The sequence below is a fragment of the Somniosus microcephalus genome, chromosome 7 (assembly GCF_052327205.1).
Source record: "Somniosus microcephalus isolate GS21.2 chromosome 7, FLI_Smic_1.0, whole genome shotgun sequence".
In the NCBI taxonomy this organism is placed as follows: Eukaryota; Metazoa; Chordata; class Chondrichthyes; order Squaliformes; family Somniosidae; genus Somniosus; species Somniosus microcephalus.
In genome coordinates this window covers 209487839-209559927 of record NC_140993.1, presented here as the reverse complement: position 1 = coordinate 209559927, position 72089 = coordinate 209487839, and positions in this window count along the sequence as shown.

Here is a 72089-nt window from a genome sequence, read left to right as displayed (position 1 = left end):
ATTCTCTACCACAGAAGGCAATAGAAGCCAATTCATTAAATATTTTCAAGAAGGAGTTGGATATATTTCTTAAGGCTAAAGGGATCCAGGGGTATGGGGAGAAAGCAGGGACCGGGTACTGTAATTGGATGATCAGCCATGATCGCATTGAATGGCGGAGCAGGCTCGAGGGACTGAATGGCCTACTCCTGCTCCTATCTTCTATGTTTCTATGTTTCTATGCCAAGTGCTTGGCAGAGTGCTAGCCACTACAAAGATGTAAGTGGTTGGCCTGGAACCCCAAAGAAGGTAAATTTTAATATAAATTTGTACAGATTAACCCCCTTTCTCATTGGACTGAGGGGAGCATTGCCATTGTGTGGAGGGGAGGGGGTCCTGCGCAATTCTCCCTGGTTTGGCCTACATATGATTCCAGTCCCCACCCTGCAGTTAACTCCTAATACCTGTACGGCAACTCGGAATGTGTAATAAACGGCAGCAAACTAAGAACGTGGGTCTTTCTTGGTCACGACTGCCCAACACCAAACAGGAGCGAGAAATTGGATGCTGAAGCATATGGTGCAGCTGTCTACATCATTCAATGAGTGCAAATTATAACAAGGAGAAACTCAGTCCCCTAGCTGCTGCTACCAGGTGCAGCTCCTTCCTAGTGCCCTCATTTCAGCAGAATCAGGTTAAAACTAATGTTATTAGCTGAATTTTAATTTGCTCATGAGTTTCGATCAAGCCCAACACTGGTGTGGTTATTTTTGGTCCTGTAACCCTTGAGGCAAGTAGTTTTGATTATGCTGTCGTTATTCTTTTCATTCTTTCTCAATTCACAGATCCCGATCTCTGAGACTCTGAGAGCCATACGCAGAAGTTTTAAATCAGAAACAGCTCCTGCTCCATTGATGATATATTAATGCTTTAGTTTAATATTGTTAATCTATTGCAGTCCAGGACACTCTATTCAGTTGCAGCCATTCACATTGCCTGCAATTGCACAGCTATTAACTGCTCCGAATGGCAGATTGCCAACATATAGCTGAGTGACATCCTCATCTGTAGCTGAGTGACATTCTCATCAAGCAGCAATGACATTGCTATATAGTATGTACTTGTTTACGTTGCTCATAGAAACCAATGGTTTCTGCTTCAGGGAAAAATAATATAGAAAAGATTGATTTTAAATATCTCAACCACTTTGATATTTGATCATTACTTTATAAAAACAATCTTTTGGTTGGCATTTTAGTTCAGTACAGCATTTATGTACAGCTATAAGGGCTGATTCCAGAGAGTGTAAGGTCATGGCCCACAGCTCATGATTTCCCAACCTGCAACCTCTGCGAGTGTCACTCCTCGCAGGGAGTGCCCAACCACTGAGTCAATCCCAAGGGTAATAGAAGGGTAAATCTTACACATTCATGCCTCTGGCACAGAGCTTCCTGGTTAAAATTAATGCACTAAAATTCCATGGACCTCCCCGACTGAATTCTCAAAAGGCATTCCCAACAAGTAGGTTTCCATGCTAGAAGCACAAATTTGTAAAACCTACATTTAGATCATAGTGATAATTTTTCAATTATCTGTCTGATGTCAGCCGTGACTCAGTTGGTGGCACTCTCGCCTCTGAGTCAGAAGGTTGTGGGTTTAAGTCCCGCTCCAGAGATTTGAGCTCAAAAATCTAGACTGACACTCCAGTGTAGTACTGAGGGACTGCTGTACTGTTGAGGTGCCGTCTTTTGGACGAGAAGTTAAACCTCTTAGGTAGCTGAGATATGGATCCTTGAATCGTGATAACCCTCAAAATCCTCAGTCAGTGACTACTCTTCACATTTGAGCTGGGATTGTGATTGGAAGTGAAGTATAACTAGATAGTCTACACAGTCAAACCCAAACTTGTCCTCATCTGACATCCACACACATTTCAACAGAAGTCACTGGAAGCAACAGGTATTGAGGCAACCTTTCTGTTCCCAGGTCTGGGACTATAGTGGCCAATTGTAGTGCACCAACTAATCACACCATGCAAGGTATTTACTCACTGAACCAATGGACAGTAACATATTGGCTGCACATTTTACAGCCTGTCCAATCTTTGTTTCCACTGAAGTCAATGCAAACAACAATCGTGCAGGGTGTAAAATGGACTGCTGATCCACTCCTGTCCTTTGTCTGCCTGGCAGTAGAAGTGAAAACTCACCCCACAGACTGGAAGTTGATGGGTTGAACAACTTGCAAACTACTTAATTAAAAAGCAGGGAACTGTTAGATGATACAAAAGATCTAATAAGGAAGCAGTAAAAATACATTAAAAGAACAAAGAATGTTCAAATAAGTAAGTGGGTGAAAAGGCAATGGAAGAGGTCCAAACAAGGACTGTGCAGTGATTGTCAGTGTTTGTAGCACTTCAATACTGTAGAACACTGACAGCACAAATGTCAAAAGTAAGGTGGCCATGGTCCCTTTAAGGAAACCGGCTGATGAAGCATCATGAATGACGTCACCAGACCCGCTTCCTCTAATTGGGCCGGGAAACACATTAGGCGGGCTTAATGAGCCCCGTCAATGTAAATTCATTTTCCAGAGCGGCTGGAGCCAGCAGCGAGGCCGCGACCCGCCACTGACATCGCCCGCCTCAGACCCAACGAGGTAAGGAACATCTCTGGCTACGTTTCCTGTCTCCACATATTTATAGTAGTCAGTGGGTTTTGCCAGGTATTTTTTATTGAAACTGCCTTTACAAAGGCAAATTAAAACATTTAGCAGCCTTTGTAAACATTAAATCCCTATATATATGGGCACTAGAGTGACTATAAGTGACCAGATCCCTTTAAGTTTACCCATCAGCTTTTAAAGGCTGCTTACCGGCAGTTTCCTGCTGCCTCCACCCCCGGTGAGCTCCCAACACCATAGGAACTTTCAAAAGGCAATTGGACATGTGTTTGAAGAGAAGTAATTTGCAGGGTTTTGGGGAAAAGGCTGGAGACATAGAATCATAGAATAGAATCAAGAATGGTTACAGCTCAGAAGGAAGCCATTTGGCCCATCGAGCCCGTGCTGGCATAATTGAATAGCTTTCAAAGAGCTGGCACAGGCACGACAGACCAAATGGCCTCCTTCTGTGCTTCACCCATCCCTATCTCTGTAATCTCCTCCAGCTCCACAACTCCACCCACCACCCCCCCGAGATATCTGCACTCCTCTAATTCTGCCCTCTTGTGCATCCCTGATTATAGTCACTCAACCTTTGGTGGCCATGCCTTCTGTTGCCAAGGCCCTAAGCTCTGGAATTCCCTGCCTAAACCTCTCCACCTCGCTACCTCTCTTTCCTCCTTTAAGACGCTCCTTAAAACCTACCTCTTTGACCAAGCTTTTGGCCACCTGCCCTAATTTCTCCTTATGTGACTCGGTGTCAAATTTTTGTCTTATAACACTCCTGTGAAGTGCCTTGGGACATTTTACTATGTTAAAGGTGCTATATAAATACAAGTTGTTGTTGGTGTTGTAGATTCTATAACAATGGATTGCTGCCTACTCAGCTTTACTCTGCTGCTGTTTAGGACTGGGCAGAAATCCACATTTTCTTCACTGAAACCTGATTCTCCCCTAGCTTCTGGACTTCTTTGTCATCTCCACTTTCACTGCCACTTTCTGCAGAGACTGTACTCTCTGCTGGCTTGCCTCTATCTAATTACATAGCCTGCTCCTGCTGGCTCAGTTTCTGCTCCTGTGCTGGGACTTTCCATTCTATGATGGGCTAGAGCTGATATATTCCTGCTGGTACTCTGCCTGTTCTGAATTCTACGCCATGCTGCTGAACGATCTGCTTTGCCACTATCCGCTAGCTTCCCGTGGCCACTGATCCTGCTCTGCCTCACTTGTCCTTCACAACCCCTCCATCTGGACTGAGTCAGACCAGAATCTCATGCTCCTGCTGCTCCTCCTTGTAGTGTATGTACCTTTAAGGGGAGAACTACTTTTTACAGCTCCTGTATACTGTAGTACCGGCAGTGGCCACACCTGTATATAACCCTGAGTAGGGATCTGTACTGTTTAGTTTTAGAGCAACCCTCATCCAGTAAACACCTGTTGATTGTTCCTCTGCCGTCTCTGTCGATTATTTGAAGGACACACTACCTAAAGATACCCAGATTTAACATTGGCGACGAGTCGTTTCGAACCTACCTGCAACTCTGAAGAAGAAGGCCGATTCCACCAGTGCGGGTGTCAACCATCCAGGGAGGACTTGAGCATCGCAGAGGAGGCTGTAGAGAGCTGGGCTTGGTTCTCCAGTCGTGACGATCCAGCGCAGCGGGCTGGCAGCAGGTACGGCGCGGACCCTTCCCGGACAGCGGTGGCGGGAGCCGACCGACGGCACAGAAAAAGGCCGAGCAGCGTCGACGGGTAAGAGAGAGGGTAAAGCGCACAGGGCACAGCTGGGGTTCACTGAGCGGCGTCAACGAGAGAGGGTAAAGTGCACAGGGCACAGCCGGGGTTCTGGACCGAGTGGCGTCAACGAGAGAGGCGCGCAGGAAAACGCGCAGAGCGCGGCCGGTGTTCAAGGGCTGAGCAGCGTCCGCGGGGGAAGAAAGGAAAGTGCGGGAGACGCCATTTGGGCCGCAGCGGAGAAGAAGGGAGAGCGCGGGAGGCGCCATTTTGAGCCACAGTGGAGAAGAAGGGAGAGCGCGGGAAGAAAGGAAAGTGCGGGAGACGCCATTTTGAGCCAGCGGAGAAGAAGGGAGAGCACGGGAGACGCCATTTTTAGCCAGTCTAACCACACCCAAGGATGCAGAAGAGTGGCAGTGTCACAGCGTTCGACAATGAAGTCGAAGATTGGGCGACATATGTAGAACGCATAGAAGTGTACTGCAAGGCGAATGAAGTGCCAGATGCCAGGAAAGCACTGGTATTGTTGAATTCCATGGGTGCAAAAACGTACGGCTTACTGCGAAACCTAGTAACCCCAGAGAAGCCAGTGGAAAAGGATTTTGAAAGCATAGTGGCAATCCTACAGGACCACTTAAACCCCACACCACTGCTGATAGCAGAAAGATTTAAGTTTCACAAAAGGAACCAGCATAAAGACGAAAGTAATGCTGAGTATTTAACGGAACTGCGCAAGCAATCGAAACACTGCCAGTTTGGAACGGGACTAGCAGATACTTTAAGGGACAAGTTTGTGTGTGGGCTTCAAAGTGAAGGAACCCAGAAACGGCTTCTATCAGAAAAGGATCTTACGCTGGACAAGGCTTTCAACATGGCAGTATCACACGAAGCAGCCGCACGGGGCACTGCAGAGATACAATGGAGACCGCAAGAATATGGCACAAATGAAATGTCATATGGAGCAGTGAAGTGTTATCGCTGCGGCAGAACAACACACGACCATAAGGATTGTTGGTTCAAGGACCAAGTGTGCAGACAGTGTGGAAAAGTAGGACACATAACAAGAGTCTGCAGGTCGGGAAAGAAAACCAGCAGCAAGAAATCTCCACAGGAGAAGTACAAAAATGTACATAAGGTGAAGGAGAGTAGTTCAGACGAACAGAAAAGTGATACAGACTCCGGAAGCAAGGAGCTGGGTTGTCTGAAACTACATAATGTAATCAAAATGGAGGATCACCAAACTATCTGGGTCACGCTCAAGATAGACAGAGTCAAAGTGAAAATGGAATTGGACACAGGATCAGCCCTAACAGTCATAAACCGAAGGGACTACAAGCGGCTATTCTCACATATACCCTTGAGAGATACAGAGATTGTCTTGAAGACGTACACGGGGCAAAAAGTCTACCCCAAAGGAAAAATAAGGGTGAACGTGATATACAATGGCAAGGAAACACCAAAAATGGACCTATATGTATTGCCAGATGGAGGACCACCACTACTAGGACGTGAATGGATCCGGAAGATACAGTTAGATTGGCATTCCATACAAGCACTGATGGTAGATGCCAAAAAGGATGACGACGTCACACCTGGACGACTGTCAAAAATGCTAACTGACGAACAAGAAGTGTTCCAGGAGGGACTCGGAACACTAAAAGGCATAACAGCGACGATCAAAATAGAGGAAAATGCAAGCCCAAAGTTTTTTAAGGCCAGACCAGTACCTTATGCGATCCGACCAGCCGTCGAAGCAGAGCTAGAAGGGTTGGAACATTCAGGAGTACTGTGCAAAGTAGACTGGAGCGAGTGGGCTACACCCATCATTCCTGTAATGAAGAGGTCGTTGAGTAATACGCCTGGGGAACCAAAGAAGGTTCGCATCTGTGGGGACTTTAAGGTGACAGTGAACCCAGTCCTTCACACGGTACAATATCCGCTTCCGCGGATTGAAGATATTTTCGCCTCGCTATCTGGAGGAAAATGCTTCACTAATATTGATCTGGCCCAGGCATACCTGCAAATGGAGGTAGAAGAAGCCTCAAAACAGTACCTCACGATCAACACTCACAAATGTCTCTACCAATACAACCGGCTGGTGTTCGGGGTAGCATCAGCTCCGGCTATTTGGCAAAGGGCAATGGATCAAGTCCTGCAAGGGATTCCAGGCACCCAGTGTTATTTGGACGACATCCTGGTCACGGGCGAAAATGACAGTGATCACCTCGCCAACCTGGAGCAGGTGCTCACTAGATTGAAGGAATATGGGCTCCGAGCTAATCGCCACAAATGCGAGTTTTTCCAGAAGCAGATCTCGTATTGTGGCCACGTTATTGATGAAGAGGGGTTACATAAGTCCCCTGAAAAGATTGAGGCAGTAGTCAAGGCTCCAGCACCGGAAAATGTGTCACAACTGAGGTCTACAGTACTACACCCACTGAACACCCTACTGCAAATGGGGGTACCATGGAAGTGGAATGACGAATGTAAACGAGCTTTCCAGAAGTGCAAAGAATTGATCACATCAAAAGAGGTGTTGGCTCATTTCAACCCAGCACTACCAATTCGGTTGGCGTGTGATGCATCACCCTATGGTATTGGTGCGATGCTGTCGCACAAATTCCCGGACGGCTTGGAGAGGCCAGTAGCCTTTGCATCTCGGTCACTAACCTCAGCCGAGCCTAACTACGCCCAGATTGACAGGGAGGCCCTCAGCCTAGTGTGGGGAGTAAAAAAGTTCAACCACTATCTGCACGGGCAGAAGTTCACCTTGCTGACTGACCACCAACCACTTGTCCCCATCTTTAATCCAAAGAAGGGCGTTCCGGTGATGACTGCGCAACGGCTACAAAGATGGTCCCTTTTTCTAGGGGCAAACCAACATGAAATAGAGTATAAGGGCACTAAACAGCATGGAAACGCTGATGGGCTATCATGCCTGCCACTGCCTACTGCGGAGGAAGCACCAGCAGTGGACCCTGTCGAAATATTTTATTCGATTATAATTGAACGCTTGCCAGTAACTAACGCGGATATAGAGAAGGAGACCCGAAATGACCCGACACTGTCTCGGGTATAAGATTTGACGGTGAAGGGATGGCCAACACATGGTGACTCACTGTTGCCAGCATTCTCATCCAGAAGAGAACAACTGTCAGTATGCCAGGGGACCTTGATGTGTGGATCCCGAGTGGTAATTCCACCCAAGTTAAGCGAGAGAGTGCTCAATGAGCTTCACGAAGGTCATCTGGGAGGGATGAAAAGGAAAAGCCTTGCTAGGGCTTATGTGTGGTGGCCGGGGATCGATCAGCAAATCGAGAACCTGACAAAGAGCTGCTCAGGATGCCAGAAGGTCCAAAATGCACCACCACATGCCCCTCTACACCCATGGGAGTGGCCCTCCTCTCCATGGCAATGGGTGCATATTGATTTTGCTGGTCCATTCATGGACTCAATGTTCTTAATAGCCATGGATGCGCACTCGAAATGGCCTGAGGTGATCAAAATGTCCTCCACCACCACAGAGAAAACGATTGCAGTCCTACGGACTATATTTGCCAGGAACGGCTTGCCAGAGCAGATTTGCTCTGATAACGGACCACAGTTTGTGTCCGAAGTGTTTCGGAAATTTATGAGAAGGAATGGGGTAAGGCATTACACATCTGCCCCGTATCATCCAGCCACAAATGGATTGGCTGAGAGGTTCGTACAAACCTTTAAAAAGGCAGTAAGGGCCACGTGCAATGACGACATTCCACTGCAGCATAAGGTGGACAATTTCCTGTTAGCCTACAGAAATGCGACACATGCAGTTACCAACCAGACCCCGGCCATGATGTTCTTTAACCGAAGGTTGAGATCTCGTCTGGATTTGCTCAGGCCAAATGTATGAAGAAATGTTGAGAATAAGCAATTCCAGCACATCAATGAGAAGCCGACAAGGAGCTTCAATGTAGGGCAACCAGTCTTGGCCCGTGACTACCGAACAGAGAAATGGCAACCAGGAACGATATGCACACGGCAGGGGCCACTAATGTACACAGTGGATGTTGGGGAGAACATTGTGAGACGCCATGTCGACCAGATCCTAGCGTCACAGGAACGAGTCAACCCCATGTCTCGCGCAGCTGGTGATGAACCCGACATACAGGTAGCATCTACCTCAGAAACAGTGGTATCGGAAGCTGATGAACCAACCGACGACAGGGGGCCAGAATCGCCTCTGCACCAAGAGCAAGACACTCAGGAAAGGCGCTATCCAGAAAGGATCAGGAAGCCGCCCCAAAGACTGAATTTATAAATGGACTATTTTCAGTTAATGTTGCATGTTAAAAGTGTTAATTGTTAAATGAATGTTATGGTACTGTTAATCTAAAAGGGGATGAATTGTAGTGTATGTACCTTTAAGGGGAGCACTACTTTTTACAGCTCCTGTATACTGTAGTACTGGCAGTGACCACACCTGTATATAACCCTGAGTAGGGATCTGTACTGTTTAGTTTTACAGCAACCCTCATCCAGTAAACACCTGTTGATTGTTCCTCTGCCGTCTCTGTCTATTGATTGAAGGACACACTACCTAAAGATACCCAGATTTAACACTCCTGATCTTGTGGACTCATCACTGACCTATAACTGTTCTTCGGACCAGCTCCCTCTTTTGCACTGATTTACCTTTCACCCTCCCATGGATCCCAAGGCTTCACTGCTCTTGGTCCTCAGATTTCACTCCTACTGCTACTTGCACCTCTGCTAGTTCACCAGACCCACTGGGTGCACTGCTAACACCTCAGGTCACTACGCACCTTCGCTGGACCTCAGGATCACCCTCTGCTTACTCATTGCCAATTTCCTACTCCTCAGACCTCTGATCCCACCGGATGGCTTCCAGTAGTGCCCCCACTGATACTCTGACCTTGAAACAGTTCCTGTCCATAACCGACTCTGAATCTAAACATTGGTTCGTGAATGGTCCAAGCTGACTCCATGCCGTGTGACCCTTATCACCAAGTCAAATCTTAATCTCTCCATCAACTTCACGGTCACCTTCTACTCCTTCGAACATCATACTCTGTTCCATTCCTCTGGCCTCTCCTTTAAAATCCTCATTGTGCCCCCGAAGCCCCACCCCGAGTTTCTACTTGAGATAGGGAATTCTGATCATAATATAATAAGATTTAAGACAATGATTGAATGAGATATAAAAAGTACAAAGACCAATGTAACAGATTGGAAAAAAACCAACTGTGAGGTATTGAGGATGGAGCTAAGGGAGGGAAGCTGGAGAAATATATTGACAGATAAAGAAAGAAAAACAGTGGGCAATATTTAAAGTACACAGCAATTGAGTTCAGGAGAAATGTATTCCACTAAAAAATGAGAACAAGCTAGCCAAGAATGAGATGCCATGGATAAATAAAGGGATGAGGTGGAAACTACATCTAAAGAAAAAGGCATACAGACACTATATAAAGCAAAGATGAAAAAAGGAGATATGATGAGCTGAGAAAAGAACTAAAAAAGACAATTAGGGAGGCAAAGAGGAAATAGGAAATGAAAATATCAAAGAATATAAAAAGAAATAGTAAAGTAGTCTATAATAGGCACATAAGTAGCAAAAGAAGAATTAAGATAGGGATAGATCCAGTAAGGGATGAGCAATATAAATTCACAGGCGATGATTCTGAAAATGCGGGAGTACTGAATAGATACTTTGCTTCAATTTTCACTGAAAAGTTTAACAAAGAGGAAATAACAACAGTAGAGGGATATTACAACAGTTAGGCTGGAAAGAAAGGAGATTCCAAACAAACCAGCCAAACGTAAGAGCAACAAAACACTAAGTCCAGATGGTTGCAACTGTGGATACTGAAAAAAAATATGGCCGAGGTAGCGGAGGTACTAATAACTGTATATAAATATTCCATTGAAAAAGGAATATTGCCAAAAGAATGGTGAACAGCAAATGTAATTCCAAATTTCAAAAAGTTAGATCAAACTAATTGGCTTCTGGTCTCCCAGTGTCCCCAGTTGAACATTTTTCATAAACGTGCTTTCCACCTCACCTCCGGCCAATTAGCAATGGTGGCACGGGAGCAGCTGAGGACATTCCTGGCATAGTTTGCAATTATGTCGTTATGTTGAATCATTTTTAGAAAGTGTGGCTGAGAAAATGCTTCCAAATAACATCTCATAAAGCTGAGCCTGCCACTCTTGGAAATTCAGCTCCAGTGCACATTTTGTCTTTTTTTCCCCTTTCAGCTAATTTGACAGTGTCAGCATGGTTACCTTCTTGTAATTTTTAAACCAATACACGAAGGTGTAATTTTAATTTTGTAAAATCATTATTCCCTATTTCTCTTCCTCCTCCCAAGATATCCCAGGGGAGAAACAATGAAAACGGGCCGAGGGTTCGCAGTATGTAATTAACCCACGCCAGTTCATGGCATTGCAGGCAGACATTACATTGATGTTGCTTGCTGTTTTAAATGATTGCTCTGTGCATCCAGCGCTCGTCACGTTATTCATTTGCTGCACATCAGCAGGGGCCCAGATATCGCAAGTGGCTAGCCCGACTTAAAGGCAGCCAGCATTTCTTTAAGGGGAATAAAAACAGAAAATGCAGGAAATACTCAGCAGGCCAGGCAGCATCTGTGGAGAGAGAAACAGTGTTAACGTTTCAGGTTGATGACCCTTCATCAGAACGAGAAGGAGAGACGTCCTGTATCTGCAGGGGGCCAGGACGCCCTCCAGGCACATGCTCAGGAGGCAGTGGGAACAAGTAGCGGTGGAGGTCAATGCCAGGAGTGTTGCTCCAAGAACATGGAAGAAGTGCGGGAAGAAGTTTAACGATCTCACACGAGTTGTCAAGGTGAGCGAGTTCACCTTCAAATGGCATATCCAACCAACTGCATCACTAGTTTTATCTACTGTTCAATTCACTACACCCCCATCACCCATCTACCAACAATTTCTATCAATCAGTACTCAACCTTAAAATTTATATGCTTTACCTCACCCTCACACACTTAGCACTGTTGCAGGCCTCGCACCCACAACTCACAGCTCGCACATACTGCCAGCTATTCAACCATGACAGGCACATCACCCAAACATACTGCAGGACACTTTCTTGCATGAGGAGGTGGCGCTTTTTTTATTCATTCATGGGATGTGGGCGTCGCTGGTAAGGCCAGCATTTATTGCCCAACCCTAATTGCCCTGGAGAAGGTGGCGGTGAGCCACCTTCTTGAACTGCTGCAGTCCGTGAGGTGAAGGTACTCCCACAGCGCTGTTAGGGAGGCAGTTCCAGGATTTTGACCCAGTGACGATGAAGGATCGGCGATATACTTCTAAGTGCGCTGTCAAAGAAGCCTTGGCGAGTTGCTGCAGTGCATCTTGTAGATGGTACACACTGCAACCATGGAGCGCCGGTGGTGGATGGGGTGCTAATCAAGCGGGCTGCTTTGTCCTGGATGGTGTCAAGCTTCTTGAGTGTTGTTGGAGCTGCATTCATCCAGGCAAGTGGACAGTATTCCATCACACTCCTTACTTGTGCCTTGTAGATGGTGGAAAGTCTTTGGGGAGTCAGGAAGTGAGACACTCGCCGCAGAATACCTAGCCTCTGGCTTGCTCTCATTGACACAGTATTTATGCTGCTGGTCCAGGTAAGTTTCTGGTCAATGGTGATCCCCAGGATGTTGATGATGGGGGATTCAACAATGATACCAGCCAGTAAAGAACTTTCCCCCTGAATTTATAAAATTGGATTGGAATGTGCATTTTCTGGTGCTTTGTCTTTTTGTGGTGTTGGGAAGAGGATGCTGTGATGGTCAGTGATAGAGGAAATTTAAGGAGTGTGGGACTGCTGGTGAATGGGCACATTTCTTCAAGTCGGATACGTTTTTCATGATAGCTGCAGGTTCTGGGCACAGCATTCATACTGCTGGCTATGTAAGGGGTGGTGTGTGTGGTCAGCTTTGCCTGACTCCTCAGCGGTTCGAATCGCTCCCACTCCCTTGGTTCTAGAGCTGGACTTATTTGGGGGTTGTAATGAAATTGCTGTTAGAATTTTGTAAGTTTCGATGAGATCCCCTCTCATTCTTCTAAACTCCAGTGAGTACAAGCCCAATCGACCCAATCTCTCCTTTACGTCATTCCTGCCATCCCAGGTGAGGCCACATCTTGAGTATTGTGTGCAGTTTTGGTCGCCTTATCTGAGGAAGGATGTTCTTGTTAAGGAAGGAGAGCACTTGGAAAAAAGTGACCGTATCGGACAAAGTCAACATGGCTTTACAAAAGGTAAATCATGCTTGACTAATCTACTTGCCCCGAATCCCATGTGCCTTAATTTTACACGCTAATCTCTTATGCGGGACCTTATCGAAAGCCTTTTGAAAATCCAAATACACCACATCCACTGGTTCTCCCTTATCTATTTTACCAGTTACATCCTCAAAATTTCCAGTAGATTAGCCAAGCATGATTTACCTTTTGTAAAGCCATGTTGACTTTGTCCGATACGGTCACTTTTTTCCAAGCTGCACTCCTTCCTTAACAAGAACATCCTTCCTCAGATAAGGCGACCAAAACTGCACACAATACTCAAGATGTGGCCTCACCAAGGCCCTGTACAACTGCAGCAAGACATCCTTGTTCCTGTACTCAAACCCTCTCGCTATGAAGGACAACATACCATTTGCCTTCTTAACCACCTGCTGCACCTGCATGCTTACTTTCAACGACTGGTGCACAAGGACGCCCAGGTCTCGTTGCACTTCCCCTTCTCCCAATCTATTGCCATTTAGATAATAATTTGCCTTCCTGTTTTTGACACCCAAGTGGATAACCTCGCATTTATCCACGTTATATTGCATCTGCCATGCTTCTGCCCAATCACCCAACCTGTCCAAATCATACTGGAGTTTCTCAGCATCCTCCTCACAGCACACATGCCCACCCAGCTTTGTGTCATCTGCAAACTTGGAGATATTACAACTAGTTCCCTCATCCAGATCATTAATATATATTGTGAATAGCTGGGGTCCAAGGACCGATCCCTGCGGTACCCCACTAGTCACTGCCTGCCATTCGGAAAAAGAGCCGTTTATTTCAACTCTTTGCTTTCTGTCTGTCAACCAGTTCTCTATCTAAGTCAATACCTTGCCCCGAATCCCATGTGCCTTAATTTTACACGCTAATCTCTTATGCGGGACCTTATCGAAAGCCTTTTGAAAATCCAAATACACCACATCCACTGGTTCTCCCTTATCTATTTTACCAGTTACATCCTCAAAAAATTCCAGTAGATTAGTCAAGCATGATTTACCTTTTGTAAAGCCATGTTGACTTTGTCCGATACGGTCACTTTTTTCCAAGTGCTCTGCTATTACATCCTTTATAATGGACTCTAGCATTTTCCCCACTACCGATGTCAGGCTTACCGGTCTGTAATTCCCCGTTTTCTCTCTACTACCCTTTCTGAACAGTGGGGTAATATTAGCTACCCACCAATCCATGGGTACTGTTCCAGAGTCTATCGAATTTTGGAAGATGACCAGCAATGCATCTATTATTTCTAGGGCCACTTCCTTAAGTACCCTAGGATTTAGATTATCAGGCCCTGGGGATTTTTCGGCCCTCAATCCCATCAATTTCCCTAATACCATTTCCCTACAAATACTGATTTCTATCAGTTCCTCCCTTTCATTAGACCCTATGTTCCCCAACATCTTTGGGAGGTTATTTGTGTCCTCCTTTGTGAAGACAGAACCAAAGTATGTATTTAATTGGTCTGCCATTTCTTTGTTCCCCATTATAAATTCCCCTGATTCTGACTGCAAGGGACCTATGCTTGACTTCACCAATATTTTTTTCTTCACATATCTATAGAAGCTTTTACAGTCAGTTTTTATGTTCCCTGCAAGCTTAATCTCATACTCTATTTTCCCCCTCTTAATGAATCCCTTTGTCCTCCTTTGTTGGATCCTAAACTGCTCCCAATCCTCAGGTTTACTGCTTTTTCTGGCCAATTTATATGTCCTCTCCTTGGATCTTATGCTATCCCTAATTTCCCTGGTTGAGTCACCTTTTTTGTTTTATTTTTATGCCAAACTGGGAGGAACAAATTCTGTTGTTCATCCATGCGATCTTTGAATGTTTGCCATTGTCCATTCACCGTCAACCCTTTGAGTGACATTCCCCAATCAATCCTACCCAACTCGCACCTCATACCATCGTAGTCTCCTTTATTTAATTTCAGGACCCTAGTCTCTGAGTCTACTATTTCACTCTCCATCTTAATGAAGAATTCTATCATATTATGATCGCTCCGACCCAAAGGGCCTCGCACAACAAGATTGCTAATTATTCCTTTCTCATTACATAATACCCAGTCTAAGATGGCCTGATCTCTAGTTGGTTCCTCGACATATTGGTCCAGGAAACCATCCCATATACACTCCAGGAATTCCTCCTCCACAGTATTGTTACTAATTTGGTTAGCCCAATCTATATGTAGATTAAATTCACCCATGATAACTGCTGTGCCCTTATTGCACGCTTCTCTAATTTCCCATTAAATTGCCATCCCCAACCTCTGCATTACTGTTTGGAGGTCTATATACCACCCCCACTAACATTTTCTGCCCCTTGGTGTTTCTCAGTTCTACCCATACAGATTCTACATCATCAGAGCTAATATCCTTCCTTTCAATTGTGTTAATCCCCTCTTGAACCAGCACTGCAACCCACCTCCTTTTCCTTTCTGCCTATCTTTCCTGAATATTGAATACCTTGGATGTTGAGTTCCCAGCCTTGGCCACCCTGGAGCCATGTTTCCGTAATCCCAATCATATCATATTTGTTTACCTATATTTGCGCAGCTAATTCATCCACCTTATTACGAATGCTATTCGCATTAAGACACAAAGCCTTCAGGCTTGATTTTTTAACGCTCTTGGATCTTTTAGAATTATTATTTACTGTGGCCATGTTTGATTTAAACCCTTGATTTCTCTGACTGCCACTTTTGTTTTTCTCCTTCCTGTCTTTTGCTTTCATCCTTGTTTCCCTTTCCTCTGTTTCCCCGCTCAGGTTCCCAACCCCCTGCCATTTTAGTTTAAACCCTCCCCCAGAGCACTAGCAAACACTCCCACTAGGACATCGGTCCCGGTCCTGCCCAGGTGCAAACTGTCCAGTTTGAACTGGTCCCACCTCCCCCAGAACTGGTTCCAATGTCCCAGGAATTTGAATCCGTCCCCCTGACACCATTCCAATAGCCACGTATTCATCTGAAATATCCTTCTATTTCTACTCTGACTAGCACGTGGCACTGGTAGCAATCCTGGGATTACTACCTTTGAGGTCCTGCTTTTTAATTTACCTCCTAACTCCCTATATTCAGCTTTTAGGACCTCATCCTGTTTTTTGCCTATATTGTTGGTACCTATATGCACCACGACAACTGGCTGTTCACCCTCCCCCTCCAGAATGCCCTGCAGCCGCTCCGAGACATCCTTGACCCTTGCACCAGGGAGGCAACACACCATCCTGGAGTGCAATAATCTTATCACTCTAAAAGGGGGAACACTTCGGAATATACGAGGGAGAATAACAATAGACAGAATACTTCACCCCTCCCAATCCCACTACACTGACTAAGTTGGACTCCAGAGGACCAGGAAAAATGCTCCCCAAACGCAGGAATAGTTTGTAGAGTGGAAAAACTTGCAGATCTTCGGTTTCTTCTGAGTTGGTTTCTTGTTGGTCGCGGTGGCTTCTGGTAATATTTGGTTGTTGGTTTTGTGGGGCCCTTGGTGCTGTGAGGTGTCCGATGATGTGTTACTTCTTCTTCTTCTTCTTCGAGAGAGAGAGAGAACTGCTTCCAGATGCTTGCTTCTGAAACCGCCGAGTTTCAATGGTGTTTTAAACTTGAACGATGGGTCTCTCCTTTCTTCTCGAACTGGTTGAACTGTTTCTGTTAAACTCCTTCTGCTGAACTGTCGAACCTATCGAACTCATCGAACTGATTTCTTGTGGAGACAGGTCTTTAGTCTATACTAATTGAGGCCTACTTATCAGTCTCAGTTCATTGTTAAATTTTGGGTGGGCTCGTTAACATTGATTAGTCCGATTTATTTTTAATTGACTTAAGTTGGTGTAAAATAGTTTTGGGATTGCTTCGAAATTGGTTTAAGTGTGTGAAGTCGTTTTGGATCTCTCTCTCTGAGTGGTTAAACTGTTGTTCGATTGTCTTCTCCTGCTGGGGTCAGGGTCCCTTTTGTTGATCAGTGGCATGTACTGTATTATTCATATTCTTGGTGGCTCTGTAATTTCGGCAGGAACTGTCCTTCCAGAGGCCTATTGTCATTTATGTGGAATGACTGAAACAGTCCAGAACATTCCCAGACAGTTTGGCCTATGCCAATACCCAAACTGTTTGTTTTACAGAGGCCCATCCCAACTCCTTTGTCACAGCCTTGCACAGGCCTGGACATGCCTTTTTAAAATGACCAAAATCCTGGGGTTTTAACTTTAAGCCCCTTTTTGGCCCAATATTCTTTAAAACAGTAATCTTCTTGGTTTGGGGGAATCTGTAGAATTTTGTGAACCTTACACTCCCCCCGTGATACATTATTATCCATTATAGTATCATCCTGGATGAGCAAAATTTCTGATTCCTGGGAGCCAATGTTCCCCTGTATTATCTAAACTAAAACCCAAAAACAAAACACTCTCCCATTCCCCTTTAGGTATAGTGTTCAAAATATATACAAGGTACGAAAAATCCGGTTACACCATTCAGGTAAGTGCATCTCGGTCAGATTCATGATCACTGAGGCCACTGCATAGTGTACCCCCGGTACAGTAATGTAGGGTTCTGAAAATTCCCGCATTCCCCAAAATTATGGATAAAGGGACCCTGTTTGGACAAGTTATTAAAAACAGGGTACCCAAAATGGCTTCTGTAACCTTGTGACCAAAACCGACAGGATTTTTTTTTAAAGCAAGGCCCTGCAGACAGGCAGGCCCTGAAGCAAAACTTAAAATGCAGGAATCTGTGAAAGGACTCTGTGGGGCCAGACAGCCAAAGCAAACACAGAATATGCATTCATTCGCCTTGAAACAGATCAAGCTAGAATGGGCCTAAAATGGAGGCCATCAGGTTTCTGCATATTTAATCGGTAACAGCTCACAGAAGCCATCAAGTCAGGAAAACCCGATTAAGTTTCATACATGACAAACAACCAGGACATTGAGGCCATTAGACCCAGAGACAACCACTCCAGAAGTCGTTAAAGTAAATGGCTGTAATCATTTTAAATGAGCCCGCCAAAAGTTAGACAAAGGACTGACCTGATTTGGCGTGCAGATAAGGAATTGTATAATTGTAGGCCCATCAGTGGCGATCACTCTCTTGGCTCATGCCCTTAGCTCTTGCTGCTGCCTCTCGTTCTTGTGCCCTGGCCTCGTGGTGGGCTCTCTTCTCGCTCCCCGCACCGCTCAACACCAAGGACGCACATTACACCGGGGCCAAACGCGGGAGGAGAACGGACCCGATTCAAAAGCACACAGGACACACAGGCCACAAACGGGCAGATGAGACGAGATGATGAATATGGTAAAAGCAGAGAAGGGCAGCGGAAAGACATGTTGGGGGACAAACGCCTAGTTATAAGCTGGCGCTTGAAGCATGGATAGCAGCGTCCATGACGAATAAACTGGTGTTCGAAGCATGGGTAGTAAAATCAGTTTGACAGTGTAAACCGCCAACCGAGCCCCAACCATTTTAAAAACCCGTCAGCGACCAAACCGCCTGAGGAAGAAAAAGACCCATCGCGACTCGACGACGACATCAGCTGAGGAAAAGAAGGGTGCTTCACATAAACAACTTCAGCACCACGCTCTGAGATCACATGGCGACGGGATACCCCAAAGGACAGAAAGTGTGGACCTCAAAACCAACCCAGTTAAAGCAACAGGTTTCGGATTGGTGAGCATGAATTCCTGGCCCCTCATAGCTTAATCTAGTTAGGTATAGGGGGCGGGATAAGGATAAGGCGATTTTTAATGTAGTTGTCTTCCCTCGATGTGCCGTGTGTTCCCCATTCCCATGTAAGTGTAATTGTTTATGCCTGTATTCATACCAGTAATTTTCATAAGATTGTTTTATTCTGCTTTTAATAAAATTTTGGTTTTCTTGCACCAAACCACTTGTCTACTCGATTTTCTGTATCGCCGCCTGTACCTAAGCGATTCGAACCGCTCAAAAGGCAGTCAGAGGTGAAGCTGACTGGGCACACACCACACCCTACAGTAACTTATCATTCGGCACTAGGACTAACCCATTCCCTGGCACCTTGGTGGTGGTAGGACACATTTGTACTGTAGTCCGTGATGTCATGGTCGTGGGCAGGGGCTTTCGGGGACGGGTTACGAGTTCGGTGGCGTTGACTGGAATCGGGGAGTGTGGGATCGCGCACGCATGCAGGCTAGAATCCCACTCCATCCCCTCCCCGGCATCTTGCCATTGTCTGTGGAAGATGATGGACTTTCTCTGGCCCCCACATACAAACATAAATCCCCTGATTCGGCTCCCACCACTTGTCCCAACACACACTCACTCCCCCTCGGGTCCCTGTAATCGTCCGATGGGTATTGTTCCCCAATTGTTCCCAATCGACTGCAGGGTTTCCTATGTCCTTGCTCAGCTTTCTGAGCCACCACCACCTATCCAAAGGAATCTGTCCCTTACATGTCAAACACACACATTTCCCCTCAGTGACACTGACCCTTGTGGCAACGATCCGTACCCTGAGGCATGGGATGGAGGCCTCCCCGTAAGTGAACCCGGTCTGGCTGGAGTACTGGGTCGAGTTAGACCCCAGCCACCCTGGCCACCTTCCCTCATGGAAGTAGATGGCGAGCTCCTCCACACCCCGTTCGCCACCCACTGTGGTAATGATTGGTGCTCTCTCTCCCGAGCACCCATAGATGTGGGAGTTCTCCACGTCTCCTTGGTCACCGATGCTCACCCCTACCAGGGCGAGCAGGAGCAGAAGCTTTCTCATCCCGATTTCCTTTCTGTAGGGACACATAAAACAGATAGCCATGTCCCGAGAAGGTTCTCTGGCCTGACACAGTTACCAAAATTTTCAAAAATTTAAACTTATTACAAACTAAATTTAAACAATTAAAATTCCAATACCTAAGCAACTGTAAAACACTCTTAAACTAAAAGCTATATACATCCGCCGCCCGTCTCTGGACGGCCAGGCTAATTCCTGTTAGGCCTCTGCCTTTTGTGGAATCTGGGCAGCTTGTATGCCTGGGCGTAAGGTGACCTGTGCCACCGGACCCGGAGTGTCCTCCTTAAAACACCTGGGAGTTTCCCTGAATCCCGTTCCCCTCCTGTGCTGCAGCACACTACCCCTTTATGTGTGGCTGCCGAGTCCCTATCCTGTCCTGTGGGTTCCCCGCAGCCTGATGCCGCAGGCTGGGGACCCTTGTCTCTCTCTCTGTCCAACACTACCTCTCCTGTGAGTCCCTCACCTTTGGAGGCGGCAGGCTGGGGATCTGTGTCCTTAGGCTGGTCCCTGACCTTGGTTTTGCTTTTTGGGTTGCGGCCCTTCTGAGGCTGGACCGTTTAAACTGGTGACCATGGTAGTTTAGGCTGTGGTATGCGAGGAGACCTCCTTAGGGCTCCGGTTACTGGGGGCGTGCCCCAGATAAGTGGTGGCAGGGCCCCTCCAGTCACACAAGCCACTACCCCTGCCGGCGCTGTCCGTGAATCTGCCACAGCTGCAGGCTGATGATCTCTATCTTTACAACGGTTCACCCTTGCTGGCCATTCCCCTTTCTCAGGTTTAAAAAGTTTACACTGGTTAATGTAACTAGCAGCCTGCCAGTGAACCTGTTTTAAAGTCTCGTCCGCTGCCCCGAACGGGCCTTCTATGGACTCCCCATTCTCTCTCTTTACCAGGACAGCCTTAAGGACGGAATCTTGGGCTTGGACCTGCTTTAAGTCCAGGGCCAAAGCTATCCCGTGTGCCTCCCTTGTCCCGGATTGCGGCTACCGGACCTGCTCTACAGGGATTCCAGAACTCCCCTTCCCTGGCCCCCTGCTTGGTCACCTCATTGGTCTTTTGGTTACCCTCCCATGTGGTATGGAGGGATCCTAAATCTATGGCCAAAGATTTGGACATTTCCCCAGCCAGCTCGTTCCCAGTGAATCCCATTAGGCTAAATGGGACCTTGTTAGACCTGGGTGAATTGGTCGGGTCTTCCGAATGGACCACCATGCTGGAAGCTCCAGTATCCACCAAATATCTCCCCTGCACCGTCTCCACCCCCATCTTAACACAGGGCCTGCCCCCCTCATTGTATTCAAGGGGACACAAGTCGACAGTTCTAGTCATAGGTTTGGGTTGTATGGGGCAGATGGAGTTAAAGCACCTGTGGCTGTGGCTACCTTTCCTGGGCCAGCTAACAAAACCTGGAGTGCAGCCACTAATGGCCCAGAAATTTGGGTTGGGAGCTTCCCGCGGGTGCAAGGCCCCGATCTGCACTTACCTTGCGCGCCGGCCGTTGAGCTGTAGGGCCCCATGGAATTCCGATCCAGGGCCTGGTCCAGCTGCCGGCGCGCAGTGCTTGCATATCCCAGGGGCACAGTTAGTTCGATGCGTCCCCTGGGATCACGTGGGCCATGGGCAGCCAATCGGAGCAGGGAATGCTCCATTCATAAGTCTGACAGGAAGTGCTGTCAAGACTTATAAATACTACGGCCCCAAAATAGCACTAAACCTTCAAATAAATTTTTAAAAAACATCACATTTTTTAAATAAACTATAAATTACACTAAATAACTATTTTAAACAATAATTAAAATTTTTGAAAACAATAATTTTATACTCTAACGGGGCTAACAATAAACTTACCTTGCTTTAAAGTATTTAAAAATAATAAACCTGTGGAAAAAATGTTTTAATTTTAATTAATTCACCACTTACCTTGTAAAAAACAGGCCTTACGCCTGCTTTTTATATTTCTAAATTCTGCAGACTTACCCTCACGGAAAAACCTGTAAAAAAAACCTACGTTTGATGCGCACGCGCAGCCTCCCCCGCGCACGCGTTCCACCTCTGAACCTCTTTGTTCAGAGGAACGGAAGTGCCGGTTTCCCGCGCATGCGCAGTGCATGCAGGAAACCGGCACTTCCATCGGGCCTACGGGTGAGTACCCCATGCGTACTCACCTGTGGAGACCCGAATTTCTGGGCCATTGAATCAAGCGTGGGCGGAGAGGTCGGTGTTTCTGCCTTTGGGGCAGGAGCTGGGGAGTTTTTCCCTACGCTCTCCTTCCAGGGATTTCTACAGTCCCTTCTCCAATGCCCACTTTTCCTGCACCCGAAATAGTTACGCCTCATATCGGAAGGGTTACCCCCTTCCTGGTGCAATTCTTTCTTACTTTGGCTTGGTTTTATTTCATAAACTTCTCCTTTAGGTGGGTGCTCTTCTATCCCTCTACCGTTCCGGTAAGCCAGGGTCAGTTGTCTGACCACTGTCTCCTCGGTGACCCGGGGGTCTTTCGGGTCAAACCAAAGCTCAGCCTTGGCCCTGATCCGTGGCAAGCTGTTTGCCACCAGGCTTCGGAGCCAATGGGTCAGCTCGTTCTGGTTCAGGTGAGCCCGGTTGAGAACTCCATTACAGGCACTCCTGTACACAGGCCACAGCCTGTCTGCAAAAGCCTGTGGGGTCTCCCCTGCTAACTGTGTAGTCTTCTCCACCCATTCATACCCATGGCCTCCAGAACTTGCTCCTGGATGGCAGCGTACCCGCCTTGTCCCTTCTTGCTCTCAGCAGAGAGGGACTGGTACAGTTTGCCATCCAAAGAGAACAGAAGCATTTTGGCCATCTCAGAGTCGTCGCACTCATTAATGCCTGCTGCTTGTTCCACTTCCATGAAGTGGACTGAGGGGTCTCCCTTTTGGGTGAGTTTGTTCAGGTGGCTTATCATAGCCCTAAGCTGTTGGGTACCGTGGGGAATCACGAATTGGCTTTCAAGGGGCCCCTGGCCCCCACCACCGCCGGGCGGGCCAAACTTTTGCTGCCGAGCCGGGCACATCGGCCCCGGCTCCGACCGTTCCTGCATTGGCTTGCCCCCTACTGCCTGCTGCCAAACCGAGTCAAAACCCGGTGCCACAGGTGGTGGTGGTGTGCACTCCTCCCTGCCCTCCCTACAGATTGCTTGTCCCTCCTGCTGCCCAACCGGGTTGTTCCCCAGCGCCACAGGTGACGTCTGAACAGTTTCTCCTTCTACTTCCAGGTCCACCCAGGCCGCACCCGGGCTCACTAGGCTTACCATGCCTTTTGCCCTGGACAGAGCAAGTTTTAAACTGTCGATCTGCTTTTGGCAGGGGCCATGATCTCTTGCTTCAAAATCCCTAGTGCTTGCTACTTTATAAGCTGCCTGCATGTCTCTTAAACTTTCCTCCTGTTCTTTTAACTGTCTGGTTAGGCGAGAGCTCTCCTCTCTTAACACTAACTCGTTGCTTTTAGCCTCGGTGACTTGACACCGAAAATACTCATGTCTGTTCCTGTGTTTCTCTACTATCTGTAACTTCCCCTGACTTTGGGCCTGTAATTCCTGCAGTAATCCCTCCCCTGCTATAGCTCTTGCTTGAGACAGTTTGGCTACCTCCTGCAGCTCTTCTGTTAACATTTTAATGTGCTGATCTAAAAGCTGGATCTGTCGTAGGGTGCAGACCAACCAGATGGCCTTTTCCATCGACTTCTTATGATCCTTGCTCTCAGTCCATTTGGCTGCAGCGTCCATGGGTCGCTCAGCGCGCAACAGACTGGTCACCCATTTCTTGGTGATATTCACCTTCTCAAACACATAAGAGGAAATCCTCTCTTCCATCTTAGTTCTGTCCTCAAAAATAGTATCTACTGCATCACATCCCTTTTGCCAAGCTCGTGCCACGGTCGCCATTATGTAAGGGGTGGTGTGTGTGGTCAGCTTTGCCTCTGACTCCTGAGCGGTTCGAATCACTCCCACTTCCTTGGTTCTAGACCTGGACTTATTTGGGGGTTGTAATGAAATTGCAGCAGACAACTGAATTTGATACAAGAACTTTGGTTTTTATTTGAGAAGGAAAAATATACAATACAATAATCTTATCACTCTAAAAGGGGGAACACTTCAGAATATACGAGGGAGAATAACAATAGACAGAATACTTCACCCCTCCCAATCCCACTACACTGACTAAGTTGGACTCCAGAGGACCAGGAAAAATGCTCACCAAACGCAGGAATAGTTTGTAGAATGGAAAAACTTGCAGATCTTCGGTTTCTTCTGAGTTGGTTTCTTGTTGGTCGCGGTGGCCCAGTATTACCTGGTTGGCTTCTGGTAATATTTGGTTGTTGGTTTCATGGAGCCCTTGGTGCCGCGAGGTGTCCGATGATGTGTTACTTCTTCTTCTTCGAGAGAGAGAGAGAGAACTGCTTCCAGATGCTTGCTTCTGAAACTGCCGCGTTTCGATGGTGTTTTAAACTTGAACGATGGGTCTCTCCTTTCTTCTCAAATTGGTTGAACTGTTTCTGTTGAACTCCTTCTGCTGAACTGTACTTATCGAACTGTTGAACCCATCGAACTCATCAAACTCGTCGAACTGATTTCTTGTGGAGACAGGTCTTTAGTTTATACTAATTGAGGCCTGCTTATCAGTCTCAGTTCATTGTTAAATTTTGGGCGGGCTCGTTAACATTGATTGGTCCGATTTATTTTAATTGACTTAAGTTGGTGTAAACTAGTTTCGGAATTGCTTCGAAATTGGTTTAAGTGTGTGAAGTGGTTTTGGATCTCTCTCTCTCTGAGTGGTTAAACTGTTGTTCGATTGTCTTCTCCTGCTGGGGTCAGGGTCCCTTTTGTTGATCAGTGGCATGTACTGTATTATTCATATTCTTGATGGATCTGTAATTTCAGCGGGAACTGTCCTTCTGTAGGCCTATTGTCATTTATGTGGAATGACTGAGACAGTCCAGAACATTCCCACACAGTTTGGCCTATGCCAATACCCAAACTGTTTGTTTTACAGAGGCCCATCCCAATTCCCTTGTCACAGCCTTGCACAGGCCTGGACATGCCTTTTTAAAATGACCAAAATCCTGGGGTTTTAACTTTAAGCCCCTTTTTGGCCCAATATTCTTTAAAACAGTAATCTTCTTAGTTTGGGGGAATCTGTAGAATTTTGTGAACCTTACAGTTACCTATTCTCAATTTGGCTACACCACTCACTTCTGGGGTTGGTGTTTCCAACCATTCCCTTGTGTCCTCAGCTCCTTGAAGCAGATTTGACCAGTTACCCTAGCCACTGAGTTAGCAGTTGTGCTGGGCTCTCCAGTAGCTTTTTTAATATATTATTATTGCAGTGTACAGTTGTTTGTCAGAATTATTGAGTAACTGCTGTGTAGCTATTACAGCATATTTGAGTGTTGCTCCAGAAAACAGTAAAACAGGGAGGGGGAACCAGCATACAAAGTAACCCTCAAAAATATTAGACATTGCTAATTAACTGCTCAGTAGCACTGAAGCAGCAACAAAATAAAGTCAACACTCTATCTTTTCAAAATAAAGAGCTGGATAAAATAACTGTATGTGACTGAGTGAAACGTAGAAATGTGCTTTAAATTAGCAGAATAGAGCCACTGAAGTAGGACTTAGATATTATTTATTATGAAGCCATTTGAGAGGAAACACCAGCAAATCAGTATTTGAAGAAAAAAAGTTATGGGACCTCATCATTATAATCCAATGAAGTGGAGGGATCCATAGGTCGAAGCCTCCCTACAACTCTCCACAAGGCACACTTTGTACAGCAACAGCTGAGACAGCACATCCATGAAGAGTACAGCAGTCAAAAGGTATTAGTCGTTGCGGTGAGTTCCTGAGCAGAGTTGTTGTTGTCTGTCTCATATTCCAATGTAATATTTCAATTACCTTTCTAATGTCTCTGCAGTTGTGCTGATAGTTCAAAATATTTCCAGCTCTTTCCAGCAGTTCAGTGGGAATGATAGCGTAGTGGCTATGGACGAGTAATCCTGCGGCCGAGACGAATGATCCGGAGACAAGAGTTCAAATCGCACCAGGGCGGCGGGGGATTTAAATTCAGTTAATTAAACAAACCTGAAATAAAAAAGCTACTATCAGTAATGGTGACGATGAAACTATTGGATTGTTGTAAAAACCCATCTGGTTCATTAATGTTCTTCCGGGAAGGAAACCTGCCATCCTTACCTGTTCTGACATATATGTGACTCCAGACACACAGCAATGTGGTTGACTCTTAACTGACCTCTGAAATGGCCTAGCAAGCCACTCAGTTGTAATAAAACTGCTACAAAGGAGTATACAAAGAATACTAAGAATAAAACCTGACAGACCACCCGGCATCGTCCTAGGCACCGGATACAACGAAGGCACACCAAGCCCAGTAAACCCTGCAAAGTCCTCCTTCTTAACTTCAGGGGACTTGTGCCAAAATTAGGAGAGCTGTCCCACAGACTAGTCAAGCAACAGCCTGACATAGTCATACTCACAGAATCATACCTTTCAGCCAACGCCCCAGACTCCTCCATCACCATCCCTACATATGTCCTGTCCCACCGGCAGGAAAGGCCCACCAGAGACTCACCGGCAGCAGCAGCAGCGAGAGCGGCCCTGGGTGGAGACTGAGCACAGAGACCGAGGATTTAAAGAGCGGGGGAGAGAGAGAGTGGCCCAGACTCACCGGTGGCAGCAGCAGTGAGAGCGGCCCTGGGTGGAGACTGAGCGCAGAGAACGGGAAAGAGAGAAAAACCACAAGGACGTTGTTGTGTATGTACCTTTAAGAGAAGAACTGATTCCATACTGCAGTATCGGCAGTGACCACCCCTGTATATAAAGCCATAGCAGGCTTCTGTATTTCAGTCTTAAGTTACCCTCTATTCAGTAAATACCTGTTATTATTGTTCTCCTGCAGTCCGTGTATTATTTATACTCAGACACTACATTGGCGACGAACAGGTTCGAACTCACCTGCAGTACTGCATCACCTCACGGAGATCTTTCCCTGAGAAGAAGCTTTTGGAGGTCGAAGTCAGAACAACAGGCGTTGACCGCGGGCAACCGCCCAAGGATCCATCGGAGTTCGGAGAGTTGCAGGAGAGGCTGTGGAGAGCTGGGCTTGGCTGCCCAGTCAAGGTGTTCCAGCAAATCGTGCTGGTAGCAGGTAGTGCGCTGACCCTTCCGGACTGCGGCGGGCTCGAGCTCGATCGAGCGGCTCTGCAAAGGGGCCGTGCAGCGTCGTCGGGAGGAAAAGAGAGAGAGAGAGAGGGTGGAGCACACAGGGCGCGGTCGGTGCTCAAGAACAGGGCAGCGTAGCGAAAATAAAACAAGGGGAAGGAAAAGTGAGACGCGCCGAAGCCGCGGGTCGCCGCCATTACCCTCCAGAACGCTAGGAGCAGCGTGGCAGCAAGGGGAAGAAGGAAAAGCGTGGGAGGCGCCATTTTAATCCATTGGTGAAGAAGAAAAAACGCGGGAGACGCCATTTTAAATCACCCAAGATGCCGAAAAGTGGCAGTATCACTGCTTTCGACAATGAGGTAGAAGACTGGACCACGTATGTGGAAAGAATTGAAATGTACTGCAAGGCAAATGAAGTGGCCGATGGAAAGAAGGCGTCGGTATTATTAAATTTGATGGGTGCGAGAACGTACGGCCTATTGTGGAATTTAATTACCCCAGCTAAACCAATGGAGAAAAGTTTTGAGGAGATTGTTAATATCTTACAGGAACACCTAAACCCTACACCGCTGCTGATAGCAGAAAGATTCAAGTTCCATAAAAGAAACCAGCACAAAGATGAGAGCAATGCTGACTATCTTACGGAACTACGCAAGTTATCAAAGCACTGCCAGTTCGGAGCAGGACTGGCAGACACCTTACGGGATAAGTTTGTCTGCGGGCTCCAGAGTGAAGGAACCCAGAAACGACTACTTTCGGAAAAGGACCTGACGCTAGAACAGGCTTTCAGCGTGGCAGTATCCTACAAAGCAGCAGCACGGGGAGCTGCGGAAATACAACAGAAACCACAGGAATACATCGCTAACGAAATGGCGTATGGAACAGAAAAGTGCTATCGCTGCGGCAGAACAACCCATGATCAGAAGGACTGCTGGTTTAAGGACAAAGTATGCAGGCAATGTGGGAAAATGGGACACATAGCAAGAGTCTGCAGGTCGGGAAAGAAAACCAACACTACAAGAACTACTAAGGAAAAGTACAAGAAAGTAAAGAAATTGACAGACAGTAGTTCGGAAGATCAGGAGAGTGATAAGGACTCCGGGAGCAGGAGACTAAGTTGTCTAAAGTTACACAACGTGACCGCAAAGGAGGATCACCGAACCATTTGGGTCACCCTCATGATAGCAGGGTCCCCAGTAAAGATGGAATTGGACACAGGATCAGCCCTAACTGTCATGAATCGAAGAGACTATGAGCGGCTATTCTCACACATACCCTTGAAGGACACATCCATTGTATTGAAGACATACACGGGGCAAAAAGTCTACCCCAGAGGAAAAATAAGGGTGCCAGTTGAATACAACGGCAAGGAAACACAGAAACTGTATCTATATATACTACCAGATGGAGGACCACCATTATTGGGACGTGAATGGATCCGAAAAATACAATTGGATTGGCATTCCATTCAGGCGCTAACTGTGACTGATAAAAAGGATGATGACGTCACACCTGGACGACTGTCAAAGATTCTAACTGACGCGAAAGAGGTGTTCCAACAAGGACTTGGGATTCTAAAAGGAGTAATGGCAACGATAAAAATCGAAGATAACGCAAACCCCAAATTTTTTAAGGCCAGACCGGTACCTTACGCGATCCGTCCAGCCGTTGAAACAGAGCTGGAGAGCCTGGAGCATTCGGGTGTGCTGTCCAAGGTGGACTGGAGCGAGTGGGCCACACCCATCGTTCCTGTAATGAAGAAATCATTGAGCAGCACGCCTGGGGAACCGAAGAAGGTTCGCATCTGTGGGGACTTCAAGGTAACTGTGAATCCAGTCCTGCACACAGTACAATATCCACTTCCACGGATAGAAGATATTTTCGCCTCACTATCTGGAGGGAAACGCTTTACAAAGATTAATCTGGCCCAAGCGTATCTACAAATGGAGGTGGAAGAAGCATCTAGGAAATACCTCACGATAAACACTCACAAAGGCCTTTACCAGTACAATCGACTGGTATTCGGGGTAGCATCAGCCCCGGCTATTTGGTAGAGGGCGATGGAACAAGTCCTGCAAGGGATCCTGGGGACCCAGTGTTATTTGGATGACATCCTGGTTACGGGCGAAAATGACAGCGAACACCTTGCCAACCTGGAGCAGGTGCTCACGAGATTACAGGAATATGGGCTACGAGCCAACCGCCCCAGATGCGAGTTCTTCAGGAGACAAATCTCGTATTGTGGCCACATGATTGATGAGGAAGGGTTGCATAAGTCGCCGGACAAGATTGAGGCTGTAGTCAAGGCTCCAGCACCGGAAAATGTGTCGCAACTGAGGTCGTTCCTCAGGTTGGTGAACTACTACCATAAGTTCTTGCCGAATTTATCTACAATTCTGCACCCACTGAACGCCCTACTGCAAACTGGAGTAACATGGAAATGGAGTGATGAGGTAAGCGTGCCTTTCAGAAATGTAAATGCCTAATCACTTCAAAAGAAGTATTGGCCCACTACAATCCAACACTACCGATTCAGTTAGCATGTGATGCGTCTCCCTACGGCATTGGAGCGGTGCTGTCACACAAATTCCCTGACGGTTCAGAGAGGCCAATAGCCTTTGCGTCGCGCTCGTTAACCTCAGCCAAGCGTAACTACGCCCAGATTGACAGGGAGGCCCTCAGCCTGGTGTGGGGGGTGAAGAAGTTCAATCACTATCTGCACGGGCAGAAATTCACCCTACTGGCTGATCATCAGCCCCTGGTCTCCATTTTTAACCCAAAGAAGGGCGTTCCGGTGATGACGGCGCAACGGCTGCAAAGATGGTCACTTTTTCTAGGGGCACATCAGTACGACATAGAGTACAAGGGTACGAAACAGCATGGAAACGCTGATGGGCTGTCGCGTCTACCGTTGCCTACGGTAGAGGAAGCACCTGCAGTGGACCCTGTTGAGATATTCCATGCGACCATAGTTGAATGTCTACTTGTTACAAACTCAAGTATAGAGAAGGAAACCCGAAATGACCTGACACTCTCTCGGGTCTATGATTTGACGGTGAAGGGATGGCCAGCAAATGGCGACTCACTGTTGCCAGCATTCTCGCCAAGGAGAGAACAGCTGTCAGTGTGCCGGGGGACCTTGATGTGTGGATCCCGAGTGGTAATTCCACCCAAGTTGAGAGATAGAGTGCTCAATGAGCTTCATGAGGGTCATCTGGGAGGGGTAAAAATGAAGAGCCTAGCCAGGGCGTTTGTGTGGTGGCTGGGAATCGATAAAGAAATCGAGGATATGACCAAGAGATGCACAGGATGCCAGAAGGTCCAAAACGCTCCACCACAGGCCCCGCTACATCCATGGGAGTGGCCCTCATCTCCATGGCAACGGGTACACATTGATTTTGCTGGTCCATTTATGGACTCAATATTCCTAATCGCTGTGGACGCCCATTCGAAATGGCCAGAGGTCATGAAAATGTCCTCCACCACCACGGAGAAAACTATTGCAGTCCTACGAACCATCTTCGCCAGGAATGGCATGCCAGAACAGATTTGCTCCGACAATGGGCCACAGTTTGTGTCAGAGGATTTCCGGAGGTTTCTGAGGAATAATGGGGTGAAGCATTACACATCTGCCCCATATCATCCAGCCACAAATGGATTGGCTGAGAGGTTTGTTCGAACCTTTAAAAAGGCCATAAAGGCAATGCATAATGACGACATACCACTACAACACAAGGTGGATAATTTCTTGTTTGCTTACCGGAATGCGACACATGCAGCCACCAACCAAGCTCCAGCCATAATGTTCTTCAACCGAAGGCTAAGATGTCGCCTGCATTTGCTCAAACCAAACATAAGACGAGGTGTTGAGGATAAGCAATTCCAGCACATAAATTAGAAGCCAACCAGGAGCTTCAAGATAGGGCAACCAGCCTTGGCCCGCGACTACCGAACAGAAAAATGGCAGCCAGGAACAATATGCACACAGCAGGGACCACTAATGTACACAGTGGACGTTGGAGAGAGCATCGTGAGACGCCATGCTGACCAGATTCTAGAGTCACAGGAACAAGCCAAACCCATACCACGAGCAGGTGCACCTGGTAATCAACCCAAAGTACAGATTGCGTCTCCCTCAGAAGCAGTGGTATTGGAAGCTGACGAACCAACCAATGACAATGAGCCAGAATCAACTCCGCCGCAAGAACAGGATACTCAAGAAAGGCGCTATCCAGTCAGGATCAGTAAGCCTCCTCAAAGACTGAACTTATAAATGATTATTTCAGTTGATGTATATAGTACAGAGAAAATTGTAATTGTAATTAGTTATTATTTAGTTGTTAAATGAATGTTATGTACTGTTTATCTTAAAGGGGAGGAATTGTTGTGTATGTACCTTTAAGAGAAGAACTGATTCTATACTGCAGTACCGGCAGTGACCACCCCTGTATATTAAGCCTTAGCAGGCTTCTGTATTTCAGTCTTAAGTTACCCTCTGTTCAGTAAATACCTGTTATTATTGTTCTCCTGCAGTCCGTGTATTATTTATACTCGGACACTACAGACGTCACAGGCAGCAGTGGTCCTGGTGGGAGCCTGAGCGGGAACACCGAGGAGTTAAGCAGCAGTGAGCGAGTGAGGCCCAGACTCACTGGCCCTGGGTGGAGACCTCAATTCAATTTTATTTGCCATATGCAACCAGTACAAGTACAATTACAATGGAATGCTTACTCCCCGTAGGGACACGTCAGTTATTCATACACCCGAGTGCAGTTAAACAGAGTGTTGCGAGTTGGGAATTGGTTTCTTACTTTACACCAAGGAAAGAGTCCGAGAGCAGGAACAGTCAAAAAACAACAACTGCGAAACCGCTAAAGTGACATCACAACCAGGGAAGGAGCTGATTGGTAAGTAGGACCTGGTGAGTATTTCTACAGTCCAGTCATTGAAGTGAAAGTAAGATCTCTAGTTTAGAGTAAGTAGTGTTTAAAGGGAAGTAAGGTCCCTAGCGTATTTAATATTCTTTAATTTAAAGGAAGTAAAGGGAGTAAATTAAGGGTAGGACATGGCAGGGCAGCTTGGCTGCGTGGAGTGCTCCTTCTGTGCTATGTGAGAAGTCAGGGACACTTTCGGTGTCCAGGGCAAACACATGTGCAGGAAGTGTCTCCAGTTGCAGCTACTCGAAATCCACGTTTTGGAGCTGGAGCTGTGGCTGGAGTCACTATAGAGCATCCGCGAAGCTGAGATCTTCGTGGATAGCACGTTTAACGAGGTGGTCACACCGCAGATAAAGAGTGCACAGGCAGACAGGGAATGGATGACCGGCAGACAGAGTAAAAGAACTAGGAAGTTAGTGCTGGAGTCCCCTGGGTCCATCTCCCTCTCCAACAGATTTTCCGTTTTGGATACTGATGGGGGAGATGGTTTCTCAGGGGAATGCAGCAAGAGCCAAGTCCATGGCACTACGAGTGGCTGAGCTGCACAAGAGGGGAGGAAAAAGAGTGGGAGAGCAATAGTGATAGGGGGTTCTATCGTAAGGGGAACAGATAGACGTTTCTGTGGCCACAGACGTGACTCCAGGATGATATGTTGCCTCCCTGGTGCCAGGGTCAAGGATGTCACTTGAACGGCTGCAGGGCAGTCTGAAGGGGGAGGGCGAACAGTCAGAGGTCGTGGCTCACATTGGTACCAACGACATGGGTAGAAAGAGGGATGAGGTCCTGCAACAAGAATTTAGGGAGCTAGGTAGCAGATTAAAAAGCAGGACCTCAAAGGTTGGAATCTCTGGATTACTCCCGGTGCCACGTGCTAGTGAGTATAGGAATAGGAGGATAGATCAGATGAACGCGTGGCTAAAGAGTTGGTGCAGGAGGGAGGGCTTTAGTTTCCTGGATCACTGGGTCTGCTTCTGGGGAAGGTGGGACCTGTACAAGTTGGACGGGTTCCACCTGAACCGGAACGGGACCAACATCCTTGCAGGGAGGTTTGCTAGTGCTTTTGGGGGGGGGTTTAAACTAACTTGGCAGGGGGATGGGATACAGAGTGGAGCTATAGTAGGGGGTGATGCACAGCCAAGTATAGAGGAAAAAACAAGTCAGCCCTGAAGGCAGAGCAAATATGTCACGGCACAAGGGAGTATGGCAAGGCTGGATGGCATTTATTTTAATGTAAGGAGTCTTCCGAGTAAAGCTGATGAATTGAAGGTGTTGATGAACACATGGTTGTTGCTATCACAGAGACATGGTTGAGGGAGGGGCAGGACTGGCAGCTCAATATTCCGGGGTATAGAATCTTCAGGCGAGACAGAGGGGGGTGTAAAAGAGGAGGGGGTGTCACAATATTAATCAAGGAGTCAATTACTGCTGCAAGGAGGGATGATCTCTTAGCAGGTTCCTCCAATGAGGCCATATGGGTAAAACTTAAAAACAAAAAGGGGCAAGCACTTTGCTGGGAGTGCACTATAGGCCCCCAAACAGTCAGGGGGAGATAGAGGAACAGATATGTAGGCACATCTCAGAGAAGTGTAGAAATAATAGGGTAATAATAGTAGGGGATTTCAACTTCCCCAATATTAACTGGGATAGTCAGAGTGTGAAAGGCTTAGAGGGTGCGGAATTCTTAAAGTGCATCCAGGAGAGCTTTTTGAGCCAGCATGTAGAAAGTCATACAAGAGAGGGGGCGATACTTGATACGCTTATCAATTACTTCATAAAAGGTGATGAGTCGAAGAAGAGATGATGAGTCGAAAGAAGAGATGAATAAGGCTTTTATTAGCTAAGAAGAGACCATGCTTCTTCGTGAGTGACTGAACAAGTCTGAACGAAACCCACACAGTGGTGGGTGGAGTCAGCTGAGGCATGCCTCCATACACAGCGCCACCCAGAGGTGGCAATATACAATACAGTGGTTTACCACATTCACCCCTTGTTTAATGTGAAGGGTACTACAAGTTAAGTCTATCAGGAGGCCTTGTCTGATGTCCTGATCGTCGTGGTGGCGGCGGTGGTGTTGCAGCATCCGACGTCGGGTCTGGTGTCTGGGTGGTTGGCGAAGATTCCTGGGGCTTTGGCATGCCGTCTGCAGGGGTTGGGTTGGGAGGGGTGGTGGGGGATAACAGTGGTAAGGGGGATAACGGTGGTAAGGGGGATAACGGTGGTAATTCAGGGGTACCCGAGGGTGCGAGATCTCGTATGGAGACCGTGTCCTCCCGCCCGTCTGGGTATGTCACCCAGGCATACTGGGGGTTGGCGTGTAGGAGGTGCACCCGCTCGACCAGGGGGTCCGTTTTATGCGTCCTCACGTGCCTCCGCAGTAGGACGGGCCCAGGAGAAGTCAACCATGCCGGTAGCGAGGTTCCCGATGTAGACTTCCGGGGGAAAACGAACATTTTCTCATGAGGGGTCGCATTAGTGGCAGTACAAAGCAGTGACCGAATGGAGTGAAGCGCTGCAGGGAGGACCTCCTGCCAGCGGGAGGTCGGAAGGCCCTTAGATTTTAGTGCTAAGAGGACTGCCTTCCAAACCGTCGCGTTCTCCCTTTCCACCTGGCCGTTCCCCCGGGGGTTGTAACTGGTGGTCCTGCTCGTGGCGATACCTCTTGTTAGCAGGTACTGCCGAAGTTCGTCGCTCATGAACGATGAGCCCCTGTCGCTATGTATATAGCTGGGGAACCCGAACAGAGCGAAGATGTCATTCAGACACTTGATGACCGTGGTACTGGTCATGTCTGGGCAAGGGATGGCAAAGGGGAAACGGGAGTACTCATCAACTATGTTGAGGAAGTACACATTGCGGTCAGCGGAGGGGAGGGGCCCTTTAAAATCGACGCTCAGGCGTTCGAAGGGGCGGGTGGCCTTGATCAGGCTTGCTCTGTCCGGCCTATAGAAGTGCGGTTTGCACTCGGCGCAGATTTGGCAGCTCTTGGTCATGGTCCTGACCTCCTCGATGGAGTAGGGCAGGTTACGGGATTTGATAAAATGGAAAAACCTGGTGACCCCCGGGTGGCAGAGGTCATTGTGGAGGGACTGCAGCCTATCACTCTGCGCGTTGGCGCATGTACCACGTGATAGGGCATCTGGGGGCTCATTGAGTTTCCCTGGCCGATACAAGATATCATAATTGTAGGTGGAGAGTTCGATTCTCCACCTCAAGATCTTGTCGTTCTTGATTTTACCCCTCTGCTTATTATTAAACATAAAAGCTACTGAACGCTGGTCAGTGAGCAGGGTAAATCGTTTCCCGGCCAGGTAATGCCTCCAGTGACGCACCGCTTCTACAATAGCCTGGGCCTCCTTTTCGACGGAGGAGTGTCTCGTCTCGGGGCCCTGGAGGGTCCTTGAGAAAAAGGCCACGGGTCTGCCCGCCTGGTTAAGGGTCGCGGCTAGGGCGAAGTCGGAGGCATCGCTCTCCACTTGGAAGGGGATGGACTCATCCACCGCGTGCATTGCGGCCTTCGCGATATCGTTCTTGATAAGAGTGAAGGCTGCACACGCCTCTGGTGTCAGGGGGAAGGAGGTGGCTTTGATGAGGGGCCTGGCTTTGTCTGCATAGAGGGGCACCCACTGGGCGTAGTAGGAGAAAAACCCCAGGCATCTCTTCAGTGCTTTTTGGCAGTGGGGAAGGGGTAGCTCCATTAGGGGGCGCATTCTGTCGGGGTCGGGCCCGATGACTCCGTTCTCCACCACGCAGCCGAGGATGGCCAGGCGCTTGGTGTGAAACATACATTTTTCCTTATTGTACGTTAGGTTCAGCCGTTGGGCCGTACGGAGGAAATTTGCTAGATTAACGTCGTGGTCCTGCTGGTCGTGGCCGCAGATGGTGACGTTATCCAAATAGGGGAAGGTTGCCCGCAGCGCGTTCTGGTCAACCATTCGGTCCATCTCCCTTTGGAAGACCGAAACCCCGTTGGTGACGCCGAAGGGGACCCTAAGGAAGTGGTAGAGGCGGCCGTTTGCCTCGAAGGCAGTATACTGGCGGTCCTCATGGCGGATGGGCAGCTGGTGGTACGCTGACTTAAGGTCGATGGTGGAGAATACTTTGTATTGCGCAATCTGATTGACCATATCAGATATGCGAGGGAGGGGGTACGCGTCCAGCTGGGTGTACCGGTTTATGGTTTGGCTGTAGTCGATTACCATGCGGCGTTTTGCAGTGGTTTTAACGACTACAACCTGGGCTCGCCAGGGGCTAGTGCTACCTTCGATAATGCCCTCCTTCAAGAGCCGCTCCACCTCAGAGCTGATAAAAGCTCTGTCCCCAGCACTGTACCACCTGCTTTTGGTAGCGATGGGTTTACAGTCGCGGGTGAGGTTAGCGAACAGGGGAGGGGGGGGGACTTTTAATGTGGAAAGGCTGCAGGTGGTTTGCAGCGGGCGATTTAAAAGTTGTTGGTTGCAGACTGTGAGTGGGGGGAGGGGTCCACCGTATGCTAGTGTGACACTCTTAAGGTGGCACTGAAAATCCAACCCTAGCAGGACGGCAGCGCAAAGACGGGGCAGGACTAGCAGTTTAAATTTTTGATATTCAGTGCCCCCTACTGACAGGGTCACCACACAGTAGCCGCTGATGTCCATTGACTGGGACTTGGACGCCATAGAAATGCGATGGTGCGTTGGCAGAATCGTGAGGGAGTGGCTACGTACCGTGTCGGGGTGGACGAAACTCTCTGTGCTCCCGCTGTCGATCAGGCAACTGGTGGCGCGGCCGTTTACCGCGATATCCATCATGGAGCTGGATAGATGGTGAGGGTGGCCTTGATCCAGCGTCACGGAGGCCAGTATGTGGCTTAGTGAGTCACTATAGTCATCCGCCGAGACGGTGGTCGGTTCCGGTGACGAACTGGCGGTTGAGTGCGTTGGATACGATGGCGGCGGATGCCATGCGGCCGGGGGTACACAAAATGGCGGATAAGATGGCTGCTCCCACGGCCCGCACGCTGCGCTGCTGGCTGGCTTCCCCTTGCAGGCGTTAGCGTAATGGCCTTTCTTCCCGCAGCCCGAGCAGGTAGCTGTCTTAGCTGGGCAGTGCGCTCTGGGATGTTTTAACTGGCCACAGAAATAGCATTTTTGGGCCTGGTTACTGGGCATCGAAGCAGTTCTTACCGGAGGCTGCTGTCTCGGTTGGGTCGCTGCAGCGGTTGGTGCCGGGGGCGGCGGTCCCGTGTCCCACGGTTTCGATTGCCATGTCTCGGCGCCGTTACGGGGGTATGCCTCGAGGTTTCGGTGGGCCTCCTCTAACGAGAGCGCAAGGGCAATGGCCGTCTTCAGGTCGGGTTCCTTGCTTTCTAGCAGTCTCTGCCGGGTGTGGTCTGACTGGAGGCCCCTGACGAAGGCATCACAGGCGAGTCCCTGCGCGTGCTCCACAGCCGTTACCGCTTTACAATCGCAGTCTCTGCAGAGTGCCAGTAGCGCCCGTGCAAATGCCCCTACCGATTCTCCCGGTTGCTGCCTGCGGGATCCCAAGAGGTGTCGGGCGTAAATTGTGTTCACTGGGCGCGTATATTGCCCTTTTAGTAGCTCGAGGGCCGCCACGTACGTATTAGAGTCCCGGATTAGCATATATACTTGATGGCTCACCTGGGCGGTCAAAATTTTCAGTTTGTGATCCTCCTCTGTAACCTGTGAGATTGCGAGGAAGGATTCAAAGCAGCTCAGCCAGTGTTCAAACTTGGCTGATGCACCCACATCTTGAGGGTCAAGGTCCAGGCGTGGTGGTCTGAGGGCTCTCAGCAATGTCTGCTGTATCCGTTGCTGTTGTTGCTCCTCAGGTGTCGCCATTTAACTTTTAGCTAATAAAATTGATACGCTTATCAATTACTTCATAAAAGGTGATGAGTCGAAGAAGAGATGATGAGTCGAAAGAAGAGATGAATAAGGCTTTTATTAGCTAAGAAGAGACCATGCTTCTTCGTGAGTGACTGAACAAGTCTGAACGAAACCCACACAGTGGTGGGTGGAGTCAGCTGAGGCATGCCTCCATACACAGCGCCACCCAGAGGTGGCAATATACAATACAGTGGTTTACCACAATACTAGACCTAATTCTAGGGAATGTAGCCGGGCAAGTGGTAGAAGTGTCAGTAGGAGAGCATTTTGGTGACAGTGACCATAATTCGGTGCGATTTAAGGTAGTCATGGAAAAGGACAAAGATAGACTGGAAATAAAGGTTCTAAATTGGAGGAAGGCCGATTTTAATATGATAAGGCAGGATGTGGCCAAAGTGGATTGGGATCAGCTACTTGTAGGAAATTCCACATCAGAGCAGTGGGAGTCATTCAGAAAGGAAATAGAGAGAGTACGCCAACATGTTCCCGTAAAGATCAAGGGTGGGAGCAACAAGTCCAGGGAAGCCTGGATGTCAAGGGATATACAAGAATGGATTAGGAAAAAAAGGGAGGCTTTTGGCAGATACAAAGGACTAAAAACAGTGGAAGCCCTAGAGGAGTATAGAAAGTGCAAGGGGAGACTTAAAAAAGAAATTAGGAGAGCGAAAAGGGGGCATGAAAAAACATTGGCAGGCAAAATAAAGGAAAATCCCACGGTATTTTATAAATATATTAAGGGCAAGAGGATAACCAGGGACCAAAGTGGCAATCTGTGTGTAGAGCCGGAAGATGTGGGTGAGGTTTTAAATGAATATTTTGCATTTTTATTCACTATGGAGAAGGGTGATGTAGGCATAGAAATCAGGCAGGGGGATTGTGATATACTTGAACAAATTAGTATTGAGAGGGGGGAGGTACTAGCGGTTTTAGCGGGCTTAAAAGTGGATAAATCCCCAGTCCCAGACGAGATGTATCCCAGGCTGCTGTGTGAGGCAAGGGAGAGAGATTGCACGGGTTCTGACACAAATTTTCAGATCCTCTCTGGCCACAGGGGAGGTACCAGAGGATTGGAGGACAACTAACGTAGTACCATTATTCAAGAAGGGTAGTAGGGATAAACTAGGGAATTACAGGCCAGTGAGCCTAACATCAGTGGTAGGGAAATTATTGGAAAAAATTCTGAGGGACAGAATTAGTCTCCACTTGGAGAGGCAAGGATTAATCAAGGATAGTCAGCATGGCTTTGTCAGGGGGAGATCATGTCTAACCAATTTGATTGAATTTTTCGAGGGGGTGACTAGGCGCGTGGATGAGGGTAGTGCAGTTGATGTAGTCTACATGGATTTCAGTAAGGCTTTTGACAAAGTCCCGCATGGGAGACTAGTCAAAAAGGTAAGAGTCCATGGAATCCAGGGCAATTTGGCACATTGGATCCAAAATTGGCTTAGTGGCAAGAGGCAGAGGGTGATGGTCGAAGGTTGTTTTTGTAACTGGAAGCCTGTGTCCAGTGGTGTACCGCAGGGATCGGTGCTGGGTCCCTTGCTGTTTGTGGTCTACATTAATGATTTAGATATGAATGTAGGAGATATGATCAGTAAGTTCGCAGATGAAACGAAAATTGGTGGAGTGGTAAATAGCGAAGAGGGAAGCCTCAGGCTACAGGACGATATAGATGGGTTGGTCAGATGGGCAGAACAGTGGCAAATGGAATTTAACCCTGAAAAGTGTGAGGTGATGCATTTTGGGAGGACTAACAAGGCAAGGGAATACACAATGAATGGTAGGATTCTAGGAAGGACAGAGGATTAGAGGGACCTTGGTGTGCTTGTACATAGATCCCTGAAGGCAGCAGGACAGGTAGATAAGGTGATTAAAAAGGCATATGGGATACTTGCCTTCATTAGCCGAGGCATAGAATATAAGAGCAGGGAGGTTATGATGGAGCTGTACAAAACGCTAGTTAGGCCACAGCTGGAATACTGTGTGCAGTTCTGGTCGTCTCACTATAGGATGGATGTGATTGCATTGGAGAGGGTGCAGAGGGGATTCACCAGGATGTTACCTGGGCTGGAGCGCTTCAGCTATGAAGAGAGACTGGACAGGCTGGGGTTGTTTTCCTTGGAGCAGAGAACGCTGAGGGGGGACCTGATTGAGGTGTACAAAATTATGAGATGCTTAGATAGGGTAGATAGAAAGGAACTTTTCCCCTTAGTAGAGGGGTCAATAACCAGGGGGCATAGTTTCAAGGTAAGGGGCAGGAGGTTTAGAGGGCATTTGAGGAAACACTTTTTCATCCAGAGTGTGGTTGGAATCTGGAACTCACTGCCTGAAAGGGAGGAAGAGTCATAGGCCTAGAAATTGAGTTGACGCCGCGCCAGGGCTTTAGCGCCGGAAATTTAGCGCCGGCGCTAATTCCCTTGCGCGCGCCAAAAATTCAGTAGCGCCGCGCCCAGACGGCTGCCGGCGCTACTGGCGGGCGTGAGCGCCTCCCAATGGGCGCTGAGTGCCGAATTGCGGCGCTAATCCGGCGCTGCGGCACCCGATGCGGTGCGGCAGGCTGGGGAAGTGCAGGCCTCCTCCTTCAGTTAAGGAGGAGCTGCCTGCACCCGCCCGCTGTCCGTTCAAATATTGAAAAAATGAGCCCGGCACCTCGGACAAGTGCCGGGCTTGCAGGCCAGACGCATCTGTTCCGCGGGGGGGGGGGTGGAGGAGTCCGGGGAGGGAGGTGCGGGCAGGCAGCCGACGGGAAAGCAGCCGGCCGCCGCGCGACCTTAATGCGCCGGCGCTAACTCGGGGAAGACTCGGTTGCCAGAGTCTTAGTTGCGGCTGCCACGGGCGAGGCGGCCGCAACTGAATTTCGGCGCTGGGGCCCGTCGGCATGGCAACCGGGATGCTGCGCACACCGATGACATCATCGGTGCCGGCGCAGCGCTACCGGCTTAACGCCGACGGAAGGGCCCCACTCAATTTCCCAACTGGCCATAACTCCGGCGCTAGGCCCTCTAGCGCCTCAAATGCGGCGCTAAGGCTACTCAATTTCTAGGCCATAGAGTCATAGAGTTATACAGCACAGAAAGAGGCCCTTCGGCCCATCGCGTCCGCGCCGGCCATCAAGCCCTGTCTAATCTAATCCCATTTTCCAGCATTTGGTCCGTAGCCTTGTATGCTATGGCATTTCAAGTGCTCGTCCAAATGCTTCTTGAATGTTGTGAGGGTTCCTGCCTCTACCACCCTTTCAGGCAGTGAGTTCCCGATTCCAACCACCCTCTGGGTGAAAAATTTCTTCCTCAAATTCCCTCTAAACCTCCTGCCCCTTACCTTGAATCTGTGCCCCCTGGTTATTGACCCCTCTACTAAGGGAAAAAGTTCCTTTCTATCTACCCTTTCTATGCCCTTCATAATTTTGTACACCTCAATCAGGTCCCCCCTCAGCCTTCTCTGCTCCAAGGAAAACAACCCCAGCCTGTCCAGTCTTTCTTCATAGCAGAAGCGCTCCAGCCCAGGTAACATCCTGGTGAATTTCCTCTGCACCCTCTCCAAAGCAATCACATCCTTCCTATAGTGTGGCGACCAGAACTGCACACAGTATTCCAGCTGTGGCCTAACCAGCGTTTTGTACAGCTCCATCATAACCTCCCTGCTCTTATATTCTATGCCTCGGCTAATGAAGGCAAGTATCCCATATGCCTTATCCACCTGTTCTGCTGCCTTCAGGGACCTATGTACATGCACACCAAGGTCCCTCTGATCCTCTGTCTTTCCTAGGGTCTTACCATTCATTGTGTATTCCCTTGCCTTGTTAGTCCCTCCAAAATGCATCACCTCACACTTTTCAGGGTTAAATTCCATTAGCCACTGTTCCGCCCATCTGACCAGCCCATCTGACCAACCCATCTATATCGTCCTGCAGACTGAGGCTACCCTCCTCGCTATTTACCACCCCACCAATTTTCGTGTCATCTGCGAACTTACTGATCATACCTTTTACATTCACATCCAAATCAATAATGTAGACCACAAACAGCAAGGGACCCAGCACTGATCCCTGCGGTACACCACTGGACACAGGCTTCCAGTCACAAAAGCAACCTTCGACCATCACCCTCTGCCTTCTGCCACTAAGCCAGTTTTGGATCCAATGTGCCAAGGCACCCTGGATCCCATGGGCTCTTACCTTCTTGACCAGTCTCCTATGCAGGACTTTATCGAAAGCCTTACTGAAATCCATGTATGCCACATCCACTGCACTACCCTCATCCACACACCTAGTCACCCCCTCGAAAAATTCAATCAAATTGGTCAGACATGATATTCCCTTGACAAAGCCATGCTGACTATCCCTGATTAATCCTTGCCTCTCCAAGTGGAGACTAATTCTGTCCCTCAGAATGTTTTCCAATAATTTCCCTACCACTGATGTTAGGCTCACTGGCCTGTAATTCCCTGGTTTATCCCTACTACCCTTCTTGGAAGAGTCAGGAACCCTCACAACATTCAAGAAGCATTTAGATGAGCACTTGAAACGTCATAGCATACAAGGCTATGGACCAAGTGCTGGAAAATGGGATTAGAATAGATAGGGCTTGATGGCCGGCGCGGACACGATGAGCCAAAGGGCCTCTTTCCGTGCTGTATAACTCTATGGCCTAGAAATTCAGTTAAGGCCCGCCAGCAGGCTAACGCCCAAAAGTTAGCGCTGCGCGCGGAGCCACTTACGCCCGCCGGAAAATCATTTTCAGCGCCCCAACTCGAAGGCGGCCGCTATTCAAGGGTTTCGGCGCCCCCGCTTGGGGCGCTGAAACTGAATATCGGCGTGCTAGGTGCCGCAGCGCCACCCGCTGCGGAGCGGCAGGCTGCGGTACTGCAGGCCTCCTCCTTCTCTTAAGGGGGAGGTGCCTGCAACAGCGAGATCGCCGCTGGATTGTGCCGGCAAATGAGCCCGGCACCACGGGGGGGGGGGGTGGAGGAGGCCGGGGAAGGAGGTGCGGGCAGGCGGCCACCGAAAAAGCGGCCGGCCGCACCTCCACCTTAAAGCGCCCCAGTAGCGCAGCAGTACGGCCCCGTTTTTCCAGCGCTGCTTGCGGCCGCTGCAGAAGAGGCGGCCGCAACTAAATATGGGGTTTGGGCCGGAAGCGGGGTGGAACCGGGGCACTCCGCACACCGATGACGTCATCGGTGTCGGCACAGCGCTACCGGCTACCGCCGCCATTACCGCAGCGCTGAATATCAGCGCACCCTCTTACACTGGTGCAGAAACCCTATTTGGGTGGTAGCTGGGCGCAAAGCCCACTGAATTTCTAGGCCTATGACTCTATGACTGTATGAGATGGCGGCACAGTGGTATACAGTCGAGAGGGACCCCAGGAAGTCTTACGTAAAGCATGGGCAAGGAAACCTCCTGCTGATTACCACCTATGGCCCTCCATCAGCTGATGAATCATTACTCCTCCATGTTAAACACCACTTGGAAGAAGCACTGAGTGTAGCAAGGGCACAGAGCGTACTCTGGGTGGGGGACATCAATGTCCAGCATCAAGAATGGCTCGGTACCACCATTACTGACCGAGCTGGCCAAGTCCTGAAGGACATATGCCAGACTGGGCCTGCAGGTGGTGAGAGAACCAACACAAGGGAAAAATCTACTTGACCTCGTTCTCACCAATCTATCCATCGCAGATGCATCTGTCCATGACAGCATTAGTAGCAGTGTTTTGTGTCATTGTGGAGACGAAGACCTGTCCCGTCTTCACACTGAGTTCACCCTCTGCAAAATTCCCACATTTCCCCCAAGGTTATTAATAAAAGGGACCCTGCATGGACATTTTAAAAAGGGTACCCAAAAGATGGCGTCCGCACCTTGTGACCAAAAGCCTGCAAGATTTTTAAAAGCTTGGACTCTGTAGCAGCACAAGCAGCTTTGGGGAAATCGAAACTTAAAGTGCAGTTTCTGTGAAAAAGGACTTTGTGTTTTTGAAAGCCAGACAGCAAACATTGAATATGCATTACGTCAGACCGTAGACAGATCAAAACCAGTTAGGCCATTAGGTTGTCCGCATAAATAATCAGAAACAGCTTATGGGAGCCATCAAGGCTGGACAGGCTGATTAGAATGCATTAAAGACAATACAGCCCGGACATCAGGCCATTAGGTGCGATAAATGGCCATCTAAATGCAGTTAACTTAGATTGCTATAATCATTTAAAACAGCCTGCCAAAATTGAAACAATGAACTAACCTGATTTGGCGAGCAGATAAGGGACTATCGAAAGGAGTATAACTGTACGCCCCCAGTAGCAATCGCTCTCTGCTCTCTCGACTCTGACCTCTTGTTGGGCTTTGGGCTGTCGCCGCCTGTACTCATGCCCTGGCCTCATGGCGGGTTCTCTCCTCGCTCCCCACAGTAAATTTTCAGCAGTTAAGGACACCATACCAACTGCAGGGGGAGGGGAACGAGGCCCGAGTCCATAGTCATCCAGGACACCCAGGCCGCATAAAGGGGGCGAGACGAAACCGAGCGGGCAGCCCAGGACTTGTATAGTAGCCGAACGAGATGAGACGAAAAGAGACGAAGAAGGTAACAACTCGATAAGAGCAGAGCAGGGCAGCGAAAAACGTATCGATTAAGGCCAAGCGCCTAGTTATAAGCTGGCGCTTGGGGAGGCAAACATCTTGTTGAGCACTGCGAAAATGCAGGTGACCACGCCACAACGAATATACTGGCGTTTGACGATTGGGTAGGAAAATCTAGGCAGCGAAGACTGCCAACTGCCCTATAGGCACAACGTTACCGCCGACAACTGCCTGACGGAGAAGAAGAGGAGAACCCATCACGACGAGACGACGACGGTAGTGGAGGAGAAGAAAGGTGTGTCGCAGCAGCAGCTCCAGCACCACGCCCCTGAGACCACGTGGCGATGGAGTACCTAAAAGGACAGAAGACCAAACCTCAAAACCTGCATCCGTTAAAACAGTTGGCTTTGCTTTGGATTGGTGAGCATGAATTCTCGCCCCTCATAGCTTAATCTAGTTAGTTATAGGGGGTGGGATAAGGATAAGGGGATTGTTAATGTAGTTGTTTATCCCTCGATGTGCCGTGTGTTCCCCATTCCCTGTATAAGTATAGTTATTTTGTATTTGCCTGTATTTTATACTAGTGACTTCTCATAAGACTCTTTTATTTTCTGTTTTAATAAAATCTTGGTTCTCTTACATCCAAACCACTTGTCTACTCGAGTTTTCTGTATCGCCGCCTGTACCACGTCCGGTGTCTAGAACCCAGGGGTGTGGGAGTGATTCAAACCGCTCACAGACAGTCAGGGGCATAACTGACTGGGCACACGCGCCAACCCGCCACCCCCTACAGAAAATGGCAACCGCGGCAGGACACCGGCAACAGGGTTGCGATACAGTAGACAATGGTTCGGATGAGCAAACCATGATGGAGGAAAGGATTTCTGATTATGTGTTTAGCAAGGTGAATATCACTAAGAAGTGGATCACCACTCTGTTAAGGGCTGGGCGTCTGGTAGATGCAGCAGCTAAGTGGACAGAGGGAAAGGAACACAAGAAGTCCTTAGCGAAGGCAGTTTGGCTGATGTGTTTCAAAAAGCAGGTCCAGCTTTTCGACAGGCTCATTGCAGCACAGGCAGTCGAGTTAAGGGAGTCAGCCCTGGAGATCCAGGATAAGGCTCCAGGCGGGGAGAAGTTATTAGCAGCTTTGCAGGCCCTGAATCAGGAGAGAGTGCATTTAATGGGAGAACACAAGGCCCAGTTGGAATACCTACGGTGCCAAGTCACCGAGACCAAGGGAAATGAGTTAAGGTTGCGGGAGAAGAACGCCCGCTTGGCAAGGCAGATTAGGGAACAGGAAGAGAAAGTACAGGAGGTAAAGGCAGCTTACAAGCTAGCGAGCGAGCAGGGGTTTGAGGAGGCAGACCACGGCCCCTGTAAAGAGTGGATAGAAAATCTGAGCCGGCCCCTCCAGAAGGCAAAAGGCATGGTATGCCTCATAAGCCCAAAGGCAGATCAGGCGGATTTTATGGGGAATGAGGGGAGGACAGTTCCAACGTCACCGGTAGTGCCCAGGGACGACCCGGTTGAGTGAAAGGAGATCTCACGACCACCACCCGTAGCGCCAAGTTTCAGCGAGGTTTAGCAGCAAGGGGGTGGTGGAGCCAGAGGTGGAAGCGGAGGTAGAGCAACCACCACCAGAGTGGTCGGGGCCGGGACCGATGTGCCCAGCACGGCATCGGAGGCTTGGCCCATCCGTCGATGGCGATGATGAGGGACCACTCCAAAACCAGTTCGTATTACCTTTTAACACCCAACAGCTTAGGGCTATGGTCAACCATATCCTGAAGCGCTCCGAAAAGGGAGACCCCTCGATCCACTTCAGGGAAGTAGAGCAAACAGCCAGCGTCAACGACTGCGATGGCGCTGAGCAGGCGAAGATGCTGCTATTCTCCCTGGAGAGTAGGCTCCTCCAATCCCTCTCTGACGAGTGTAAGAGGGGGTAGAGCGGGTATGAGGAGCTTAGAGATGCGGTTCTGGAGGCCATGGGGATGAATGAGGGAAGTCCTTTCTCCTGTGTGGAGAAGACGGTCCAGCTCCCAGGGGAAACCCTGCAGGCTTTTGCGGACCGGCTGTCCGGGGATGCCGAATTGGGGGTTCCTGAATGGGGATCTCCTGGCCCATCGGCTCCGCTGCCTGGTGGCAAGCAGCTTACCACAGGTCTGGGCCAAGGCAGAGGTCTGATTCGACCCCAAAAACCCCCAGACCACCGAACTTATGGTGATCAGGCAGCTAACTCTTGCCTTTCAAAACGGTATGGGAATCGATGCACACCCACCCAAGGGGAAGGTGCATGAGGTAAAACCCGGACCGGGTAGGAAAGAGTGGCACCAGGAGGGGAGTAGCCCCCCCAACCCAAAGATGAATTGTTACGGGTGTGGGAAGGATGGTCACTGGCGGAAGGAGTGCAAAAACCCTTGGAAAGATAACAAGGGACAGAATTCCACAGCCCCAGCCCAAAAGGCGGGGACAGGAATCCCTCCCGCAGAGGTCGAGTCACTTTTGGACACTGTGAGGTTCTTATTGATTGGCCAGGGGAGAGTAGCAGCCGCCACTGGTGCTCTGAACCCATCAGCCCCATTCAACTCAGCCCTGACTAGAGCCAGCACAGCCTGTTTACCTGTGTTCTCTCCGATACGATGAATGGAAAAGACCCCTCTTGGAGATGGAGGTAGAAAAGGTGACGGGGACCTATCTGTTAGACACGGGGGCATCATGCACCATGGTCTACTCAGCTAACCCCACCACCTCGCCTCTCTCTAACGGAGTTCCATACAGTCTGTCGGGGTTCACAGGTAAAGAACAGGCTGGCTTGTTTTCCATCCCGCTCGCCATTCGGTTAGGACTATTCCGCTCCAAGTGGACCTGTGTCCTGATGAAATGGGAAGTGGAGGGTGGAAGAGTGGTCCTGGGGGCTGACTTTATTGTAGGCCATGGGATCCTAGTAGATCTGCAGAATTATTGCCTATGTAGTAGTGATCCCAGGAAAGGAAGGGAAGGGGACCCTGTGCCCAAAGAGGGTTATAACCTCGAGCTTATAGTCAGTAACACCCCACAGAAGTTCCAGGCATTTGTGCAGGCCCACCTGGCCACATTTGTCACTCACAAACACGACTGCGGGAGGATCAATGGGTTTGAGGTCAGAGTAGACGGGGACCCCATGGCCCGACCACAGAAACAGTATAACTTCCCCAGGGAAGCAGAGCCAGACGTGGAAGCAGCCATGTCCTCGTTAGTACAGCAGGGAGTTCTGAGACCGATAGCTACCCACGTGAATTCTCCATAGTGGCCAGTTAGAAAGCCGGACAATTCCTGGAGGGCCACGGTGGACTATCGGGTGCTCAATAGTAACATCCCAGGCTGTGTACCCACAGTAGCAGCAGTTGCCGATCTGATAGGAAGTATTCCAGCATCCGTGACCACTTTCACGGTGCTGGATATTTCCAACAGGTTTTGGTCCATCCCTTTAAAGAGGGAGGATCAGTACAAGTTTGCCTTTATGTTTAAAGGGCAACAGTACACATGGAATTGCTAGCCTCAGGGTTTCCACAACAGCCCCAGCATTTTCCATCAGTGCATGGCAAACAGTTTAAAGGAGTTCAGCCAGCCCAGACAGTTGGTCCAATATGTGGATGACCTGCTCCTGTTCACCGATTCGAAAGAGGAGCATGGCCCACTATTGGCCCAACTGCTGGAGCTGCTTGGGCAGAAGGGCTTCAAGGTAAACCCCAAGAAATCGCAGATCGGCCAGCAGGAGATGAAATTCCTAGGCCTGACCATGCGAGCTGGAGAAAGGGCCATAGATAAGGTTAGGAGAGAAGCGGTACAAGAGTTACCGGTCCCCAACACAGTGATGGGTGTGAGGTCATTTCTAGGGCTAACCGGGTACTGTAGAGACTTTATTGAGGACTATGCATCCACCGCAGCCCCTCTGCTCTGACTCCTACACAAGGGAGTGGAGTGGCTTTGGGATGAGGGTTGCCAGGCAACATTTGTCAGGCTCAAGAAAGACATGCAGACCGCACCAGCTCTAGGGGCCATAGATGGGGGGAAAGAGTTTTTCCTGGAGGTAGCAGCCAGTGGGGACAGCCTGAGTGCTGTGCTACTCCAAGAGCGGCACGGCCGGCTGCGGCCGGTGGTCTACTCCTCCCGGATACTCACATATGTGGAGAGGAGCTGCTCCAACTGTGAGCGGCACCTCTTGGCCACACATTGGGCTGTGAAAAGATCATTGATCTTCAGAAGCACCTCTCCCATCACCCTCCGCACCCATCACACACCCACCCAGATGCTTCTGGATGGGAGGATCAAGGATAGGACAGTGAGCAGTGCCCGCATTGCCCGCTGGACCTTGCTCCTCTCACAGATGGATCTTAGAGTGAAGAGTCTCTGCGAGCCAAAGCTCACAATCCACCTGGTATATCCTGGAACAGCCCACTGGTGTTCCATAGAAGGGGTTTGGGAAGTGAACATAGGTTTACGGGCCGGGATACATCCCACGTGCAGTGAGATCTATGTAGACGGTTCCAGCACAGTATCTGCTGGCGAGCGTCTCACGGGGTGTGTAGTTTACGACCCAGTGGCAAACATTGCCCTGGCGTTTAAGCTCCCCAGCAACATGAGCGCCCTGCAGGCTGAACTGTCCGCGGTGGTGTACGTTGTTGCACACCCCGAAATCTTACCCACCCCGTACACGATTTGCTCGGACAGCATGTTCACGTGCAATTCGTGTACGGAGTACCTGGCCATCTGGTCCTGCCGCGGATACACCTCCGCTGACGGGAGACCCCTCACAGTAAAACCCCTGCTGGAAATGATCCTGGCAGCAGTGCGGGAGGAAGGGGAGGTTTTCATCCACAAGGTTAAGGCCCATTCCTCCACAGAGCGCCGCGGCCAAGGCAACCAGCAGGCTGACTTGCTCGCTAAGGAGGATGCCTGCACAGGCACTTTCTGGGACCCATTTGGGTCCAGACCCATGGCAGCGGTCAGAGGTAGGGACGGGACCCAAGGGAGTGTAGGGGTAGCATTAGCCCCGGACCTTAAGACGGTCCAAGCCCAAGACCCCATCCTCAAAGCAGTCCTCAGCGCAGTAACTGAGGGAAAAGGGGTAAAGTGTCTGTACGGCACAGCAACCCTCTCCGTCAAAGAGGGTATGCTCTTTCGGGGGGAACAGTGGGTTGTGCCGCAGCAGCACCGGAGGGAATTCCTTCAATTGGCCCATAAAGGTCCAGGAGCGGGACACCCCGGGCCTGAGACCACCCGGCAGCGGGTGGAACAGGCGGGATGGTGGCCCGGACTCAGGGAAGATTTCCGCGAGTTCTGTGCACGCTGTCTTGTGTGCGCTGCAAATAACCCCGACCCCCAAAAAAGGAAGGTACCCTTGGGACACGTCAGGAGGGTAGCGGGACCATGGCAGTTGATACAGGTCGACTACATCGGGCCCCTGCCCACCGCCCAGGGAGGCTATAAGTACTGCCTAGTCCTGGTGGACGTGTTCACCAAATGGGTAGAGGCCTTCCCCTGCAGAACAGCCACAGCTCTGGGTATTGCCAGGATCCTAGTCCGGAAAGTGTTCTCGCGGTGGGGACTAGCACAGTATGTGGAGTCCGACCAAGGGAGTCACTTCACCGGACAGGTGATGCAGAACACCCTTATGCTGTTAGGCATTGAGGGGAAATGGCACGTGGCCCACAACCCGCAGTCATCGGGGATTGTGGAACGTATGAATCGGACTCTAAAGGAAAGGTTGAGGAAGGAGACGGTGGACTCGCCCCGTAAATGGGCCGAGGTCCGACCGTAGGTTTTGATGGGGATTCGGGCCAGCCAGTCTAAAAGCACGGGGCGCTCCCCATACGAGCTGATGACCGGCAGGGTTATGAGGACCCCCACCCATGTACTAGCCCCGGTGCTCACGGAGGGTCAGCTCAGAGAGGTAAACCGGGACAGGTTCACCCGAAACCTCTTTGAGCACCTGAAACAGGTCCACGAGCAGACGGCTGGGAACATGGGAAGGCAGCATCCGAGTAACTGATTGCTGCTCGAACCGAGAAAGCACCACGAGTGGGAGGTAGGAGATCAGGTCATGGTGAGAAACTATGCCCGAGTAGGTAGTTTGGAACCATTATACATGGGGCCCTACAGTATTGTAGATAAAGCCAGCCCCATGGTATATGCCGTTAAGATGCCCCGGCGTACAAAATGGTTTCATATCAACCAGTGCAAGCTGTTTAAACCTGAAAAGGGAAAAAAGCCAGTTGGGGTACGGTCTGAGGATAAAGATCCTCAGCCTGCAACGGGAGCGAGTTCACAGACTGCACAGGCAGGCGTTGTGGCTTGCTTAAAGAGAGGGGCCATGCCGCCCATCGATTGGGACACTCCCCCACTCTTCTGGGATCCAGACGAGGGGGAGGGACCTAAGGGCGAAAACCCCGCCCCTAACCCAGGTTTAGAGGGGGAGGGACCTGAGGTCGAAAACCCCGCCCTGGACTCAGCCATGGGACCTGGGGGCGGAGAATCTCAGCTTGCAGCAACAGGCTGCGAAGAGTTACCTGCCCCTAGCCCAGGGTCGGGAGAAGTCAAGCCTGAGGGAGCGGCAGTTCGGGTTAAAGGCCCATCGGCCAAGAAAGCTCCACCCGCCAAGGCCCCTAGAAGGTCCCCACGGACATCCCAGCCGAGAAAGCCATGGTCACCAGCTCTCCAGTTACCAAGGGCCACCCCTCGAGTCAGGGGGAGGTCCAAGGACAGAGGTCCTCAGCCAGCAGCCACGAGCTGCGAGGGACCAACAGTGCAGGACGGTGCGGCAACGCCGGAGGTAGCGGTTTGCCGCAGTCCAACCAAGAATTAGCCTGGCCGCCCAGAGACGGGCGGCGGATGTACATATTTTAGGTAATGTAAGTTTATTGTTAAGTTTAGGTATTTAGCTTAAGTTTGGGTGTTTTAGTTTAAGTTAAGTAAGGTGATGGGCAGTTTTAATTAAGTAGTAATCTGCTAAGAGTGTTTGTGTTTGAGTCCAGGTCGCGGGACCCGACCATGCTTCAGCAAGCCAGAGAATCTCTTGGGGACCTGGCTGCATGTTTTCATATCTTTTTGCAGAGAGGATTTCAGGGGATGAAGGGGAGTGTAATCATTTTCCCCCTGATAGGGATGAGCGTTGGAAGGCGAGGCAATGTGGAAAATTCCCACATCTACGGGTGCTCAGGAGAAAAGGCTCCAGTGGTGACAGCCGGGAGCAGCGAACAAGGCACGGAGGGACCTGCCATCTACGCCCACGAGGGAAGGTGGCCCGGGTGGTTGGGATCCAACTCCACCCGGTACTCCAGCCAGACCAGATTCACCTACGGGGAGGCCTCCCTCCCCTGCCGCAGCGTACAGGTTGTAGCCTCACGGATCGGGGTCACTCAGGGGAAACGCCTGTGCCTGACTTGCAAAGGACAGATTCCCCTGGGAAGATGCTGGTGGCTCAGGAAGCTGAGCATGGACATGGGAGATCGCACCGCCGACTGGGAACGGATGGGAAACGACACTCACCGAACGGTCACCGGGACCAAAGAAGGGACTAGCGTATGTTGGGACAAGTGGTGGGAAACAGAACAGGGGATCTATGCCTGTATGTGGGGGTCGAAAAGGGCCTGCCCTACGGGCGTATCTATCATCTTCTCTGCAGTCTGACAGGATAAGGGGAAGGGGGTAGAATGGGATTCCCACCTACACACATGCATAGTCCCGCTGTACCCAGCCCCAGTTAAAGCCACTGAGCTAGTGGCGCACGCCCGAAAGCCCTTGCCCACGACTCAGGCAGCAAGGACATGCCAGGAGGGGTGCCCCACCACCACTAAGGGACCAGGGAATGTGCTGGTATTGGTGCCTACGGATCAGGTACTGTACCAGGGGGTGCACTACGCGGTAGCCTCCGTGATTTTAAATCTCACCGAGGTACACTTACCGGAGTGGTGTCCCAAAGAAACAGAGCAGCTATACCAGGCCATATTAAAGGACATGTTCAAGAAGTTTTATGAGTTCGATTTCGTCCATGTTGACAAAACCGAACTGTACACCACACACCGAGAGTTTTCGGGTAATGCAGGGAGACAAAGAAGGGGAGTATGGAATGATGTTTTTACTGCGTTTAACACTGGGTCCTCTGTCATCAACAGTTTGGATGACATAGAGCTACAGACCCAGATAAACGGTTTAAAAACACAGTTAACGAAGCTATTAATGGATGAGAACAAGGTAGTGTGCTCGGAGTTGCATGAGGACCAGGCCATGACGGTCCATTTAAAAGAGATCATAGCAGAGTTGGAAAAAAATGCAAAGATGGTGAATGCCATCATAAGGGAGGACAGAAATGCTTCTGACCAGGCTGTGCTGAATGAGGTGTGCGTGCTATACGGGGCATGGTTACTGGGCGAGGGCCGCAGTAATCTGGAGGGTTTAAAACAGGGCTTAGTCTCCTCCTGGATCAGCAACAAGCACCTCGCAGCCCTCCACCCATTTGAGAATGCATTAGGCCCGTGCCAACTCCGGCTAGCTTCTGAAGCCTACCCAGTCCCAGTGGACTGTGGGCGGTCCAACCACACGATCATGGGAGTAGTAGTTAGGATGCCGGTCATGGGTAGGACAGCCTGACCCGCACCGGTATACAGGGTTGAGAACATTGGAGTCATTCAATAGGGTGCTCACATTCGTTTCACAGCGGTCCTGCCTTACGTCATTAAGTGGGAGCACGCTATGACAGGTGCTGACCTCTCAGGGTGCCGGAGCCGGGGAGCACACATAATCCTGTGTCCCCAGCACTTGAATACCTATTCAAAACCGCAGTGTGGGTTCAGAGCTGCCGGCGCGAAGCCTATAAATTGTACCATGGAGGCAATGGCACAAGGCCATGTTCCCCCACAGGTAACATATATAGGTGGGACATATTGTGTCACCACAGGCGTGTCCCACTACCAGCATGGACAGCATAGCTGGTGACAGCAGTTTCTGTTTCAAACCTGAGGCAGAAGATCAAGTGGCCCAGGAGCGAATTGTCCCCATTCCTGAACCCTCCACTGTTCACCTCACTGTGAAGGAGAATGTTACGAATTTGCAGATATTAGATATTGTGATTCCACCCTGGTGGGACATTTTCAATAACATAGAGGTCCCTTCGTGGATCAGACTGGCTTCTCACATTCTTGTGGTTTGCCAGTTAGGGATAGTGTTGTATCTAGTTTGCATTCAATGTAAGGGAAAAGGTCAGTTATTAGAATTCCAAAACCAGAGGATCTGGAAGGAACATTGGGCCAGAAATTCCAGAACGGGGCTTGCAGCGCGTGCAAGCCCCGTATTTGCACTTACCCCGCGCTCCTGCCGATCAGCTCCAGGGACGCCTGCACTTCCAGAAACTGAAGCAAGAATCCCGGGCAGCGTATGATGTCACGCCGCCCAGGAGCGCAGCCAGCGCGGACCCAGGAGCGTGCAGTGTAAGTGAGACACGCCCCTTGAGGTCTCAGTTTCACTGGACACGCCCCCAATGTTTCTGTCAAGCTGCTTTGCTTTTTTACATGCAAAGCAGCAGTTTAAATAGGTTTTTGGAAGTTTTTTGAAGATTTTGGTAACTTTTATAAACTTTTTAAAATGTTTACATTATTTTGAGTAATCTGAAGTAGTTTTAAAGAGAATTAAAGCAATTTAAAGACTTTTAAAAGCCCTAAAAGAATTTTTTTAATTCCATTTATTTATTTAGCAATGTCGTCGTCATACGTGTCTTCACACTGTTCCCTTTGGGGAACTGTATGAAGTGGTGGAAGGATTTATGGCCTTGATTAACGCTCATTCCGTGACCGTAACCATCTTTGAACCAGCCATTAGGGCGGTTAGTCCTATGGCAGGAGGGTTTTACGGGCTCCCACAAGCTATACAAGGAGGGGGGGCCACCCACACCCACGGACGCAAATATCCCACTGGATGTCAACCCAGAATTTAGAGCCGGAGCTCCGACTCCACTTGCCGGGACTGTCTGGAGCGGGGTTCGAAACCCTACCCTGATCTGGCCCAGCGGCAGGGATCCTACCGCTATGACAAAGGCCCAATCCGATTAGCAACGTGAAATGGCAGCATAGGGCTCCAGTCACGGGGAGGGAAAAGGCGCAGGAAACGTATGGGTGTCACCTTTTGTGCGGAGTGGGCCTTTTGCGTAGCAGTAAGTATCCCCGCCGCTGGGCCAGAAGGAGTAGGGTTTTGAACCCCACTCCAGACAGTCCCGGCAAGTGGAGTCGGAGCTCCAACTTTAAATTCTGGGTGGACATCCAGCGGGATACTTGCGTCCGTGGGTGTTGGTGGCCGCCCCCCCCCCCTCAGATGGGTTGTGGGAGCCCGCAAAACCCTCCCGCCATAGGACTAACCACCCTAATGGCTGGTTCAAAGATGGTTACGGTCACGGAATGAGCGTTAATCATGGCCATAAATCCTTCCACCACTTCATACAGTTCCCCAAAGGGAACAGTGTGAGGATACGTCCGATGATGACCTCTTGCGCAATGCACCTCCTTGGACCCTCAGTCGCAGGTGCGAGGGGGCAAGTGGTGCAAGTGTTAAATTTTTTATTTTATTGACATGTAAAATGTTGGCCCAATAATTCCCTTCCAAATGCGCTAGTACGGTCGGGGTACTTACGCATCTGGCCGGATGAAATGCCGGTTTTCAGCATGCACAGTGCATGTGGGGAATAACCGGCATTTCCTGTCCTCTGAACGAAGGGGTTCAGAGGCAGAACACGTGCGACTGCACATGCAGCGCGTGCGCAGTATAATTCGCCACTTTCATTAATGCTTTCAGTGAGGTCCAGTCATTACAACTTACACATGAAAAAAGCATGGGTACAGTTGCTACAGAGGCTGCGGAGGAAGATATTTCTTATCGTGGAGCTTCTGAAAGTATGTATGTCTGTATATATTCCTTTGCGTGTTATGTATATATTCCTTTACTTATGTGTATGAATGTATTATTTAATTATGACTTTCAGAGAAAGTAACTTATTGGAAAATCATAATTAAAAACATACATTCATAGTAAAGGAATATAAAACATACATACATATACGTAAAGGAATATATGTGGACATACATACATAACTCATTCTCACATTCCATTCACACAGCCACAATTGCTCCTTCTACCTACCGTTCTGAAAACCCTTTAAAAAAAAAAAAATTTTAATTTTAAAACTTACTTAAAATTTCTTAAAATAACTTCCCTCCCTTTCCCAAACAAAAATATTGCATTTCAAAAGCTCCACGATAAAATATACCTTCCTCCGCAGCCAATGAACCACTTTACACTTGCTTTTTTTCAGTGTAAGTTCTGAGGACTTACCCTCACGGATTTCATGAATGAAATCCACGAAGTTCACTGCGCAAGCGCTGCCTGTGCAGTCGCACGCGCTCGAGGTCTGGAAATGCCGGCGTTCCCCGCATGCGCTGTTCCTGCTGAACGCCGGCATTTCCAACGGCCAGAAGCGCGAGTACCCCGAGCGCACTCATGCTTCTGGCCTGGAATTTCTGGCCCATTATGTGAAGGTGGAGGGAGATACGCCTGGTTGAGTCTTTTCCTTGTATTTTTGATTAAAGATTGTTGTTTTTAATAAAGTTTTTTTTTGCGACACGGTTAATAAAGATGTATGTGTACCAAGTGGTGCAGGGGTGTTGGGCCCCTCCATTCTTGGATATGTGTAAAAGACTGTAGTTATTCTATGTATGCTTATGTACACTACATTTTCATAGAATGGGAAGTGCATGTGTCGTGGGTGTATTAGATAGGTAATTAAAGGGTAAGGTTGACTATGGAGGGTCAGAAAATTTTGCTCACCTTGTAAGAATGACACTTCAAGCAAGTTTTAGTATCACAGGGGGTAGTGTAAGATTCGCAAAATTCCCACATTTTCCCCAAGGTTATTAATAAAAGGGATCCTGCATGGACATTTTAAAAAGGGTTCCCAAAAGATGGCGTCCGCACCTCGTGACCAAAAGCCTGCAAGACTTTTAAAAGCTTAGACTCTGTCGCAGCACAAGCAGCTTTGGGGAAATTGAAACAATGAATTAACCTGATTTGGCGCGCAGATAAGCGGCTATCGAAAGGAGTATAACTGTAGGCCCCCAGTAGCAATCGCTCTCTGCTCTCTGCTCTCTCGACTCTGACCTCTTGTCGGGCCTTGGGCTGTCACCGCTAGTACTCCTGCCCTGGCCTCATGGTGGGCTCTCTGCTCGCTCCCTGCAGTAAATTTTCAGCAGTTAAGGACACCATACCAACTGCAGGGGAGGGGAACGAGACCCGAGTCTATAGTCATCCAGGACACGCAGGCCGCAAAAAGGGGGCGAGACGAAACTGAGCTGGCAGCCCAGGACTTGTATAATAGCCAAATGAGACGAGATTAAAAGAGATGAAGAAGAAGGTAACAACTCGATAAGAGCAGAGCAGGGCAGTGAAAAAAGTATCGATTAAGGCCAAGCGCCTAGTTATAAGCTGGCGCTTGGGGAGGCGAACATCTTGTTGAGCACTGCGAAAACACAGGTGTCCATGCCACAACGAATATACTGGCATTTGACGCTTGGGTAGGAAAATCTAGGCAGCGAACACTTCCAACTGCCCTATAGGCACAACGTTACCTCCGACGACCGCACGAGGGAGAAGAAGAGGGGAACCCATCACGACAAGACGACGACGGTAATTGAGGAGAAGAAAGGTGTGTCGCAGCAGCAGCTCCAGCACCACGCCCCTGAGACAACGTGGCGATGGGGTACCTAAAAGGACAGAAGACCAAACCTCAACACCTGCATCCGTTAAAATAGTTGGCTTTGCTTTGGATTGGTGAGCATGAATTCTGGCCCTTGATAGCTTAGTTAGGTATAGGGGGTGGGATAAGGATAAGGGGATTGTTAATGTAGTTGTTTTTCCCTCGATGTGCTGTGTGTTCCCCATTCCCTGTATAAGTATAGTTATTTTATACTAGTGACTTCTCATAAGACTGTTTTATTTTCTGTTTTAATAAAATCTTGGTTCTCTTACATCCAGACCACTTGTCTACTCGAGTTTTCTGTATCGCCGCCTGTACCTAAGTCCGGTGTCAAGAACCCAGCGGTGTGGGAGCGATTCAAACCGCTCACAGACAGTCAGGGGCATAACTGACTGGGCGCATGCGCCAAAGCGCCACCCCCTAAAGAAAATGGCGACCGCGGCAGGACACCGGCAACAGGGTTGCGATACAGTAGACAATGGTTCGGATGAGCAAACCATGATGGAGGAAAGGATTTTTGATTATGTGTTTAGCAAGCTGAATATCACTAAGAAGTGGATCACCACTCTGTTAAGGGCTGGGCGTCTGGTAGATGCAGCAGCTAATTGGACAGAGGGAAAGGAACACAAGAAGTCCTTAGAGAAGGCAGTTTGGCTGATGTGTTTCAAAAAGCAGGTCCAGCTTTTGGACAGGCTTGTTGCAACACAGGCAGTCGAGTTAAGGGAGTCAGCCCTGGAGATCCAGGATAAGGCTCCAGCCGGGGAGAAGTTATTAATAGCTTTGCAGGCCCTGAATCAGGAGAGAGTGCATTTAATGGGAGAACACAAGGCCCAGTTGGAATACCTACGGTGCCAAGTCACCGAGACCAAGGGAAATGAGTTAAGGTTGCAGGAGAAGAATGCCCGCTTGGCAAGGCAGATTAGGGAACAGGAAGAGAAAGTGCAGGCGGTAAAGGCAGCTTACCAGCTAGCGAGCAAGCAGGGGTTTGAGGAGGCAGACCACGGCCCCTGTAAAGAGTGGATAGAAAATCTGAGCCAGGCCCTCCAGAAGGCAAAAGGCATGGTATGCCTCATAAGCCCAAAGGCAGGTCAGGCAGATTTTATGGGGAACGAGTGGAGGACAGTTCCAACGTCACCGGTAGTGCCCAGGGACGATCCAGTTGAGGGAAAGGAGATCTCACGACCACCACCCGTAGCGCCAAGATTCAGCGAGGTTCAGCAGCAAGGGGGAGTGGAGCCAGAGGTGGCAGCAGAAGTGGAGCAACCCCCGCCAGAAAGGTCGGGGCAGGGACCGATGTGCCCAGCATGGCATCGGAGGCTCGGCCCACCCGTCGATGGCGACGATGAGGGACCCCTCCAAAACCAGTTCGTATTGCCCTTTAACACCCAACAGCTTAGGGCTATGGTCAACCATATCCCGAAGCTCTCCGAAAAGGGAGACCCCTCGATCCACTTCAGGGACATAGAGCAGGCAGCGAGCATCAACGACTGCGATGACGCTGAGCAGGCCAAGATGCTGCTATTCTCCCTGGAGAGTAGTCTGCTCCAATCCCACTCTGACAAGTGTAAAAGGGGGCAGAGCGGGTACGAGGAGCTTAGAGATGCGGTTCTGGAGGCCATGGGGATGAATGAGGGAAGTCCTTTCTCCTGTGTGGCAAAGACGGTCCAGCTCCCAGGGGAAACCCCGCAGGCTTTCGCGGACCGGCTGTGGCCGGTGTACTGGAGGGCCTGTCCGGGGACGCCGAACCGGGGGTTCCTGAACGGGAATCTGCTGGCCCATTAGTTCCGTTGCCTGGTGGTGAACAGCTTGCCACAGGTCTGGGCCAAGGCAGAAGTCTGGTTCGACCCCAAAAACCCCCAGACCACCGAACTTATGGTGATCAGGCAGCTAATTCTAGCCTATAAAAACGGTATGGGAACTGATGCACACCCACCCAAGGGGAAGGTGCATGAGGGAAAACACGGACCGGGTAGGAAAGAGTGGCACCAGGAAGGGAGTAGCCCCCCCAACCCAAAGAAGAATTGTTACGGGTGTGGGAAGGATGGTCACTGGTGGAAGGAGTGCAAAAACCCTTGGAAAATAACAAGGGAAAGCATTCCACAGCCCCAGCCCAAAAGGCGGGGACAGGAATCCCTCCCGCAGAGGTCGAGTCACTTTTGGACACTGTGAGGTCCTTATTGACTGGCCAGGGAAGAGTAGCAGCCGCCACTGGTGCTCTCACCCCATCCGCCCCATCCAACCCACAGCCCTGACTAGAGCCAGCGCAGCCTGTCTACCTGTGTTCCCTCTGATACGATGAATGGATAAGACCTCTCTTGGAGATGGAGGTAGAAAAGGTGACGGGGACCTATCTGTTAGACACGGGGGCATCATGCACTGTGGTCTACTCAGCTAACCCCACCACCTCGCCTCCATCTAACGGGGTCCCATACAGTCTGTTGGGGTTCACAGGTAAAGAACAGGCTGGCTCATTTGCCATCCCGCTCGCCATTCGGTTAGGACCGTTCTGCTCCAAGTGGACCAGTGTCCTGATGAAATGGGAAGTGGAGGGTGGAAGAGTGGTCCTGGGGGCCGACTTTATTGTGGGCCATGGGATCCTAGTAGATTTGCGGAATTATTGCCTATGTAGTAGTGATCCCAGGAAAGGAAGGGAAGGGGACCCTGTGCACCATGAAGCCCAAAGAGGGTTATAACCTCGAGCCTATGGTCAGTAACACCCCACAGGAGTTCCAGGCATTTGTGCAGGCCCACCTGGCCACATTTGCCACTCACAAACACGACTGCGGGAGGGTCAACGGGTTTGAGGTCAGAGTAGACGGGGACCCCATGGCCCGACCACAGAAACAGTATAACTTCCCCAGGGAAGCAGAGCCAGACGTGGAAGCAGCCATGTCCTCATTAGTACAGCAGGGAGTTCTGAGACCGATAGCTACCCACGTGAATTCTCCATTGTGGCCGGTTAGAAAGCCGGACAATTCCTGGAGGGCCACGGTGGACTATCGCGTGCTCAATAGTAACATCCCAGCCTGTGCACCCACGGTAGCAGCAGTTGCCAACCTGATAGGAAGTATTCCAGCATCCGCGACCACTTTCACGGTGCTGGATATTTCCAACGGGTTTTGATCCATCCCTTTAAGGAGGGAGGATCAGTACAAGTTTGCCTTTACGTTTAAAGGGCAACAGTATACGTGGAACTGCCTGTCTCAGGACTGCCACAATAGCCCCAGCATTTTCCATCAATGCATGGCTAACAGTTTAAAGGATTTTAGCCAGCCCAGACAGTTGGTCCAATATGTGGATGACCTGCTCCTGTTCACCGATTCGAAAGAGGAGCATGGCCCACTATTGGCCGAACTGCTGGAGCTGCTTGGGCAGAAGGGTTTCAAGGTAAACCCCAAGAAAGCGCAGATCGGCCAGCAGGAGGTGAAATTCCTAGGCCTGACCGTGCGCGCTGGAGTTAGGGCCATAGATAAGGCTCGGAGAGAAGCGGTACAAGAGTTACCGGTCCCCAACACAGTGGTGGGTGTGAGGTCATTTCTAGGGCTAACCGGGTACTGTAGAGACTTTATTGAGGACTATGCAGCCACCGCAGCCCCTCTGCTCCGACTCCTACACAAGGGAGTGGAGTGGCTTTGGGATGAGGGTTGCCAGGCAGCATTTATCAGGCTCAAGAAAGACTTGCAGACCGCACCAGCTCTAGGGGCCATAGATGGGGGGAAAGAGTTTTTCCTGGAGGTAGCAGCCAGCAGGGACAGCCTGAGTGCTGTGCTACTCCAAGAGCGGCACGGCCGGCTGCAGCTGGAGGTCTACTCCTCCCGGATACTCACGGATGCGGACAGGAGCTACTGCAACTGTGAGCGGCACCTCTTTACCACACATTGGGCTGTGAAAAGATCATTGATCTTCAGAAGCACCTCTCCCATCACCCTCCTCACCCATCACACACCCACCCAGATGCTTCTGGATGGGAGGATCAAGGATGGGACAGTGAGCAGTGCCCGCATTGCCCGCTGGACCTTGCTCCTCTCACAGATGGATCTTAGAGTGAAGGGTCTCTGTGAGCCAAAGCTCGCAACCAACCTGGTATATCCTGGAACAGCCCACCGGTGTTCCATTGAAGGGGTTTGGGAAGTGAACATAGGTTTACGGGCCGGGATACATCCCACGTGCCGCGAGATCTATGTAGACAGTTCGAGCCTGGTATCTGCTGGCGAGCGTCTCACGGGGTGTGGAGTTTACGACCCAGCGGCAAACATTGCCCTGGCGATTAAGCTCCCCAGCACCATGAGCGCCCAGCAGGCTGAACTGTCCACGGTGGTGTACGTTGTTACACACCCCAAAATCTTCCCCACCCCGTACACGATTTGCTCGGACAGCATGTTCACGCGCAATTCGTGTACGGAGTACCTGGCCATCTGGTCCTGCCGCGGATACACCTCCGCCAACGGGAGACCCCTCACAGTAAAACCCCTGCTGGAATAGATCCTGGCAGCACTGGGGGAGGAAGGGGAGGTTTTCATCCACAAGGTGAAAGCCCATTCCTCCACAGAACCCCGCGGCCAAGGCAACCAGCAGGCTGACTTGCTCGCCCAGGAGTGTGCCCACACTGGCACTTTCTGGGACCCATTTGGGTCCAGACCCATGGTGGCGGTCTGAAGTAGGGATGGGACCCAAGGGAGTGTAGGGTTAGTGTTAGCCCCGGACCTTAAGACGCTCCAAGCCCAAGACCCCGCCCTCAAAGCAGTCCTCAGCGCAGTAACTGAGAAAAAAGGGGTAGAGGGACGTACGGCACAGCAACCCTCTCCGTCAAAGAGGGTATGCTGTTCCGGGGGGACAGTGGGTTCTATCGCAGCAGCACCGGAGGGAATTCCTTCAGCTGGCCCATAAGGGCCCAGGAGCGGGATACCCCGGGCCTGAGACCACCTGGCAGCGGGTGGAACAGGCGGGATGGTGGCCGGGACTCAGGGACGATGTCCGCGAGTTCTGTGCAGGCTGTCTTGTGTGCGCTGCAAATAACCCCGACCCCCAAAAAAGGAAGGTACTTATGGGACATGTCAGGAGGGTAGAGGGACCATGGCAGTCGATACAGGTTGACTACATCGGGCCCCTGCCCACCGCCCAGGGAGGCTATAAGTATTGCCTAGTCCTGGTGGACGTTTTCACCAAATGGGTAGAGGCCTTCCCCTGCAGAACAGCCACAGCTCTGGGTACTGCCAGGATCCTAGTCTGGGAAGTGTTCTCGCGGTGGGGACTAGCACAGTATGTGGAGTCCGACCAAGGGAGTCACTTCACCGGACAGGTGATGCAGAACACCCTTATGCTGTTAGGCATTGAGGGGAAATGACACGTGGCCCACAACCTGCAGTCACCGGGGATTGTGGAACGTATGAACAGGACCCTAAAGGAAAGATTGAGGAAGGAGACGGTGGACTCGCCCCGTAAATGGGCCGAGGCCCTACCATTGGTTTTGATGGGGGTCCGGGCCAGCCAGTCTAAAAGCACGGGGCACTCCCCGTACGAGCTGATGACCGGCAGGGTTATGCAGACCCCCACCCATGTACTAGCCCCGGTGCTCACGGAGGGTCAGCTCAGAGAGGTAAACCAGGACAGGTTCACCCGAAACCTCTTTGAGCACCTGAAGCAGGTCCATGAGCAGGTGGCTGGGAACATGGGAAGGCAGCATCCGAGTAACCGATTGCTGCTCGAACCGAGAAAGCACCACGAGTGGGAGGTAGGAGATCAGGTCATGGTGAGAAACTATGCCCGAGTAGGAAGTTTGGAACCATTATACATGGGGCCCTACAGCATTGTAGATAAAGCCAGCCACATGGTATACGCCGTTAAGAGCCTCGGCGTACAAAATGGTTTCATATTAACCAGTGCAAGCTGTTTAAAACTGAAAAGGGAAAACAGCCAGTTGGGGTAAGGTCTGAGGATAAAGATCCTCAGCCTGCAGAGGGAATGAGTTCATAAACTGCACAGGCAGGTGCTGTGGCTTGCTTGAAGGGAGGGGCCATCCCGCCCATCGATTGGGACACTCTCCCACTCTTCTGGGATCCAGACGAGGGGGAGGGACCTAAGAGCAAAAACCCCGCCCCATACCCAGGTGTAGAGGGGGAGGGACCTGAGGTCGAAAACCCTGCCCCATACCCAGCCATGGGACCTGGGGGCGGAGACGCTCAGCTTGCAGCAACAGGCTGCGAACAGCTACCTGCCCCTAGCCCAGGTTTGGGAGAGGTCAAGCCTGAGGGAGCGGCGGTTCGGGTTAAAGGCCCATCGGCCATGAAATCTCCACCCGCCAAGCCCCTAGAAGGTCCCCATGGACACCCCAGCCGAGAAAGCCATGGTAACCAGCTCTCCAGTTACAAAGGGCCGCCCCGCGAGTCAGGGGGAGGTCCAAGGACAGAGGTCCTCAGCCAGCAGCCACGAGCTGCAAGGGACCAACAGTGCAGGATGGTGCGGCCACGCCGGAGGTAGCGGTGTGCCGCAGTCCAACCAGGAGTTAGCCTGGCTGCCCAAAGATGGGCGGCGGATGTACATAGTTTAGGTAATGTAAGTTTATTGTTAAGTTTAGGTATTTAGCTTAAGTTTGGGTGTTTTAGTTTAAGTTAAGTAAGGTGATGGGCAGTTTTAATTAAGTATTAATCTGCTAAGAGTGTTTGTATTTGAGTCCAGGTCGCGGCACCCGACTATGCTTCACCAAGCCAGAGAATCTCTTGGGGATCTGGCTGCATGTTTTTGTATCTTTTTGCAGAGAGGATTTCAGGATGAAGGGGAGCATAATCCAATTCGCCCTGATAGGGATGAGTGTCGGAAGGCGCGGCGATGTGGAAGATTCCCACATCTAACGGTGCTCGGGAGAAAAGGCTGCAGTGGTGACAGCCGGGAGCAGCGAACAAGGCACGGAGGTACTTGCCGTCTACGCCCACGAGGGAAGATGGCCCGGGTGGTTGGGATCCAACTCCACCCAGTACTCCAGCCAGAACGGATTCACCTACGGGGAGGCCTCCGTCCCCTGCCCCAGCTTACAGGTTGTGGCCTCCCGGATCGGGGTCACTGAGGGGAAAAGCATGTGCCTGACTTGCACAGGACAGATTCCCCTGGGAAGATGCTGGTGGCTCAGGAAGCTGAGCACGGACATGGGAGATCGCACCGCCGACGGGGAACAGATGGGAAACGACACTCACCGAACGGTCACCGGGACCCAAGAAGGGACTAGCGTATGTTGGGACAAGTGGTGGGAATCGGAACAGGGGATCTATGTCTGTATGTGGGGGTCGAAAAGGGCCTGCCCTACGGGCGTATCTATCATCTCCTCTGCAACCTGGTAGGATAAGGGGAAGGGGGTAGAATGGGATTCCCACCTACACACATGCATAGTCCCGCGGTACCCAGCCCCAGTTAAAGCCAATGAGCTAGTGGCGCGCGCCCAAAAGCCCTTGCCCACGACTCAGGCAGCAAGGACACGCCGGGAGGGGTGCCCCACCACCACTAAGGGACCAGGGAATGGGCTGGTATTGGTGCCTGTGGATCAGGTACTGTACCAGGGCGTGCACTACGCGGTAGCCTCCGTGATTTTAAATCTCACCGAGGTACACTTACCGGAGTGGTGTCCCAAAAAAACAGAGCAGCTGTACCAGGCCATATTAAAGGACATGTTCAAGAAGTTTTATGAGTTAGATTTCGTCCATGTTGACAAAACTGAACTGTACACCACACACCGAGAGCTTTTGGGTAATGCAGGGAGACAAAGAAGGGGAGTATGGAATGATGTTTTTACTGCGTTTAACACTGGGTCCTCTGTCATCAACAGTTTGGATGACATAGAGCTACAGACCCAGGTAAACGGTTTAAAAACACAGTTAAGGAAGATATTAATGGATGAGAACAAGGTAGTGTGCTCGGAGTTGCATGAGGACCAGGCCATGACGGTCCATTTAAAAGAGACCATAGCGGAGTTGGAAAAACACGCAAAGACGGTGAATGCCCTCATAAGGGAGGACAGAAATGCTTCTGACCAGGCTGCGCAGAATGAGCTGTACGTGCTATACGGGGCGTGGTTTGCTGGGTGAGGGCCGCCGTAATCTGGAGGATTTAAAACAGGGTTTAGTCCCCTCCTGGATCAGCAACAAGCACCTCGCAGCCCTCCAGCCATTTGAGTTTGCATTAGGCCCGTACCAACTCCGGCTAGCTTCCGAAGCCTACCCAGTCCCAGTGGATTGTGGACGGTCCAACCACACGATCATGGGAGTAGTAGTTAGGAAGCCGGTCATGGGTAGGACAGCCCGACCCGCACCGGTATACAGGGTTGAGAACATTGGAGTCATTCAAGGGGGTGCACACATTCGTTTCACAGCGGTCCCGCCTTACGTCATTAAGTGGGAGCACGCTATGACAGGTACTGACCTCTCAGGGTGCCGGAGCCGGGGAGCACACATAATCCTGTGTTCCCAGCACTTGAATGCCTATTCAAAACCGCAGTGTGGGTTCAGAGCTGCCGGCGTGAAGCCTATAAATTGTACCATGGAGGCAATGGCACAAGGCCATGTTCCCCCCACAGGTAACATATATAGGAGGTGGGACATATTGTGTCACCACAGGCGTGTCCCACTACTAGCATGGACAGCATAGCTGGTGCCCGGTTAGTGACAGCAGTTTCTGCTTCAAACCTGAGGCAGAAGATCAAGTGGCCCAGGAGCGAATTGTCCCCATTCCTGAACCCTCCACTGTTCACCTCACTGTGAAGGAGAATGTTACGAATTTGCAGAAGTACGTAGCGCATTTTGGCTACACAATCCCCCCTCTCCCTGAACACCTTACCAAAATACTCAAAGCCGTTATAGTTTTGCAGAAACATTTTTACACTCTAGAGCAGAAAACAGTAGGGATAGGGGCTAAGATATTGGATATTGTGATTCCCTGGTGGGACATTTTCAGTAACATAGAGAACCCTTCGTGGATCAGACTGGCTTGCCACATTCTCGTGGTTTGCCAGTTAGGGATAGTGTTGTATCTAGTTTGCATTCAATGTAAGGGAAAAAGTCAGTTATTAGAATTCCGAAACCAGAGGATCTGGAAGGAACATTATGTGAAGGTGGAGGGAGATACGCCTGTTTGAGGCTTTTCCTTGTATTTTTGATTAAAGATTGTTGTTTTTATGTGTTTGTTGTTTTAATAAAGTTTTTTTTTGCGACATGTTTAATAAAGATGTATGAGTACCAAGTGGTGCAGGGGTGTTGTACCCCCTCCATGCTTTGATGTGTGTAAAAGACTGTAGTTATTCTATATATGCTTATGTACACTACATTTTCGTGGAATGGGAAGTGCATGTGTCGTGGGTGTATTAGATAGGTAATTACAGGGGAAGGTTGACTATGGAGGGTCAGAAAATTTTGCTCACCTTGTAAGAATGAAACTTCAAGCAAGTTTTAGTATCACAGGGGGAGTGTAAGATTTGCAAAATTCCCACATTTCCCCCAAGGTTATTAATAAAAGGGACCCTGCATGGACATTTTAAAAAGGGTACCCAAAAGATGGCGTCCGCACCTTGTGACCAAAAGCCAGCAAGATTTTTAAAAGCTTGGACTCTGTAGCAGCACAAGCAGCTTTGGGGAAATTGAAACAATGAATTAACCTGATTTGGCGCGCAGATAAGGGGCTATCGAAAGGAGTATAACTGTAGGCCCCCAGTAGCAATCGCTCTTTGCTCTCTCGACTCTAACCTCTTGTCGGGCCTTGGGCTGTCGTCGCCCGTACTCGTGCCCTGGCCTCGTGGCAGGTTCTCTGCTTGCTACCCACAGTAAATTTTCAGCAGTTAAGGACACCATACCAACTGCAGGGGAGGGGAACGAGACCCGAGTCCATAGTCATCTAGGACACCCAGGCTGCAAAAAGGGGGCGAGGCGAAACTGAGCTGGCAGCCCAGGACTTGTATAATAGCCAAACAAGACGAGATGAAAAGAGACGAAGAAGAAGGTAACAACTCGATAAGAGCAGAGCAGGGCAGCGAAAAACGTATCGATTAAGGCCAAGCGCCTAGTTATAAGCTGACGCTTGGGGAGGCGAACATCTTGTTGAGCACTGTGAAAACGCAGGTGTCCACGCCACAATGAATATACTGACGTTTGACGCTTGGGTAGGAAAATCTAGGCAGTGAAGACTGCCAACTGCCCTATAGGCACAACGTTACCGCCGACGACCGCCTGAGGGAGAAGAAGAGGAGAACCCATCACGACGAGACGACGATGGTAGCTGAGAAGAAGAAAGGTGTGTCGCAGCAGCAGCTCCAGCACCACGCCCTTGAGACCACGTGGCGACGGGGTACCTAAAAGGACAGAAGACCAAACCTCAAAACCTGCATCCGTTAAAACAGTTGGCTTTGCTTTGGATTGGTGAGCATGAATTCTGGCCCCTCATAACTTAATCTAGTTAGGTATAGGGGGTGGGATAAGGATAAGGGAATTGTTAATGTAGTTGTTTTTCCCTCGATGTGCCGTGTGTTCCCCATTCCCTGTATAAGTATAGTTATTTTGTATTTGCCTGTATTTTATACTAGTGACGTCTCATAAGACTGTTTTATTTTCTGTTTTAATAAAATCTTGGTTTTCTTACATCCAAACCACTTATCTACTCGAGTTTTCGGTATCGCCGCCTGTACCTAAGTCCAGTGTCTAGAACCAGGGGTGTGGGAGCGATTTGAACTGCTCACAAAACAGTCAGGGGCATAACTGACTGGGCGCACGCGCCAACCCGCCACCCCCTACGGAAAATGGTGACCGCGGCAGGACACCGGCAATAGGGTTATGATACAGTAGACAATGGTTCGGATGAGCAAACCATGATGGAGGAAAGGATTTCTGATTATGTGTTTAGCAAGGTGAATATCACTAAGAAGTGGATCACCACTCTGTTAAGGGCTGGGCGTCTGGTAGATGCAGCAGCTAAGTGGACAGAGGGAAAGGAACACAAGAAGTCCTTAGAGAAGGCAGTTTGGCTGATGTGTTGCAAAAAGCAGGTCCAGCTTTTGGACAGGCTTGTTGCAGCACAGGCAGTCGAGTTAAAGGGAGTCAGCCCTGGAAATCCAGGATAAGGCTCCAGTCGGGGAGAAGTTATTAGTAGCTTTGCAGGCCCTGAATCAGGAGAGAGTGCATTTAATGGGAGAACACAAGGCCCAGTTGGAATACCTACGGTGCCAAGTCACCGAGACCAAGGGAAATGAGTTAAGGTTGCAGGAGAAGAATGCCCGCTTGGCAAGGCAGATTAGGGAACAGGAAGAGAAAGTACAGGAGGTAAAGGCAGCTTACAAGCTAGCGAGCAAGCAGGGGTTTGAGAAGGCAGACCACGGCCCCTGTAAAGAGCGGATAGAAAATCTGAGCCAGGCCTTCCGGAAGGCAAAAGGCATGGTATGCCTCATAAGCCCAAAGGCAGGTCAAATGGATTTTATGGGGAACGAGTGGAGGACAGTTCCAACGTCACCGGTAATGCCCAGGGACGACCCGGTTGAGGGAAAGGAGATCTCACGACCACCACCCGTAGCGCCAAGATTCAGCGAGGTTTAACAGCAAGGGGGAGTGGAGCCAGAGGTGGAAGCGGAGGTAGAGCAACCCCCGTCAGAGAGGTCGGGGCAGGGACCGATGTGCCCAGCACGGCATCGGAGGCTCGGCCCACCCGTCGATGGCGACGATGAGGGACCCCTCCAAAACCAGTTCGTATTACCCTTTAACACCCAACAGCTTAGGGCTATGGTCAACCATATCCCGAAGCTCTCCGAAAAGGGAGACCCCTCGATCCACTTCAGGGACATAGAGCAGGCAGCCAGCGTCAATGACTGCGATGACGCTGAGCAGGCCAAGATGCTGCTATTCTCCCTGGAGAGTAGTCTCCTCCAATCCCTCTCTGACGTGTGTAAAAGGGGGCAGAGTGGGTACGAGGAGCTTAAAGATGCGGTTCTGGATGCCATGGGGATGAATGAGGGAAGTCCTTTCTCCCGTGTGGCGAAGACGGTCCAGCTCCCAGGGGAAACCCCGTAGGCTTTCGCGGACCGGCTGTGGCCGGTGTACCGGAGGGCCTGTCCGGGGATGCCGAACCGGGGGTTCCTGAACGGGTATCTCCTGGCCCATTGGCTCCGTTGCCTGGTGGCGAACAGCTTGCCACAGGTCTGGGCCAAGGCAGAAGTCTGGTTCGACCCCAAAAACCCCCAGACCACCGAACTTATGGTGATCAGGCAGCTAACTCTAGCCTATAAAAACGGTATGGGAACCGATGCACACCCACCCAAGAGGAAGGTGCATGAGGTAAAACCCGGACCGGGTAGGAAAGAGTGGCACCAGGAAGGGAGTAGCCCCCCCAACCCAAAGACGAATTGTTATGGGTGTGGGAAGGATGGTCACTGGCGGAAGGAGTGCAAAAACCCTTGGAAAGATAACAAGGGAAAGAATTCCACAGCCCCAGCCCAAAAGGCGGGGACAGGAATCCCTCCCGCAGAGGTCGAGTCACTTTTGGACACTGTGAGGTCCTTATTGACTGGCCAGGGGAGAGTAGCAGCCGCCACCGGTGCTCTGACCCCATCAGCCCCATTCAACCCACAGCCCTGACTAGAGCCAGCAAAGCCTGTTTACCTGTGTTCCCTCTGATACGATGAATGGATAAGACTCCTCTTGGAGATGGCGGTAGAAAGGTGACGGGGACCTATCTGTTAGACACGGGGGCATCATGCACTGTGGTCTACTCAGCTAACCCCACCACCTTGCCTCTCTCTAACGGAGTCCCATACAATCTGTGGGGGTTCACAGGTAAAGAACAGGTTGGCTCTTTTTCCATCTCACTCGCCATTCGGTTAGGACCGTTCCGCTCCAAGTGGACCTGTGTCCTGATGAAATGGGAAGTGGAGGGTGGAAGAGGGGTCTTGGGGGCTTACTTTATTGTAGGCCATGGGATCCTAGTAGATTTGAGGAATCATTGCCTATGGGGGGCAGGTAAAGGAGAGAACGGTGAGGTATTAGTGATCCCAGGAAAGGAAGGGAAGGGGACCCTGTGCACCATGAAGCCCAAAGAGGGTTATAACCTCGAGCTTATGGTCAGTAACACCCCACAGGAGTTCCAGGCATTTGTGCAGGCCCACCTGGCCACATTTGCCACTCACAAACACGGCTGCGGGAGGGTCAACGGGTTTGAAATCAGCGTAAACGGGGACCCCATGGCCTGACCACAGAAACAGTATAACTTCCCCAGGGATGCAGAGCCAGATGTGGAAGCAGCCATGTCCTCGTTAGTACAGCAGGGAGTTCTGAGACCGATAGCTACCCACGTGAATTCTCCATTGTGGCCGGTTAGAAAGCCGGACAATTCCTGGAGGGTCACGGTGGACTATCGAGTGCTCAATAGTAACATCCCAGCCTGTGCACCCACAGTAGCAGCAGTTGCCGACCTATTCCAGCATCCGCGACCACTTTCACGGTGCTGGATATTTCCAACGGGTTTTGGTCCATCCCTTTAAGGAGGGAGGATCAGTACAAGTTTGCCTTTACGTTTAAAGGGCAACAGTACACGTGGAACTGCCTGCCTCTGGGCTTCCACAACAGCCCCAGCATTTTCCATCAATTCATGGCAAACAGTTTAAAGGATTTTAGCCAGCCCAAACAGTTGGTCCAATATGTGGATGACCAGCTCCTGTTCACCGATTCGAAAGAGGAGCATGGCCCACTATTTGCCGAACTCCTGGAGCTGCTTGGGCAGAAGGGTTTCAAGGTAAACCCCAAGAAAGTGCAGATCGGCCAGCAGGAGGTGAAATTCCTAGGCCTGACCGTGCGCACTGGAGATAGGGCCATAGATAAGGCTAGGAGAGAAGCGGTACAAGAGTTACCGGTCCCCAACACAGCGACGGGTGTGAGGTCATTTCTAGGGCTAACCGGGTACTGTAGAGACTTTATTGAGGACTATGCAGCCACCGCAGCCCCTCTGCTCTGACTCCTACACAAGGGAGTGGAGTGGCTTTGGGATGAGGGTTGCCAGGCTGCATTTGTCAGGCTCAAGAAAGACTTGCAGAGCGCACCAGCTCTAGGGGCCATAGATGGGGTAAAGAGTTTTTCCTGGAGGTAGCAGTCAGCGGGGACAGCCTGAGTGCTGTGCTGCTCCAAGAGCGGCATGGCCAGCTGCGGCCGGTGGTCTACTCCTCCCGGATACTCGCGGATGTGGAGAGGAGCTACTCCAACTGTGAGCGGCACCTCTTGGCCACACATTGGGCTGTGAAAAGATCATTGATCTTCACAATCACCTCTCCCATCACCCTCCTCACCCATCACACACCCACCCAGATGCTTCTGGATGGGAGGATCAAGGATGGGACAGTGAGCAGTGCCCGCATTGCCCGCTGGACCTTGCTCCTCTCACAGATGGACCTTAGAGTGAAGAGTCTCTGCGAGCCAAAGCTCGCAACCAACCTGCTATATCCTGGAACAGCCCACCGGTGTTCCATAGAAGGGATTTGGGAAGTGAACATAGGTTTACGGGCCGGGATACATCCCACGGGCCGGGAGATCTATGTAGACGGTTCCAGCACGGTGTCTGCTGGCGAGTATAGCAGCAGGTGTACTTGAAAATGAAGTGCTAACCTGGTGAAGCTACAACAATGCGTGCTAAACAGCGGAAGCAGTATTATTTAGACAGGGCTAAGTGATCTCACAACCAACAGATCAGATCAAAGCTCTACAATCCTGCCACATCCAATCATGAATGGTGGTAGACCATTAAACAACTAATGGGAGGAGGAGGCTCCATGAACATCCCCATCCTCAATGATAGTGGAGCCCAGAACGTGAGTGCAAAATACAGGGCTGAAGCATTCGCAATCACCTTTAGCCAGAAGTGCCAAATGGATAATCCATCTGGCCCTACTCCTGTGGTCCCCATCATCACAGAAGCCAGTCTCAGCTAATTCAATTCACTCCACGTGATATTAAGAAAAGGTTGAGCGCACTGGATACAGCAAAGACTATGATTACATAGGATTACATAGGATTACACAGGATATACGGCACAGAAACAGGCCATTCGGCCTAACCAGTCCATGCTGGCGTTTATGCTCCACAGGAGCCTCCTCCCATCTTTCCTCATCTAAATCTATCAGCTTAACCCTCTATTCCCTTCTCCCTCATTTGTTTGTCTAGCCTCCCCTTAAATGTATCTATACTATTCACGTCAACCACTCCCTGTTGTAGCGAGTTCCACCTTCTCACCACTCTCTGGGTAAAGAAGTTTCTTCTGAA